Below are 72089 nucleotides of genomic sequence, written 5' to 3' on the forward strand. Positions count from 1 at the left end.
AATGAAATATGTCATAAAATGTTGAATCAGATAGAGAAAACCGTAGCTCAATAACAAGCAATTAGGTTGAAGCAATAATAAAAAGCCTTATGGATCAGAGGTTCAGAGGTGAATACATGGCTAAATTTTATCAGATATTTAAAGAAGAACTGATATTAATCCCCCATTACATTTAAGAGCAAAGGAAAGATGCTTCCAAAGCAATTTCCTGAGTGGAAAAGTGAAGATTGGACAGAACAAGAAAAAACTAGATATCAATATCCTTGAGGAACATAGTATAAAAATTCTCATAAAATCTTTGCAAACCACATTCAACAACACATTACAAAATAACATACATATCAGGCATAGTGCTGTAGGTCTATACTCTCAGAAAAGCATCAGGTTGTTTGAGGAACACGGTAATTTCAAAGCCAGCCTGGGAAATTTAGTGAGACCTGTTATCAAAGTGAACAATAAAAGGTGCTGGGGATGTGGTTCCTTCGTACCATGCTCCTGGTATGAGACTCTAGTCACATACAAAAAAAAAAATCCATAAAAGCTGATTTTGATCCAGGATGATTCAATACATGCAAATCAATAAAACTAATACATCACATATAGAATCAAGACAAAATTACATGATCTTTTAAGAAGCAGCAGGAAAAGCCTTTGACAAATTCAATGGCCCTCATGACAAAGCCCTGAGAGATTAGAAATAGGAGAATTTTATTAAAATAAAGACCAAGTATACCAAATCCAAAGCCAATAGTAAAATGAAGAAGAATATTTTCTCTAAAATCAGGAAATACACAAGGATGTTCATTGCTGCCAATCTCACTAATCACAGTACTTAAAATTTTAGAAAAAGTGGGGCTGGGGATGTGGCTCAAGCGGTAGCCCGCTCGTCTGGCGTGCGTGCGGCCCGGGTTCGATCCTCAGCACCACATACCAACAACGATGTTGTGTCCGCCAATAACTAAAAAATAAATATTAAAAAATTCTCTCTCTCTCTCCCTCTATCACTCTCTCTTTAAAAAAATATTTAGAAAGAGAGAAAGAAATAAAAGGGATTCAAATAGGAAAGTTAAAATGTTAAATTATTTATATATGCAGATGATTTAGTCCTATTCTTAGAAGAACATAAATAATATATTATGAAAATTCTACTTTGATGAATGAATTCATCAGAGTAACAGGATACAAAATAAACATATAAAAATAAACTGTTTGTCTATATACCATAGCAAACCTAGAGAGAATAAAGCAAGAGTAATAGCTCATTCAAATAACTTTAAAAATAGCTAGGAATAACCCTAAACAAGAAAGTGAATGACCTCTTCAAGAAAAATTACACATTGAAGAAAAAAATAAGAAAACAATAGGAAGTAAAAAGATCTGCTATGTTCATAGAGAAGCAGAATTAATATTGTGAAAATGGGCATAGTACCATAAATGAATTATAGATTCCATGTATTCCCATTCAAATTCAAATGATACTGTTTGCAGAAATGGGGGGAAAATAACTACTTCTAAATTTGTATGGAAGAAAAACAAACAAAAAATACTAGGACAAAGTGATACTGATCATAAGAGAAACAATGGATAAACCACAATGCCCAATTTCAAAATATAAAACAGAGCCATAGTAATAAAAAACATGGTCCTGGTGTAAAGAAAGACCCATAGACCAATGGATAGAAAAGAAGTCAGAGAGCAAACCCAGGGGTACAGTCATGTGATACTAGGCAAAGACACCAAAAACATATTTTGGAGAAAAGACAAACAACATTTTAGAAATAGTGTTGGAAAAATTAGATATCTATATGTAAAAGAAGAAACCTAGATGCCTATTTTCTAACACTGTACAAGAGTTTATTCAGAAAGGACTAAAGACATATGTACCAGACTAGAAGGTTTACAAATACTAAAAGAAAATATATGGAAAACACTTCAGTATGTAGGCAATAACTTCCTGAATAGAGCCCCCTACAGCTCAGAAAATAAGAGCAACAATGGATAAGAGAGGGTGCATCAGAGATCCTCATTGTTATACAAAATTACATACAAGAGGTTGTGAGGGGAATGGGATAATAAACAAGGAGGGAAATGAATTACAGTGGATGGGGTAGAGAGAGAAGATGGGAGGGGAGGGGAGGGGGGATAGTAGAGGATAGGAAAGGTAGCAGAATACAACAGTCACTAATATGGCAGTATGTAACAATGTGAATGTGTAACTGATGTGATTCTGCAATCTGTATTTGGGGTAAAAATGGGAGTTCATAACCCACTTGATTCTAATGTATGAAATATGATATGTCAAGAGCTTTGTAATGTTGTGAACAACCAATAAAAAAAAGAGAGGGTGCATCAAACTGAAAAATTCCTGCATAGTAAGTGAAACACAAAACAGTAAGAAATGGGAGCCTCCAGAAATGGAGAAAAGCTTTGCCAGCTATTCTTCTGACAGAGGATTAATATCCTAAAAATATTAATGCAAATATCTTTGTACCAGAAAAACAAAAACCTTTTCAATAAATGAGCAAATGCACACACAGCTAGTTCTCAAAATAAGAGATACAATGGCCAACACTTCAGGGGAAAAAATAAAAACCATAACATCTTTATCAATTGGGAATATGCAAATCAGAACAACATCAAGCTCCCATTTTCCACCATTCAAAAAAGCAATCATCAAGAAGGCAAATAATACTGGGAAGATGAGGAGAAAAATCTCTTACATGTGAATGGCAGGAACATAAATTACTATATCACTATGGAAATTCATATGAAGGCTACTCAAAAACTGAACATAGAACTACTTTATTATTCAAATATACTACTCAGTACTTACCAGAAAATATTAAAGTCAGCTTATTTTAGAAATATACATATGCCCATCTTGCCATGACACTATTAATAATAGGCAAGTTATAGAATCAGGCTAGATGCTAGTTAATAAAAGAATGGATAAAGAAAATGTGGTATATATAAACAAGGAAGATTTCTATGCATAGAGAACAACAAAACTAAGTTAATTTTAGGAAAATGAATAAAACAGGGAAGCATAATGTTAAATAATATAAGCCAGACTCAGGAAACAAATATCATATATTTCTCTCACATGGAAAACTAGAGGTGGAAATGTTCAACATAAAAATAGATGAATAATAAATTTTATCCATTAGCTCTTCATAACTGAAATAAAATTAAAGTAATTTCAAAAACAAAAGATATCGTTTACATTTAACCTTATTTTAGCTTCTTCAGGATATTTGCAAATATATTTCCTAACCTGGAATAGATCATAAAAATAGTAGTGTTTTACAATAAACATTAAAGTAAGTAAATACAGAAACATCTAAAATTTGAAATTTCAAAATTTGACATAGAATCTATATATTTTAAGAAACTATAATGGAAAAACAACAATTCTGAAACTAAAGTATTACCATACAATTATTGAGTGTTTCTGCTTCTAGAACTGGTTATTACTTTGCACACACCATTTATTCTTTGATTAGATGAAGAGTAAATTTTTAGAAAATTTCATTACCTCAAATTTCTTTAGAATTTTTATTGGTTCTTTTCAGTTATACGTCAAAATAGAAGTTATATACTAGAATATAATTATAAAAGCAAAGAATATAATTTGTTCTAATTCAGGACCTAGTACTTCCTTCTGTTCTTCTAATCTTTCTGCTATTTACTTTGAGTTTTTTTTTTAATTACTGTCACTTTTAGTGGAAAGACTCAAAGTATGGATATGCAAGCCATTTTAATACAAGTATTAAGATACAGATTCTAGATTTCTGGGTTGCCATAATTCCCAATATTACTTTAGTATAAACATGGAGCCACGGAAAGAAATAGAGAATATAGGTCTCCTCAAATGCTATGATACCAAAATATCAAGGGTCCAAGTAAAAAAAGAAAAGTTATGTGCAATGTATATTATATATTCCAAACTAAAGGCACCAGGGAAATTCCACAATTTTGTAAAAATTAATTTAGGCATGAGTATTGTAAGTCATGTAAGAATGATTTAAAAACCACAGTAATGAAAACTGATACAAAAAATCCTTGAATAAATATTATGTTTCCTCTACAGTTAGAAAGCTGTTTCTAATGCAATTTTTCTTTCACTATGCATTTCACAGCCCATTGTTACTTCCAGCCCCCATGATCCCCAAGTACTTGAGAGAACAGTGATACAAAAAGCATTTTTTTAAAAAAAATCAAATAATTAAATAATTTAATCAAATAATTAAATTAAAAAATTAAATAATTCTTTAAAATGGATTCTTAGCAAATATTCATATAAAATATAAGAAAAAATATAGCTAAATTTTCAGCATTAACATCTTAAAACACAAAATTCAGAGCAAGAACATGAGGTTTTTTACAAAAAAATCACTTTACCTTAATAGGAGCTTCATAGCTGTCCTGAACCATTGCAAACAAGGAATCATCTGAGTGTGATTTTTTGATAGATCTTTAAAGCAAAAATGTATAACAAAAATGGTGAATAGTTTTATTTTTAAAATAAACTCTGTTTAATTTAAGGTATAACTTATTAAATGGTGTTTCTTGATTGATTACTTAAAATATGACCTCCAATCAAAAAAATAGCTTGTGTTCACCTCTTTCTGACTCTACTGCTGTGAATCTATAAAATATTCAATATAGATATTAAGGCACTCTTAGTTCCAATTCAGAGCAATATCCAGTACATGAGCAGAAACAGATAATAATTTTTTCTTGCAAATTGCCTGACTTGAAGGCTGAATTTAAAAACCCAATTAATGGCTGACTTTTTTTTTTTCACTTGAACTGAAACAAACCTCTGGAAACACAAGACAAGATAACAAGAGGCACAGTTCTCTCTCGTGAATATCCGGGAGTCAAATACTAAGCAATATTGTTCTTCAGCATGGAAATCACCAATAATAATACACTATTTATTCCCTCTACCCATAAATAATGCACAGAGTTCTCTGGAACTTTAAAAATTATTGAAAGTTAAAAAGTGAATATATGTTATTTAGAATACCTTTGTCAGAAACATTGAAATAAATTATAAAATTGATTTTTCCTGTACAGGTCTCACTTTATTCAGGTCCTCATAAACTAGCAAGCCCTTTAAAACCTTTACAAGCACTCAGACACCCAGGGGAAAAGACTGCCAGAAAAGCAGAGTCTTGGTATTTGTACCTCTGTTTCCCTAGCAATTATGTAAATACCCTCCTTCCTCTGGGAATCCATTTCCCAGTCACTCATCTGCAAAACTCAGTGGCAGTCTCTAAACTTGAAATCTACATCCCTTGAATATTCAGATTTCTGACACAAGGTTAAACTAAATGGAGTCTCAATCATTGGCCTGTCTGAATACCTTTCCAACTACTCAACTGAAGCTTTATAATAACTTTCCCTGCCAATCACTCCTTTGCCCAGCACTACATGTACATTTTAAGGACATCAGCAATTTGGAAAGAAAGTGAAGGTGAATGAAAACCTGTTTTGTGCCACAGATTCATGTATTCTAACAATTTCCACAGTCTGTTTCACTAGTCTCTAATCCATTCTTGCATCGCAGAGATGAAAACAGGCAAAATACAAGCTATTAAGACTTCCTCTAAATTTTGTATTAATATGCCTTTATAGAGAGCTTTTAATATTCTGTGTCCTTCATTCCTGTTTTGTGCTCATCAAACTAATCATAAACCCTAAGATTTTGGTCTCTTTTTTAAAATGCTTATTCCTACCCAACACAGTGTTGTTACTCTGGGTGAATACTTTTATAGCCCTTTCCTTCACTAGTTAAATTTTGATCCTCTACCACTGTGTTCACTTAAAAATTCTAGTCTTGTCCTCTTTAGTTGGGTTCCTATAGTCAATCTTCAATCTATTATTTAAAAAAAAAATCACCTTAAAAATGATAACCAGAAAATGTACTGAGCTCAGAATTAAGAAACTGGAGTTTAAATCTCATTGTTGTCATTGTTTGTACCCAGAAAACTCCCTTTAATATATTTAAGTTCCAGGTACATCCTCAAAACTATCATTTGGCTGGCATGTAGAACACATGCTGAAAGACTAGAAGGTTTCTAAAATTCCTTAAAATTCTGAAATTTCTAAACTTTTGATCTGTCAAAAGAAAAAAAAATATTCAATTGACAAAATAAAGCAGAAACTCAAAAGAGAACAAAACAGAAAATACAAATAGAAATTAAATAAAAGGTTATAGTCATAAAAAAGGAAAAAAACATAAAAGTAAAAGTCTTCATAAAATTGTTAGGGGTAGTAATTGAAGAGAAACTAACTGGAAAATCAGGAGGTAGAGAAATTAGAATGTCCTCTAAGGATTAATATAAGTAATACAACATTGTCTAAATAATGTTATTCATAACTTTCAGTAAAATAATTTCTCTACAACACTTGCCTGATCTTCTTGTTTATTAGAAACCATGAGGCCATAGCTCTGTGAGATTTTCCATAAAAGCTTTTGATACATTAAGAAAAAATCCTGATTACTAGTGGAACTGTCAATATCAGGACAAAATCTTGAACTACAACCTGGCTTATCAGGTAAAATATAAATCAGAATTAACACACAACTGCCTTTGACTTTCTAAATTGATGATACACAATATGAAAGTTAAAATGTGAATATATATGTTATTTAGAATACATTTGTCAGACACATTGAAATAAATTGTAAAATTGATTTTTTCCTGTATAGGTCCCACTTGGTATCAACCTTTACAGTGGAACAACACAATGGAGTAGTCAGCCAGGTAAGACTACAGTCTAAACACAGGCCTGAAACTTATTAATTACACAAATATGGGACAAAAAGTCAACCTCTATGAATAACAGCTCTTTATTCATAATTAACAGATTATAATAGCACAGATACTTTCAAAGTGCTTATAAGATACCTTTAGGAAACAAGTGTTAACTGAATGTGGTGTCTATCCCACACTAGAATACTCAACAAATCCTTCTACCTTAACTCTCCACTTAGTTAATAGACATTTTTTATTTAGAATCTATAAATTCATACCTTCTTAATGAGTCATCTTTAGGACTTTCTTTCACTATTAAATAAAACAGTAAAATATATAATTAATCAAAACAGAAATATAAAATATATAAATTTATGACTCTGATGTTTTGTTATAAAATGTTCCTCCAAACCCATACTCGGAGAAATTTTTAGAATTCATATTAATTGTATTTATGACAGGTAAGTAATGAATGCATTAACAACTCCTATGTTTCCCACTTTGTACTTATCAAATGCAAGGAAGAAACAACAGGAATTATAAAAGTTTGATACTTAAAAGTAAATCATTGGTCCCATAATCAAAATCCTTATTAAAAGTTGTAAAAATGAAAGAAAACCTTATCATTGTCAAATAAAGTAGCATAAATATATAAGTGTCAAACAAGGGGAGACATGATGGTGAATTAGCAGGAAGTGGATTTTCTCACAGCTCCACCATATGGGACTCAGAGAGTGAGAAAACTGCTTCTCTGTGAGGCGGGAGATAAAAGCATGCCACTGATTCTCAATATTGGACAGAGACCTTGAAAACTGGGGAATTTGGGGTATATCAGACAAAGATGAGAAACAGAGCTGGAGCTTAGGATCTGATGTGATTGGGGGAAATCAGTGCATTAGGACAAAAAAAAAAGACTGAAAAGTGATGCAGACAAGGGGCTAGGGTTGTGGCTCAGTGGTAGAGTGTTTGCCTAGCATGCATGAGGCATTGGTTTCAATCCATGTAAAATAAAATAAAGATACTGTGTCTACCTAAAACTAATTATATATATGAAAAGTGCAGCAGACAGTCTTGAAATGCAGAATGTGGGACCACAGGGTGAAGCTATTCTACTCATTAAACTGTGGCAGGAAAGTCACCACCAGTCTGCCTGGAATGTACACAGAGTTGAAGCTGGAGACATATTTAAACATGTGCACTGCAATGGCACCAACTCAGACTGGGAATTTATATCCATGTGTTGGGGCTCAGTCCGATATATAAATCTGGCAGACACCATCCACAAGACATAAACTGAGCCTAGCAAATCAGGAGAATTTCTGGCATGGACAGTATTTCTCCTGGGGGTAACACTAGTCAGAGAGGCCAAAGAGAGCCTGTCCTCCTCTCCTCCCTTGACACAGCTGTGCCCAAGACCAGTGGCAGTTACTTCAAAATCTCAATGAGCAGGAGTGATGGACCTTGGTGCTTGAGGGCAGACCTAAGGAGGTAAGAAAGAACAGTACCCTGAAAAAACAGAACTGGTAAAGGACTGGCATCCCTGTCCCATGAATGTAGCCCTGAGGAGAAGAGTAAAGTAGAGTCCTAGGTGTGCACCGATTTATTTATGCCCAGTAACTCCCCATGAAGTGAAACACCTGGGGCAAAGACAGGACCTCACTGCCTCCCCTGAGAACATATTGTAGAACCTAGCATGATCTATTCCCTGGGGGTGGAGCTGACAGCACCTTTCACAGCTCCCCATACCATCCCATGGAGAATGGAAACTTGAGAAATGGAAAGACACTTTGGAAGAGACAGAAAGCACATACTCTCAGTAACAATCCTTTTTGTTTTTCTTTTTAGTTTTTGTATGTGTAGTGATGGATACATGAAGGACATTCATACACTTGTACATATTTGTTTATGCTTTCTCATTTGTACTATTCTGAAACATAGTTATTTTTCCTTACTCTGTTGTTAAGGGTTAAAGTTTTCAATTAGCCTATTTTGGATTGCGTTTGTGTTCTGTTTCAAACCTTTTATTTCTTTTGTTTCTATTTCTTTTCTCTTACAAACAGTCAAATTCCATTATTCTCACTTTACTCTTTATTTCTTTTACTTGTTTTTCCTTCTTCCTCATAAACAATACATCGTATATCACTTTGCTTCTGCCCTACTCATATCTTGAAACTGCTAATCCTTTTCTATCACCATTGCTTTTTTCTTCATAGTGAACTCTATTTTTAATTTCTCCCAGAACTCTTGGTTTATAAAACTCCACACACCACCACTAATGCTAAAGCAACAATTAATACAATTGAAGCTATAGAAAACACCTATTCTTTTATTTTATGAAAGATATAACTCATGATTACTTACTGTCGTTACTGATATAAGTTGATACATTTCTGTTTATTGTGCCAACTAACTTTGTGTGAAAATAAAAATTAAGTATGCAATTTAGTTCTATTTTTTTTATACACAGTTGGTTGCAATTACTTGGCTCCCCGCCTCCCGAAATCTGTGAGCCACAAGATATCTACAGGATCACTAGAAATGCACAGAATAGAAGTTCTGTTGTTAGAGATCCATTTTGACACATGAATAGACACACAAACAATATGAACAAGCAAGGGAACAAAGCATGCCAAACAAACCAGAATGACTCAAAAGCAGATTCCACAAAAACCACAGTGAAGAAAATATCAGAGAAGGAATTTTGAAAGTTTATATTTCAACTGATCTATGAGATAAAAGATAATGTAAAAAGTAAAATCACAGAGAAGACACAAGGAGTAAAAAATCAATAAGGAAATAGAAGTTCTAAAGAAAAATCAATCAGGAATTTTCAAAATTCAGAAATCTATAAACCAAATTAAAAATGCAATGCAAAGAATCACCAATACTCTAGATGACTTAAAGAACAAATATTCAGGTAATAAAGAAGTAGTGCATAATCTTGAAAATAAAGTTCATCATGGAGAAAAGATGTTACCAGATCATGAACAGAATTGAAAAAAAATATATATGGGATAATAATAAAAGGCCAAATTTAAGATACACTGTGATAGATGAAGGTATTGAATTTCAAAACAAAAAATGAACAATCTTTTCAATGAAATAACTGAAAATTTCCAAAATCTTAAGAATGAAATGAAAAATTAAACACAGGAGGTATATACAACTCCAAATATATAGAATTACAACACTCCCAGCCACAATAGTATGAAAATGCGTAACATACAGAATAAGTATAGAATTTTACTTATAATAGAATTTTAAAACCTGATAGTGAAAAATGATTGGTCATTTTCAGAGACAAACCGATCCAGATCTCAGCTGATTTTTCAAAGACCCTAAAAGCTAGGAGGTCTTGAAATAATATATACTAAGCTCTGAAAGAAAATGGATTCTGCATAGAATACTAAATTATATCAGATTTTAATATGAGATAATAACATCCATAATAAACAAAAGTTAAAAAAATCACAACTGGAAAGCTGGCATTATAAAACACACTCAATAAATATTTTATTAAGAAAAAATAAAATATGCAAATAAAAACATACAGAAACTAAAACTAAAAGAGTAGTTAATCAAAGTAGAATCTATTTCAACTTGATAACTAGAAATGAACCAAAATAACAGGAAGCATAAATCATCTCTCAATAATAACACTGAATGTTAATGGACTCAAGTCATCAACACAAATACACTGGCAGATTGATTTGGAAAAAAAAAGAACCCAACAATAGCCTGTCTCCAAAAGACTCACCTCTTAGACAAATATATACACAGACTAACTGTGAAAGGATGAGAAAAACATATCATTCGCATGAATCTTATAAACAAGGTTATCTATTTTAATATCTGATATAATGGACTTTGGCAAAAGTTCATCAGAACAGATAAAAAATTCCATTTTCATACTGCTTAGTAGAGTAATACAACAGAAAGAAATAATAGTGGTAAATATATATGCTCCAAACTATGAAGCATCTAAGTAATCAAAGAGCTCCTTCTCAATATAGAGAATCAAACAGATCACAACACAATAATATTGGGAACTTTAAGATGTGTCTCTCATCACTAGAAAGATCATACCAACAAGAGTTAAATATAAAATTAAAATTACAATAAATAATTTAGACTTAACAGAAATGCATAGAATATTTTACTCGTCAATGACTGAATACATTTTCTTCTTAGCTGCACAGGGAACATTTTCCAAAATAGACCATATTTTAGTACATAAAGCAACATTTCACAAATACCAAAAATAGAGCTAATACCTTAAACTCTGTCAGACCATAATGGAATAAAACTAGAAATCAACAAGATGAAAATTAAAAAAAAAACTAACACTAGGAGACTAAATTCACTATTGAATAATGAACAGATAGATGAACAAATCAGAGTTTAAATAAAAAATTAAATGTAAATGAGAAGAGTGATACAATATATAAAAACCTTTGGGACACTATGAAGGTAGTTCTAAGAGAAATGTTTATAACATTGAGCCCATACATTAAAAGAATAGAAAGTTACTGAGTAAAATAATCTAACATTATATCTTAAAGACCTAGAGAAAAACACTAAAATAAGCAAAATAAAGGAAAAAATAAAAATCAAAGATGAAATTGATAAAATCAAGATGTAAAAACTGAAAAAGAAGTGAATCAAAAATTTTTTAAATGAACAAAATATATAAAAATTAACCAAGCTATCAGAGAAAAATGAAAAGTACCAAAACCTATGGTGAAAATGGAAATATCAGCACAGAGCATAAATTGAAGCTATTTTTTCAAAATCTATACTCCAATAAGGTAGAAAATCTAAAAGATATCAATAAATTCCAGGAGACATGAGCTACCCAAATTTAACCAGAAGTATATAGAAAATTTAAAGAGATTAATTTCAAATAATGAGAATAAAAAAGTCATCAAGACTCTACCAACAAAAAAAAGCCTAGGGCCAGATGGATGCTCAGCCAATTTCTACCAAACCTTTAAATTCTTTCATGAAATTGAAAAAGAGGGAATTCTTCAAATTCATTAAATGAAGCCTATCTCACACTGATACTAAGTCCAGACAAAGATACATCAAGAAAGGAAAAATTCAGACTAATATCCTTGATGAACATAGGTGCAAAAATCCTCAATAAAATACTGCTAAATCTCATACAAAAATAGATTTTAAAAAATAGTGCACATGACCAAGTGGGTTTCATCCCAGGAATGCAACACTGATTCAACAAATGGAAATCAATAAATGTAATTCATCACACAAATAGATACAGAGATGGGAACACTTGATTATCAAAATAGATGCAGCATCTATTTTTTGCATAAAACCCCATCTTTTCATGCTTTAAACACTAGAAAAAATAGGAACGAAGGAATCATACCTCAACATTGTAAAAGCTATACATGACACACCCAAGGACAACATAATTATGAAGGGAGAACAACGACAGAATTTCTTCTAAAAATTGCAATGAGACAGGAATACCCACTTTCACGACTTCTATTAGTACACAATGCAACTCTTAGCAAATACAAAATGTAGAGATAATACTCTGCAATCTATCAGATCATAAGTGAATAAAACACCAGAAGACCAAATTCACAACTGAATGATAAATAGAGAGCTGAACAAATCAGGTCCTTTTATCTCTTGCCAGAGCAATTTGGCAAAGGAATGTAATTAAAGGGATATGAATAGGAAAGGAAGGGCTAAAACGAGCACTGTTTGAAGAAAACGTGATTCTATATTAAGAAGATCCCCTCAAAAAAAAAAATACTCACTAGAAAGCTTCTAGAACACAAATGAATTCATCAAATTTCAGGATACAAAAGTAACATTCATAAATCAACTTTGTTTCTAAACTCCACTAAAAGATGAAGTAAACGAGAAATTAGGAAAATTATCCTATTCAAAACAGCTTTAAAAAACACTTGGGAAACAATCTAACAAAAAATAGACCTCTACAATGAAAATTACAGAACACTCAAGAAATAAATTGAGGAAGGTTCTAGGAATGGAAAGACTTCCCATGTTCTTGGATAGGCAGAATTAATATCGTCAAAATTACCATACTACCAAAAGTGCTATAAAATTTCAATGCAACTCCCTTCCAGAGCCCAAAGAAATGCTCTCCCACTCAGTAATACCCAAAACAATACCTAGCAAGAAAAATGAAGCAGGAGGTATCACAATATCAGACTTCAAATTACACTACAGAGCTATAAAGACAAAACCAATATGGTATTGGCAACAAAACAGGTAAGACCACCAATGAAACAGAAGACAGAGACAAACCCACATAAATACAATTACCTCATTCTAGACAAAGGCACAAATATCATATACTGGTGCAAAGATAGCCTCTTCTACAAATGGTGCTGAGAAAATTTGAAATCAATATGTAGTAGAATTAAACTGAACCCTAATCCTCCCACCATGCACAAAAACTCAACTCAAAGTGGATCAATTACTTAGGTATTAGACCAGAATCCCTGCACTGGATAGAAGAATACTTAGGCCCAAAACTCCAACATATCAGCTCAGGAACTGACTTATTAATAAAATCTCTAAAGCAAAAGAAGTTGTTGGTGGGCCTGACCTTGGATCTACATGGAGGAATGCTCATCTTTCTCATTGTGCAGCAGGGATGTCCTAACATACAACACTATGTTTTGGAACAGAGTGTTGTCAGAACACTGGCAAGTACCATTTACCTGTTCCTTTGACAAGAAATTACTCCCCAGTTGGTACAAGGCAGTTGCTAGACTCTTGGTGGCAGGACTCCCATAATATTATATGTTGTGTATCCCCTCTGGCCTCTCATGACTGCTATATGTAAATTGGAACATAGCCACTATGAAAGCTAGTTTTGCTGCATAATATAGCAAAAGCAATTATCTGAATCTGTTTTTGGAGGGGTTTCTGTATGCCCTCAAGCTCCCAAGAGTAGATGCTGAAAGGGGAGGCCCCTCAACACAAAGTGAAATCAATTTTAAATAAATGGTGCTCCATCAAATTAAGAAGCTTCTTCACAGCAAAGACAAAAAACCAGAACATGAAAAGCGAGCCAACACAATAGGAAAAAATACCTTTGCCACCTGCACCTCAGAAAATGCATTAACTTCCAGGATAAATAATAATAATAATAATAATAATAATAATAATAATAATAATAGCTTAAAACTAATAATAACACCATCACCCATCTCTACCCATTTAATAAATGAGCAAAGAAATTCAACAGGCACTTCACAGAAGAAATACAGATGGTCAACAAATGTATGGAAAAAAACATCTACAGAAATTAGAGAAAAGCAGTAAACAGATCAGGAACAGAAAGCTTACAAAGACATTCCAGTGTAGGAGACAGCAAATATGCTCATCTCTTACTTCCAGCTACTTTTTCTATCTTATGTGTGGTACAAATAAAACTTTACTTCCCCTAGGGACAAAAGTGTTGAAAGATAACAACCTTCAGAGTTTATACACTCTTATCTATCCATACCACATGGTCATAGGGAAATACAGAAAGAAGCACTACAGAGGTAGCAGCAAGTTGTTATGTAGTAATAGTTGATATTTAAATAGGCTATGAACTCACTCATCTTTCAGAATGAGCCAAACACTGTTTCTCCATATAGAACAAATTCTTTCCCACTTCATTAACACTATAAAACAAAACAACAACAACAAACGAATAAGACATTTACTCTGTGAGAATCTACGGGTAGGGCAGAGGAAAGAGCTAAGTGGTAATGTATTGCATAGAATGAAGGAGCTCTGGCTTCAATCTCAACAGTGAAATAAATAATGATGATGATGCTGACAATGATGGTGATGATGTGAAGGAGGAGGAGTAAAAAAGATTTGTACTATTAAAACTATATAAACTGAGTTTATATTCACCACTCAAAAGGAGTATTTCATTTCATGCATGCTATTCACATTCTAGTCTTATTTCACATGGCAAGGTAGATGTAAAAGACCATTTGATGACAATTTTATAAACTATAACTTTTTTAAAAAATATTTTTTAGTTGTAGTTGGACACAATTTCTTTATTTTATTTATTTTTATGTGGTGCTGAGGATTGAATCCAGTGTTTATCATGTGCTAAGTGAGCATTATACTACTGAGTCACAACCCCAGCCCAAACTATGATTTTTTGAGACTTTTAAATTCCATAACGAAGAGTTTATCTGGTCCCAGGGGAGCGGGATGGTCCATTTAGTACTGTGTTATACAATATGATGTCAATTTTCTCAATCCTCCTCATAAGTGGAAGATGTTTATAGACTTCACACTTCTTCAGCATGCAATCTATATGTCCTCATGTCCTATACTGATGTAAAAAAGTACTGAAAGTGGAAGACAACAGCTTTAAATGTAGCCCACTCACAGAGAATGTGCCTCAATTTCATGATGTTATGGGTTCAATCACTGGCACCACAAAAGCACTGAGATCTATTTTTTTTGAAATATATTTTTCCCATTCCTGTTTAATTGTTACCTGAATGATTCATGGACATTTATACATATTCATAATTCTTTTTCTCATTTGTAGTTTTTTTTTGGTACTGGGGATTGAACTTGGGGATATTCAACAACTGAGCCACATCCCATCCCTGCTTTGTATTTTATTGAGAGAAAGGGTCTCACTGTGTTGATTAGCACCTAGCCATTGCTGAGGCTGGCTTTGAACTCACAATTCTCCTGTCTCAGCCACCCAAGCTGCTGGAATTATAGGTTTGTACCACTGAACCCAGAGATTTCTAGCATTATTGAAGCAACTTATTTTTAATAGATCGATATTTTGACCTACCAATAAAGAAAAGTCCACAACTAGATAAATTCTCTGGCAATTCCTACGAAACCCTTAAAGAAGAACTAACACCAATACTCCTAAAATTATTCCACGAAATAGAAAACGAAATAGAAAAGGATGAAACCAAGGAAGAAAAGAAGTACAAACAGTGCGGGACAGCCTAAATATTCAGGAGGACCTAGAGGCATCAGAAAAATGGTCAAATAAAGAACTCAAAAAATACCTTAGACAGATGGAATAGAACCTTAAAGAGGATATGAGACAGCAAATTCAAACAGTAAAAGAACACATTGAAAATGAATTACATAAAGAGATAAAAGAAGAAATTAAGCATCTTTATCAGGAGATAGAGATTATAAAGAAAATCAAACAATAATTCTAGAAGTGAAGGAAACTATAAACCAAATTAAAAACTCAAATGAGAGTATCACTAACAGAGTGGAGCAAGTAGAAGCCAGAACATCAGATAATGAAGACAAAATATATCGTCTTGAAAAGAGTCTAGCCAACTCAGAAAGGCTGGTAAAAAATCACGAGAAAAACATCCAAGTGATATGGGATAACATAAAAAAACCAAACTTAAGAGTCATCAGGATAGAGGAAGGTATAGAGGTTCAAACCAAGGGAATGAGCAATCTGCTGGATGAAATAATTATAGAAAACTTTCCAGAAATAAAAAAGGAAATGGATATACAAATTGTAGATGCATACAGGACACCGAGCATACAAAATCACAGTACACCAACGCCAAGACACATTGTTATGAAGATATCCAATATACAGAACAAAGAGAAAATATTAAAAGCTAGAAGAGAATGGAATCAGATTACATTCAGGGGTAAAGCAATAAGGTTAACAATAGATTTGTTCATAACAGATGCTGAAAGCGAGAAGATCCTGGAACAACATATTTCAAACACTGAAAGACAATGGATGACAACCAAGAATTTTGTATCCAGCAAAATTAAGCTTCAGGTACGACAACGAAATAAAAATCTTTCATGATAAACAAAAGTTAAAAGAATTTGCAGCCAGAAAACCAGCATTGCAAAGCATCTTGAGCAAAACACTACACAAGGAAGAAATGAAAAACAATAACCAAAACCAACAGTGGGAAGTGCCTCAGTAAAGACAGAGGGCAGGGGAAATCTTATCATGGAGAAACAAACTAAATTTTTTAAAAAAGACAAATAATCAAACATGGCTAGAAGTACAAACCATATATCACTAGTAACTCTAAACGTTAATGGCTTAAACTCTCCAATAAAGCGACATAGGCTGGTAACATGGATTTAAAAAACAAATCCAACAATATGCTGCCTCCAGGAAACACAGCTTATTGGAAAAGACACACACAGGCTGAAGGTGAAAGGTTGGGAAAAAATATACAACGCACACGGTCCTTATAAGCAAGCAGGGGTGGCCATCCTCATATCGAATAAAATTGACTTCAAGATTAAGTTAATCAAAAGGGATAAGGAAGGACATTACATACTGTTAAAAGGAACCATTCGCCACAAGATATAACAATTATCAATATTTATGCACCAAATAATGGTGCTGCGACGTTCATAAAACAAATTCTCCTCAAGTTCAAGAATCAAATAGACCACAAAACAATAATTATGGGTGACTTCAACACACCTCTCTCACCATTGGACAGATCCTTGGGAATCAACCTAACAAAAGAGGTGAAAATACTTGGGAATCAACCTAACAAAAGAGGTGAAAGATTTATACAATGAAAACTACAGAACTCTAAAGAGAGAAATAAAAGAAGATCTTAGAAGATGTAAAAATATACCCTGTTCCTGGATAGGCAGAACTAACATCATCAAAATGGTGATATTACCCAATGTTCTCTATAGGCTTAATGCAATGCCAATCAAAATCCCAATGGCATTTCTTGTACAAATAGATAAAGCAATCATGAAATTCATATGGAAAAATAAAAGACCCAGAATAGCAAAAGCAACTCTAAGCAGGAAGTGTGAATCAGGTGGTATAGCGATACCAGATTTCAGACTATATTACAGAGCAATAATAACAAAAACAGCATGGTACTGGTACCAAAACAGGCCGGTGACCAATGGTACAGAATAGAGGACCCAGAGACTAATCCATAAAGTTACAACTATCTTATATTTGATAAAGGGGATAAAAGCATGCAATGGGGGAAGGATAGCATCTTCAACAAATGGTGCTGGGAAAACTGGAAATCCATATGCAACAAAATGAAACTGAATCCCCTCCTCTCGCCATGCACAAAAGTTAACTCAAAATGGATCAAGAAGCTTGATATCAAATCAGAGACTCTGCGTCTGATAGAAGAAAAAGTTGGCTCTGATCTACATATTGTGGGGTCCGGCTCCAAATTCCTTAATAGGACACCCATAGCACAAGAGTTAATAACAAGAATCAACAAATGGGACTTACTTAAACTAAAAAGTTTTTTCTCAGCAAGAGAAACAATAACAGAGGTAAATAGGGAGCCTACATCCTGGGAACAAATTTTTACTCCTCACACTTCAGATAGAGCCCTAATATCCAGAATGTACAAAGAACTCAAAAAATTAAACAATAAGATAATAACCCAATCAACAAATGGGCCAAGGACCTGAACAGACACTTCTCAGAGGAGGACATATAATCAATCAACAAGTACATGAAAAAATGCTAACCATCTCTAGCAGTCAGAGAAATGCAAATCAAAACCACCCTAAGATACCATCTCACTCCAGTAAGATTGGCAGCCATTATGAAGTCAAACAACAACAAGTGCTGGTGAGGATGTGGGGAAAAGGGTACTCTTGTACATTGCTGGTGGGACTGCAAATTGATGCGGCCAATTTGGAAAGCCCTATGGAGATTCCTGGGAAAGCTGGGAATGGAACTACCATTTGACCCAGCTATTGCCCTTCTCGGACTATTCACTGAAGACCTTAAAAGAGCATACTACAGGGATACTGCCACATCAATGTTCATAGCAGCACAATTCACAATAGCTAGACTGTGGAACCAACCCAGATGCCCTTCAATAGATGAATGGATAAAAAAAATGAGGCATTTATACACAATGGAGTATTATGCAGCACAAAAATTACAAAATCATGGAATGTGCAGGGAAATGGATGGCACTAGAGAAGATTATGCTACGTGAAGCTAGCCAATCCCTAAGAAACAAATGCCAAATGTCTTCTTTGATATAATGACAGCAACTAAGAACACAGCAGGGAGGAAGAGCAGGAGGAAAAGATTAACATTTAACAGAGACATGAGGTGGGAAGGAAAGGGAGAGAAAAGGGAAATTGCATGAAAATGGAAGAAGACCCTCATTGTTATAGAAAATTACATATAAGAGGTTGTGAGGGGAATGGGAAAAAAAACAAGGAGAGAAATGAATTACAGTAGATGGGGTAGAGAGAGAAGATGGGAGGGGAGGGGAGAAGGGAGAGTAGAGGATAGGAAAGGTAGCAGAATACAACAATTACTAATATGGCATTATGTAAAAATGTGGATGGTTCAACCTATGGAAATCAACACAGGATTCATTAATAGACTTAAAAACATGACATAATTCTCTCAATAGTTGAAGAAAGAGAATTTGACAGAATACAGCATCCATTCATGTTCAAAATGGTAGAAAATATAGGGATAATATGAATGTAACTGAACATTTTAAAAGCTCTATACCAAAAAACCCAAGACTAACATGATTCCAAATGGAAAAAAATGAAACATTCTTTCTAAAAACTAGAAAAAGACAAGGGTGCCCTCTTTCACCACTTCTATTCAACATATGAATTTTGAAATTCTAATCAGAACAGTTTGGAAAGAGAGATTAAAGGGATATGAATATGAAAAGAAGAGCTCAAAATATCCCTATTTGCTGACAACAATATTTTATACGTAGAAGACACAAAACTACACCACACAATTTTTAAAACTCATAACCACACTCAGCATAGTAGCAGGATATAGAATTAACACTCATAAATCAATTATGATCCTGTACACAAATTGTGCATCAGCTGATGAATCACAATGGATTCAAAACAATTTAAAAAATAAAATAATCAGGAAACAATCTAAGAAGTGAAAGACCTCTATTATGAAAATTACCAAACACTAAAGAAAGAAATTGAAGAAGACCGTAGAAGATGAAATATTTCAAATGTTCATGGATTGGCAGAATTAATGTTACCAAAATTGACATACTACCAAAATGCTATACTTTTAATGCAACTCCTATTAAAATGTCAATGATATTTCACAAAGAAATAGAAAAAGCAATCATAAAATTCACTTGGAAAAACAAAAAGCCCAGAATATTCAAAACAATCCTTAGTGAAAAAAAGTGAAGCAGACAGCAGACATCACAAGATCTGCTCTCAAATTATACTATAGTGCTACAAAAATGGCATGGGATTGGCACCAAAACAGGCAAAATGTCCAATGGAACAGAAAAGACATCACAAAGACAAAAATCACATACATTCTGTCTTGTTAATCTAGACAAAGGCACCAACAACATACATTAAAAGAAAAGACAGCCTCTTAAACAAATGGTACTGAGAAAACTGGAAATATGCATGTGGCAGAATCAAATTGAACCCCTACCCCTATCCCTGCACAAAACTCAACTCAAAGTACATCAAGGAACTAGGCATTAAACCAGACATCCTGTACCCACTAGAAGAAAACATAGGCCCAACTTTCCATCATCTTGGCTTAGGAACTGACTTCCTCAACAAGACTTCTAAATTGCATCAAATAAAATCAAGAATCGATAAATGGGAAGGAAACAAAGTAAAAAGCTTTCTCACAGGAAAGAAAATTATCAAGAACATGAACAGAGAACCTACAAACTGGGAGAAAATCTTTACCACCTGCACCTCAGAACATTAGTCTTCTGGATATATAAAGAATTCAAAACAAACCAGCACAGGAGGCTGAAAGAGGAGGATCAAGAGTTCAGATCCATCCAGCTTCAGCAATGGTGAGGCACTGAGCAACTCTATGTCTAAATAAAATGCAAAACAGAGATGGGTATGGGGCTCAGTGTTATAGAACTAGCCTTGCAGGTGTAAGACCCTGTGTTTGATCTTCAGCATTACATAAAAATAAATAAATAAATAATAAACAAGTAAATAAGTAAATTGTGTCCATCTACAACAAAAATAATAAAAATAAAATAAAACACAGGGCTGGGGATGTGGCTCAGTGGTTGAGTGCCCCTGAGTTGAATCCCCACTACTTGCCCCCATGAAAAAAATAAAAATAAAAAAACTTAACACACACACACACACACACACACACACACACACACACAACCCAATATAGTTAATATTCTCTTCTAGTGGTCATAGGATGTCAATAAATGTGCAAAGGATCTGAAACTGGTTGTTCACAGAACAAGAAATACAATTGGTGAGCAAATATATTTTTTAAATGCTCAATATCCAACCAGCAGTGTATGAGGGTACCCTTTTCCTGCATCCTCACCAGCATTTGTTGTTGTTTGTCTTCATCATGGCTGCCATTCTTACTGAAGTGAGATAGTATCGTAGGGTAGTTTTAATTTCCCTTTCTATGATTGCTAGAGATGGTGAGCATTTTTTCATATATTTATTGATTGATTGTATATCCTCTTCTGCGAAGTGTCTGTTCCGGTCCTTGGCCCATTTGTTGATTGGATTATTTGTGTGTGTGTGTGTGTGTGTGTGTGTGTTTAGCGTTTTGAGTTCTTTGCATACCCTAGAGATTAGAGCTCTATCTGATGTGTGAGGGGTAAAAATTTGTTCCCAGGATGTAGGCTCCCTATTCACCTCACATATTATTTCTCTTGCTGAGAAAAAAACTTTTTAGTTTGAATTCATCCCATTTGTTAATTCTTGGTTTTAACTTTTGTGCTACAGGCATCTTATTAAGGAAGTTGGGGCCTAGCTCCACATGAGGAAGATTAGGGCCTACTTTTTCTTCCATTAGATGCAGAGTCTCTTGTTTAATTCCTAGACCCTTGATCCATTTTGAGTTAACTTTTGTGCATGGTGAGAGAGAGGGATTCAATTTCATTTTGTTGCATATGGATTTCCAGTTTTCCCAACACCATTTGTTGAGGATGCTATATTTTCTCCAGTGCATACTTTTAGTACCTTTGTCTAATATAAGGTAGTTGTACTTTTGTGGGTTAATCTCTGTGTCCTCTATCCTATACCATTGGTCCACCAGCCTGTTTTGGTGCCAGTACCATGCTGTTTTTGTTACTATTGCTCTGTAGTATAGTTTAAGATCTGGTATAGTGACACCATCTGTTTCACTCTTCCTGCTTAGAATTTCTTTTGCTATTCTGGGTCTCTTATATTTCCAGATGAAATTCATAATTGCTTTTTCTATTTATGTGAGGAATGTCATTGGGATTTTGATCAGAATTGCACTGCTAGTGAGATTGTAAATTGGTGCAGCCAATTTGGAAAGCAGTATGGAGATTCCTTGGAAAACTGGGCATGTAACCACCATTTGACCCAGCTATTCCTCTTCTAGGACTATACCCAAAAGACCTAAAAGGAGCATACTACAGGTACTCAGCCACATCAATGATTATAGTAGCACAATTCACAATAACTAGACTGTAGAGCCAACCTAGATGCCCTTCAATAGATGAATGGATAAAAATATGTGGCATATATACACAATGGAATATTACTCAGCACTAAAAAATAATAAGATCATGGCATTTGCAGGGAAAAGGATGGCATTAGAGCAGATTATGCTAAGTGAATTTAGCCAGTCCCCAAAAAACAAATGCCAAATGTCTTCTCTGATATAAGGGGGTAACTCAAAATGGGGAAGAGAGAAAAAAGCATGGGAAGAAGATTACCTATACACAGGAAAGAGGGGTGGGAGGAAAGGAAGGGAGAAAGGGAATTGCACGGATGGTGGAAGGAGAGCCTCACTGTTATACAAACCACATGTATGAAGATGTGAGAAAAAAAGGAATAGTGCTACCTTAGATTAAGAAGAGAGAAGTGATGGGAGGGGAGAGGAGAGGTTGGAAAGATTGTAAGGATAGTAGAATGGAATAGACATTATTATTATTGGTGTATATATGTGAATGCATGATCAATGTGAATCTACAACCTGTATACTCAAAAAATGAGATATTGTATCTCATGTGGTTCAAATGTATGATATGTCAAGGTCATTGTACTGTCATGTGTAACTAACTGAAACAAATAAAAATAAAAAACGAATTGTAGTGCAAAAAAGTACATGTAAAATGGCATAAATTGACATAAACATACTTTATATTCAGAGGTAAAATTGTGCTTTATATGTGTAATAAAGATTGTAGTGCATTCCACTGTTATCGTGCACTTAAAAAATTATAAAATCAATAAAAAGTAGAAAAAATGCTAAAATTTCTCTAGAAATTAGAAAATGCAAATCAACACTACATTGATATTCCATTCTTGGTCCAGTCAAAATAGGAATTATCAAGAATACAAGGAACAATAAATGCTGGAGAGAATGTGAGAAAAAAGTTACACTCATACTTTACTAGTGAGACTGCAAATTGGTGCAACTACTCTGGAAAACAGTATGGAGATTCCTCTAAGAATTTGGAATGGAAACACCATTCAACGCGTTATCACCCCTGTTGAATCTTGATTTTATTTGTTGCAATTTAGAAGTCTTGTTGAGGAAATCAGTTCCTAAGTTGACATGATGGAGAGTTGGGCATGTATGTATATTATACACACACACACACACACACACACACACACATATATACACACACATACACACACACATATATATATATCCAAAGGACTTTAAATCAATATACTACAGTGACACAGCCACATCAATGTCTACTGCAGCCCAATTCACAATAGTTAAGCTAAGGAAACAACCTAGGTGAGCTTCAACAGATGAAAGGTTAGAGAAAATGGGGTACATATACACAATGGAGTATTTCTTATCCATAAAGAAGAATGAAATTTATGGCACTTGCTGGTAAATGGATGGAACTTGAGACTATTATTCTTAGTGAAATAAGCCAATACCAAAAAAACCAAAGGCCAAAAGTTCTCTCTGATCCTAAATAGAATCAGATGTAGCCCATGTATGTAAAAAATACACTCTACTGTCATATCTAAAAAAATAAAATAAAACCTGGTGCTGAAAAAAATTAAAAATAAGAACAGCGATAAAAAGCTTTAACCTAAAACACACATTTAGTAATGGAAAGAGATGACTAAAATTCAGTGGTCTGGACACACTAAAGGAAGACTAGAAATAAATGAAGAAACTCTTACAGAATTTTGCAAGTTTGAGATCTTCATTTATGCAGGTTCTCAGCCTAGGTATCTCCCATATATTTGCAGACACCATATTATTGACAAGTATGGAGGAACCACCACAGAAAATGCATTTCAGATACTCTACTGCCTATATCACTATTTCACTAACATGACTCCACTCTCACAACACTGACAAAGAAAGTTGTTACTTAACAGTGCGAGCTATCACCATTCAGGAGTCACAGATTGGACATAAGAAATTACAACAGAGACACCATTTGGAAAATAATTCAACATCACACATTTAATCAATAGCATAAGACACATCATCCAGGGAAAACAGTTTCCTAAGCAGACACTCAAATAAATGTGGAAAAGATATATATCCTTGAAGATGTACAAATTTCAATATAGAAAAATAAGAAAGATAAAAAGCAAAGTAGCATGACTGTTTTATAGTTAATTACCCTAGAAACTATTTCTAAAGATAATGCAATATAAAAAATGCCAGAATAAAATTCAAAAAAAATGTTAAAATAGTGAATTATTTCAAAGATGAAGCAAAGAAAAACTGAGTAGATTAAGGAAAACAATGCATGGCATGAGAAAACAATTCAATACAGATTCTGAAAAAGAATCAATTAGAAATCTTGAAAATAAAGAGCTCAATACCTCAAATAAATATATCCAGTTGAAGTTAGACCCATAGACTAGATCAAGTGAAAGAAAAAAATATCAGAGCTTGAAGTTGATGATGAAATATCACATTCAGACAATATCAACAACAATCAAAATAATTGTAAACAAATTACAAAACCACTAGATACAATTCATAGACTACTTTTATGAATCACTGGTACACATAATGGAGAAGAGGTACAGGCTACAGGCAATGAAAGCTTTCTCAGTGAATAAAAGAAACTATTTCTTATCTCTTGTGAAAGTTATGGACATCCAGGTATAGGATTTTAGAATACCAAATGGACATGGCCCAAAAAGTATTTCTCCAAATCATAGTCTATAAAATTACCAAAGGTAAACTGAAATCTATAATAAGGGCCAAAGCAATTATAAACAGATCAGAAAAATATTAGATTTCTGAGTAGAAATTTTAAGGCCCAGGAAATGGTATATTTCAAACCCCAAATAAAAATGTTAAAAAAGAAACAAAGACAATAATTGTAAAATGGATGGAAAAGGTGATCATCGTGTTAAGGTGAAAAAATCAGAAACAAAACCCCAATTATCACATTCTCTTCCTAACGTGGAATCTGGGAAAAAAATAAGAATGACTAGAAAATGATGGAGGGAACATTAAGGAAGAGGGAAGGTAACTGGGGATGAAAAAGGGAGTAGAGGGGAAAATGGAAGTAAGGAGAGTGATCAGGATTCAAGTATTGTATATGTGTGTATAGAAATATCACTGTGAAATTCACTAATGTAGGCACTCAATAGGAACTGATATTAACAGTTGACATTATAACAAGTCCAATCTGCTATCATGTGACCATATATGAAACAGAATGTATAATTTAAAAATATTCTTACTTCTGCAAAGACATAAAATTTCAGGGTCAAAATTAATGTAAAATTTCTTCAGACAATATCATTTAGATGACAAATTTCTTATAGTTAATTATTAAGATATCCTGGATTCTATATGAGCAAGAAAGATATAAAAATATGAATGGAATTTGAACATTTATTTTTTTCCACTCTTCTTTTGTGATCAAACATTCTTACTCTTATTTACACAGGGCATGAACACCAAGAGTAACTCATTTTTTTAAGTCTTACCTGGATTGAAATTTACTGATGTTCTAGATTGTTCTTTCATGTATTGAAGAATTAAATCCCTGTTTCTGTATTTGAAAAAAGTAATAAAATTGGTATTTTAACACTCATATGAAAACACTGACCAAATATAATTCAATACTTTATAATGTTTTAGATCTAGTATCAGAACTTTTTCATATGCTCTCCTAATCTCTATGCCCTATAAACATTTTGTTAACTTGAAAATTATTTGTACAATGTTTTTTTCTGTTTTGTGAGATGGTATTTCATGATGATGGTCAGGCTGATCTTAAATACCTGGGCTCAAGCAATTGTCCTGCCTCAGGCTCTTAAGTAGCTGGGGTAAATGTATGTGTCACTGCACACACAGCGTAAAGTTAAAGAAGAAAAAAGATGAAATGATCATTAATTGAGAACAGGACAGGTAAATATATTAACTAGTGTAGCTTGAACTCAGAAAATGCCCTGTCTCTGTAAAAAATAGTTTTTTGTTCTTGCACAACTTCTTTCTCTTAGGCTTAAGGCCTTTTAAAAAATAAGGGTAGTATCACTTTAGTTCACCAGGTTGTTATGGAGATTTACTAAGATAATATTGAAACATGTTAAGCAAAATAGTAAAATAATGGCATACTTAACTACTTACAATCTCAGCTAGAACTAATGTGCATTTTTCATAGGTTCTAATATTCAAAAGTTAAAATTATTTTAAAAAATGCTTGTGTCCTAATTTTCATGATCAATTGGGCTTTTCTTTGTGCTTTGTAACTCAAAGCAAATCAACAATTAATTTATAACTATTTATAAATATCTCCTTAAATTAGAGAATATAATCATCCCCTCTGTGAGACTAATCAATAATAACAAAGGCAAGAAATTAACAAATGCCAAAAACTTGGACTACTACTATTTCTTCTCTACCTAGTTGAACAGAATCAGCAGATAAGCATAGCTACATTTCCATGTTGATCTCCAACTGACTTGGAACACAAAATTTTCTTTAACACAATGGATACTGAGGAGTCATGATGGGGCTCAGCTCTCTTAGATTCAATGAATCTGCTTCATATATTCCTTTTGAGGCAGACCTTAATAAATGCTGAAAACTTTAGGCAGCAATTCCAACAGCTTGGAAATTTCCATTACTTGGGAAAACTACTAGAAGTGCCAATCTAAATTGGCACTCACCATGGAAAACAGTGATGTGGAACCCGCTGCAGTCAAAGGAAATCTATTTCAAGGGATGGAAGGATTTGGGGCACAGATCTGTTAGCCAGGATGACAGAAAACTCTGATTTCTTCCAGAGATTACTTGAAGCTTTACTTGAAGTTTTCTAATAGATTTGAATGATTTTAATTTTATGACAGAAAAGACAAAGTCCTAAAAGGATAATGCACCAGAAATGGCAAGGCTAATATGGGGATTCCACATAAGGTTCCTAAAAGGGTGAAAGGGTCAGAGTGCTTAGTATTTGTTGGCCAAAGCTAGAGGCCAAGCTGTCAAAGCAGAGTGCTTCTGCTGGAAACAACTGTTGAATAAAAAAGCGTAAGTGCATGAGAAATAAAAAGAGTGTTGAGTCTAAGTGTGGGTTACCATGAAGACTCAGGGATTGGATCAGTCAGGATATTTTGAAATAAAAGCTCTTCATTACCAGACTGCAGGGCCAGGTCTGGCAGAAACACCACAGCAACAGAACTGACAAAGGAACAATTTAAAAATCTATTTATTCCCCTCCATCTGACTACAGAATTATCTTCCTTACACTTCAAGGATATCATTAGGTCCCTGATAAATTAAAGGGGGATGGTAGAATAGCTAACTTCAGCTAAACAGGGAATTTCAAGACTCAAATAGCAAATTATAAAATCATAGGTGTGATACTATCTCTCCCTGTGAGGAGGGGTTATGCTTGAAATGAATTGGATAATTCTGGAAACCCTAAGGATAAAGGTTTACAAAGTCCTAAGATATTAGCTAGTGGTATATCTCAGTGGTAGGAAAATTTCCCAGCATGCATGAGAAGAAAAAGAAAGGAGAGGGGAAGATAGAGGAGAGAACAAACCTTGAAGGTGACTCATGCACACATCACTACTTATTTTTTTTAAAATAACTAATCCATTTTAATTATGTATATATGACAGTAGAGTGCAATTTGATTCATTGGACACAACTGCAACAACTTTCATTTCTGATTTCACAGGATGTACCATTGTATCATATATGCAGTCATACCTGTACCAAGGTAATAATGTCTATCTCACTCCACCATCTTTCTTGCCTCCATTACCCGTCCCCATCTTTCTCTTTTCCCAATCAAAGTATCATCACTGCTTCTTGGCTAGACTTTGAAGTGTTTCTGACTAATGAACTGTCCTAACTCACTAAGGTTCCATACATAGTAATGCTATGAAATCTCACCTCATATATAAGATGCAACAGGTGTAACTATTGTGTATGTACATCTAATGTTGATTAGTATTGTAATGTAAATACTTACGCAGTATTTCCACTAGCAATGGCATAAGACAAGGCAATCTCTCCACAATTATCTGAAGCAGACACATTAACACCACATTGAAGCAGCAGCTCAGCTATGTATGTTGATTTATGTTCCACAGCCAACATGAGGGCTGTTCTAAAATAAGAGAGATAACTTCAAATTTAGATATTTTAATAAGTTTATTTAAAAAGCCATTGTAATACATTTTACCAATTTGACATCTAGCTTTACATACACTAACAGACATATACATCTTGGAAGATCAAATCTTTATCTTTCTAAATCATTTGTAAATCTAAAAGGAAAACAAACACATAAAAACATAAATCACGTGTCCCAAAAGGGGAGAGTTACAAACTTAAAATCCTTCAATGAACATTAATTATGATGAGGTCATTCATCTGGAGTTGGCAAAGATTTCAATGAATAAAGCTCCATTTCTTTCTTAGAGTGATGTAATATATTGTAACTCACAGTCAGCCAAAGGTCAAGGAGTAAAAAAGGTATTTGCAGGTATAACATAATAACAGTAGCACTGGTGATACTAATAATAATTGTTGCTTCAGTCATTCACTCTGAGAAGCATATGCCAGGCATTGAAATCAATGCTACATGTATAATCTTGCAACCAGATTTCAAGCATATGTTACACTCTTTTTCATTATAAATGTTCAAAATTTGTTAAGACTAATTAGACGTCACTTAGGAAAAATCTGAAATCAATATTCTACAAATTAAGTAATTTAAAGCAAATAGTCATATAAAGGAAAAAATAATTCTCAATGTCCATCTGTACTCAACACAGCATTTCCAAAAGAAAACTATACCAGAAGATGAAATATTACAGAGAATTTAAAAAGTTCAATACTGAATAAAAGCACAAACTAAAAGTCTATATTTTACAAAACTAACATGAAAACTCTAGCTAACACAAGATTATGTGATCAACAAAATCAAATAGTAATCATCAGCCAATAATTATAAGGGCATGTGAATCATACTACATACTCTTATTTGTGTTGCTCAGTTTGAATAATTGCTTTTCTCCTTAATTTTAGTGTATGTTCATAAATTTCACTCTATTCCAATGATTATGTCATTCCCATTAATTTAATATTTTTAACTTGAGTGATTTTACTACAATATTAACCTTTTTCCAAAAAATATAAAGTACTATACCTTCCCTTATCATCAACTTCATGTATGTTTGCTTTATTCTTAATAAAAAATTCTACCATCATCTTCCTGTTTTTCTTTATGGCGAGTAAAAGTGGTGTTTGGCCACTCTGAAAAACAACAAATATAGTTTATTCACAAAATTACTATTTTTCAACTGAAGTTAACCTTACAAAATACTGTATGAACATCAGCATATAATAATAATGTAAATTAAGAGTAGCCACTCTCTTCTCTTCCCATTCTGCTTCCATACGTGCTGCTCTTTCATTTTGAGATGCCTCTCCTCTGCCTAGAGTGGCCACATGAACTCCAGCATTTCTAAAACTGCTTCATACATTTACTGTTTCCATGGATCTTTGCTGCTGTCAACCATTCATCCTGGCATCTTGGAGTTATGTAACATGAACCCTCCTCAACCAAGAGCATCTTTAGAACATAAACTGTATTTTATACCCCAATAGACCCATTCCCTAATACATATTAGTAAAGGACGTAAGTATTATATTTCACTAACAAGCCAAATTCTCAACTCACTAGTAGGGTGTATAAATCATATTCTGAAGAACGTCTACTTTTCCAGTAATACCAAGCCTCATAGAAAAGATTCCTTGTTTTACTGTTTGAGAAAATTTACACAACTGTGCATTGTATGTCCAGTAGTACAGAAATACCTTTTCCATTGCTTAACACCTACTTGACACTGATTTTTTATTGGAGATATTCACATGTGAACAATTGAAGTTACAGGAATATATTTCTGAGAGCTTTTCCAGCAACATGGAAGTTTTCTCCATGTTATACAAGTCCACTTGATTCTTTTTTATTTATGAAATCAGAATCCCAGATTCCAATGTAAGGAATTTCTGCTTAAAATTGATAGAGTCTGAGTAAACTATGTTGCTTTTTCATAATTGTTCCTGTGTCTTCTCTTATTATAAGTTGAAAGATATTTATCTTACATGTCAGAAAGTTCAATACAAAAACATATTATTTTTATGCAATTGGAGAAAATTTTTCCAACTAATCCACTGAGAGGGGATTAACAAAAAGAAATAACCAACTCAAAAAAAATTAACACAGAGCTGGGATTATGGCTCAGTGGTAGAGCATTCACCTAGCACATGTGAGGCCCTGGGTTTGATCCTCAGCAGCACATAAAATAAATAAAATCAATGTATTTTCTCCAATAAGAATTAAAATATAAATGTTTTTTAAAACTCCAAACAAACAAAAAAACCACCCAGTCAATAACTGAGCAAAAGAACTAAACAGAAATTTCTCAAAAGAAACACAAATGTCCCAACTATATATAAAAAAAGTCTTCTACATCTCTAGCAATTATGTTAATGCAAATAAAAACTACACTAAGACTTTATCTTACTCCAGCCACAATGGTAATTATCAAGAACACAAACAGTAATATATACTGGTAAGAATGTGGGGCTGGGGATGTGTCTCAAGCGGTAGCACGCTTGCCAGGCATGTGTGTGGCCCAGGTTCGATCCTCAGGACCACATACAAAGATGTTGTGTCTGCTGAAAATGAAAAAATTAATAATAATAAATATATTCTCTCTCTCTCTCTCTCTCTCTCTCTCTCTCTCTCTCTCTCTCTCTCTCTCCCTCCCTCCCTCCCTCCCTCCCTCCCTCTGCCTCTCCTTCTCTCTCTCCCTCTCCCTCTCCCTGGTTAAAAAAAAAAAAGAATGTGGGGGTAAGGCACACGTTTACACTGTTGGTGGGACTACATACTAGTACAACTACCCTGGAAAACAGTTTGGAGATCTCCCAAAATCTAAGAAGGGAACCACAACATGAAACAGCTATCCCATGACTCAGTATTTTCCCAAAATTAGTAAAACAAAATTTTACGTGTAACTGTATATTAATACAGTCACATGTGTGTTTACAGTAGCACAATTCACAACAGGTAAATTATGAAATTAACCCAAGTACCTGTGAATGGATGAAAGGATTAAGAAATTCTGGTGCACATACATACAATGGAGTTATAACTCAGCCATAAAAATACATTATGTCATTTGTTGGTAAATGAGTTGGTATCCAAGAATATCATGCTAAGTGAAATAAGTCAAATAAGAAACTCAAAGGTAAAATGTTTCATATGTGGAAGCTGGAGTTAATTAAAGAAAAAGAAATGAAGAACAGAATATCAAAAGATGTAAAGAAGATCATTAGTGTAGAAAAAGAAGATTGAGAGGCACAGAGATAATGAAAAAGGGAAGGCAATGAAGAAGGAAATCTTTAAAATTCATGTTATATGCATATATAAATATGCCACAGGTAATTGCACCCTTATGTATAAGTAAAAAGAATCAACCAAATATAAATAAATAGACAGGTGAAAGGAGGTCCAGGAGAATAGGAGGGGGAGAATGGAGGAGGAGGGGTAGACAGATGGAAAAGAGGGAATCAATGACTCAACTGGAATTCCATGCATGTAAGATTTGGGGGAAATGAATTTAACTACTATGTAAAACTATAAACTCTAATAAAAATAACATTGAAAATGTATTCTCACTTGTAACGACAATCCTGGTAACATAATGCTTGGTTATTTTCCAAAATTCTTTTTATTCTCATCCACTTTAATTGCTACTTAAAATTACTTATAATTTTAGGAAAAATTTAATTCAGAAATTTTGTGTATCATCAAGATTAATGCTGATCTACACAGATTACTTGTAGCATCATGAAAGGCACTAAACATTTGCATTTTTAAGGAACAAAGCGGAAGACTGATACATAGTACAGCTGGCAAAATCCATGAGTTATCTACTTCTAGTAATAATTTATCCATTCTAGCAATGAGTGATCTAATCAGCCTTTCAAAAATTCCAATGGGAACATGATTTTTATAGTATATATAGAGAAAACTATTTAACTTCCAAATTCTAAATTCAAACAATTAATCCCATATGAAAGACATTCATAATATATTATGTAGTCCATATTCTTGTATATCAGTAGAAAACACCATGAAATCTTTATCACACTATATTAAAAAAGAGGAGTTGTAACCTCATTTATAGAGGCAAAGTAGGTGATTGGAGTAAGTGCTGCAGTTGCCAGAAGCAAACTGAAGAACATGTGTGCCCAGCATGTGGGAGGCAAACCCTGCACACCACACCACACAGTACTATGGCTCAAAGGGACCGCATCAGATTCCTTCACAGAAGCTTGAAGTTCAGATTTCTGCATGAGTCTCTTGAATTCTAAGTGTGGATTCAACTGATGGAGGCAAACTAAATACACACATGAGCTACAAAAGGAGGAGGAAGAATATGAGGAGAACTTCCAACATTTGCTAGTATTTTAATAAAAAGAAAATTTGCTTATGATCAGTATTTTTTAACATGCATTACTGTTAATTTTAAGAAAAATTTTAAATATTTTGAAAATAACAGTGATTGATGTATATACCGTGTTTTTGGCTTCAATATCTGCGTTGTATGAAAGCAGTTTTGCTGGTATTAATGTGTTCCTATAAAAGATAACATAGTGGAGCGGAGTTTCACCCTTGTTGTTGTGAACATTTGGATTGGCACCATGTTCTAGAAGAATAATTGCACATTCCTCTTCCTCATATTGTAGAGCCTGTTGGTTTTAACCAAGAAATAGATTGTAAATTTTGGAAATCCAAGAAAAATATTTCACGTTTTATTCATTAGTTATAACTAAATGGCATTAACCAATTTTTCTTCTAAGCATTTCATCAAATTCATTTCCTGCAAAACCACTGGTATATCTACCTTCATCAATGGTGTGTTGCCATCACTGTCACACAAATCGACATTACATTTCCTCTTCACTAGAAGAGCCACCACTGCTGGTCTGCCATAGGCACAGGCATAATGTAGAGGGGTTCTGTGCAAGTAAGAAGCTTTATTAGGAATTCATAAGGTACCTTTTGAAATATACAACTATTAATGCAATTATAAACATTAAGTAGCTCATAATTCCTCTATTTTCTTATGAAGAAGGTACAATATTTAGTAGCTGTCATTACTTATTTTATTAATGAATGATCAGCCTAAGGCACTGACATTTTCTTCTTATTTCTTGTTTCTGATACTGCTGAGGATTGTACCCTGGGTTACTCAACTAATGAGTCATATCCTAAGCACATTTTTATTATATAAACAATTTTGATGCAGGGTCTCACTAAATTGCCCACTGTGGTCTTAAACTTCCAATGCTCTTGCCTCAGCATCCTAAGTCACTGGAATCATGGGTATGTGCGACTGTGCCTGGTTCCATTGAATTTACTTATTTTTGTTTGCTTTGTTTTCATATTGCTGGGGATAGAACCCAGGCCTGAAGCATTCTAGGTAAGGAAGGGCTCTACCACAGAACCACATCCCCAGAGCAGAGCAGCCCACTTGCCTAGAAAGAAGATGGACTTGAGATTTAGCTCATCTTCAGTATGAATTCTACTTTAGACTCTGTGATGTACTAGTTATCCCACAGTCTTACTCTCCCTCAATTTCCTAAAAAAGTAAGGATTAAAATGAGTATCTCCCTGGATACTACCAGGATGCTTAATGGAGAATCTCTGTAAAACATCTGAAGGTTTTGTAGCACCAGCAACAGCTCCATAATTGGTAGCTATTGTAATCAATATTATTGCTTTTTATCAACTAAGAGTATTTCAATTAATAAGTTAGTAGTATTGTAGTGATTTTTAAAAATATATATTTAAAACTATGTATTTCAATGAGTCTAAGATGATTTTTTTTTCTTATCATTTTAACAAGACTGACAATGGAATCCCACTAATAATTCGGGCTGCATTACAACTATAATTGGCAGCATTTAATTTTTTCTTCATAAACAAAATAAAGAACCATCATAATTCATGGTGCCTTACCTTAAGTGAAATGTGAGACAAACAATAGATTTATGGCAGTTCTCATGACATGGATGGCATTTAAATTCAGTTTTAGAAGTATGATAGGTAAAGTAGGCTGAATAATGACCGTAAAAGGCCAAACCGAAAGCAAACTTAATGCCAAAGGAAAAAGAACCCAAATGAATTAGTATGGTTAAATTAATTCAGTATTTATATATATGGGATTTATATATGAATTAGGCATTTTCAATGTTCAGTATTTAATACTGTCTTAATTTTTCACAAGGGACGTTTACAATTTCTTACCTCCATGAATGCATGATTGAAAAGGAGGAAGAACCTTTTCATTTGAAATTGAGTCCTATCACGTCAGTTTTAATTAACTGGTCACACCTAGAAAGTTTTTATGTAAGAGTTCTCTGAGATAGTAGAATATGTCAAATACAAAATAAGTAGCTGTGCAGTTCTTGCGCATTAAAAACGTATTCATTTTATGAGTACAAATGAATAGAATTAAAGAATAATTCTTTAATGCTTTACTTTATAAAAGTTTCACTTAAAAATACTAAAGTTGAGAAGTTTAGTATTTTTATGGGAAACTTTTATAAAGTAAAGCAATATTTTTTTAGGAGTAATAATCTTTTATACTTGCTCTCTTCTATTCTCACCAAAACAAAATTATTAACCTATAATTGCATATGTAAAATAAAATATACATATATAAGAAATGTATGTATAGTAATATCTACAATAGATGAAATGCACTATAGGACATCTATATAGAAATGTACTAGAAGAAAACATAAATGCTTTCTTCATGTTGGCAAAGGCGTTCTAAGAAATAATGAATTTGAAAGAAGACTTTTTTTTTCCTACCTCTCTTTTTAAAATTTATTATGTTGATGATGATGACAATGTTGTTGTTGTTGTTTTGCTGGGGATTGCACCCTTACCCTTTGCTTTGACATGCAAGAAGTGCTCTAACATTGAGCTACATTTCCAACCTTGGAATTCTAATTTAATCAGATAAAATACTCTAATTTTACAGATGCTCAAGTGACAGTGACATATGAACATAGAAAACATATTTATGTCCTTGGCAATAGAAGGAATTTAAGTCTAACAAATGAAATAAATTTCGCAGCTACAATATTTTGAAGATGAAGAGTAGTGGTATTGGGCTGTTGATTATGGCTTGAGCTGTTTATTGCTCCTCAAATAGATGATTTACTGACAACTGCTGTGCCACATTTAAAACTGTGCATGCCACTACCTACCAATTCCATTTTACTCTCCCTTCCAGATATTTGAGTATTCTTTTTATCCTGTTCCAGTCACTAATCTTTTGGCCATTGGCAAACAAGTAATTTGTGAAAGTTAATAATGTATTTTGATACACAGAATGGCAAGTCTTTGTTCATTGCAAACATTTTCTTAGTGTCATCATGACCCTAAATGACTGCGTGTGGAACTAAAAAATGTACAGATATTTTTATTTGTTTTTTGTGAAACTGATAACCACAGAGAGAGCTCACATTTGGGGTCAGTGAGTATTCTAATGCACAAACCACAAGCAGGGCCTACCTTTGATACTCTTAGTCCCTTCAGAACAGAGTAGGGAAAGCTACAGTAGGGCAGCAGCAGGCAGCACTGTACAGACTAGGCACCCTTTGTGTGCTACTCCCTTGGCCCTGGTGACTGAGAGCTTGCACTGCCTGGATGCTCTCAACCAATGCTCTACTCTTCATGCTTGTACAGATACACAGTAATGGATAACTACAGGAAAGGGTACTGGAACAGTGGAATCAGCAATTTTGGAATTTTGTGCGAGAAGCTTTTGGCAGATGCTTTTTTACTTTAAAGTGATAACAAAATTGAAAAAGCATGCTGTGTTTGGTGTTTTGGAAAGTGTGAAAGCTGCCAGTGAACTCTAGTGTCCTCTGTGGAAAGGTAGTTAAAGGTAGTTAACTTCACTAACTGAAGTTAATGAAGTATTTGCAGAAAATTCAGGGCTTGTCAACACTGTTGTTATGAAAATGGTTGGATGATCAAGATGACACCAAGTTATCCTAAGAATTTCATAAATTAGTGAGTGAAGCATGTGAGAAATTAGTAAAATCTTATTTTTAGAGGTGGAAGACACACCCCTAATACTAGTGTGAAGGAATTTTAAAAATATAAAAAAGAAGAAATAACATGGAGCCATCTTCCCAATTCAGAGTTCTTGTGAGGCTCTTGAGACACAACAGGTAACAGATTACATCTGAAAATTTTTCAATGCTTTTGAAAATGTGTACATTAAAAGCTGTTGTGTGTATTTATTTAAAAAAAAATCAGTGACCTTATAGGGAAATTTTAAGTTTCTGGGAAACCAGTTAAAAATTTGGTTTGTTTAGCTGCCCATTAGAAGTCCTGGGTACTGAACTTCCAAGGTGTGCAGGTCCTGGATATTGAGGACCCCACAGAATATTAAAGTCAAATATTCTGGTGAAAGGAGAACTGGTATCCTTTCTGCTCTGCTCCCATTGACACAGCCTGGATGGTGCAGGCTTCAATTCCATCAGCCCATTGGTCCCTTACCCCTCAGTCCCTGGCCTCCCAGACCCTATTACCTATTTTTATGATCAATGCGGTTAACATTACATCCACGTCCCAGATAACGCTTAATTCTTCCCAGTTCACCATTTTTGGCAGCCTGGTGGAGCTTATCAAGAGGGTTATATCCGAAAAACTTGATTCCCAGGCTTATATAAATAAACTGTCTCCAGGCTCTATCCATCCTGAATACAATTAGGTAACAACCTCTGTCAAGTGTCCTGCTAAAGCAGGTCTGCCGTTGCCTATCTGCCAACCAACTGGCAAAATAGTCGTTGCCAGGTGACACTGATAAACACAAATGCGCATTCCACAATCTGCATGGCCCTAGGTGATTGGCTCCTGGAAGGTCCGCCCCCTGTACTGTGATCAGCGCCTGGCTATTCTGTACAGAACCCACCAAGAACCAGGTGGGACTGCTCTGAGACTCCCCCCCAAGACCCATACAGTGAGTGAGATGCCCCACCAGAATCAGGTGGGCCTCAATGGCAGGCAGGTGAGAACCCCCCACACCCAGACCTGGGAGGGCAGGACTCATCCTCTCTGCCATTGCACAGCTGCCTATGTCCACAGCAGGAAACAAATACTGCACTCTTCCTATTACTTTATTCAGTAAATGGCAGAAAAGGAGATCCCTGACTTAAGATGTCCATTAAAAAAATCTGGAAAAATTCAGGAATGCATTTAATTTAAAGCAACAGATTAGAAGAAAACAATAGAATAACTGCGCCAAAAGCAATTTTAGTGTCACTCTGCTGCATCAACCACTCCCTGACATAGCTCTGCTCAACACAAAGAGGGAGTAAGCAGCCCACCAGTTCCACTCAAAAGCAAAAGGAGAATAGTGTAACAACCATCACCCTAGGCTTTCCAGTGTAGTACCAAAATGTCCTGATTCGGTTTCTCCCGACCCAGATTACTGAGCAGAGAAGAAGAGATGAGCTATTTGGAGATGACCTGAAACAAAGAAGTGGTGCAACACATGGATCAACTTGCAGCCGAAGAAATCATGGTCCCCAGTGGCTACTGTGCCCAGAACCCCCACAACCTCTGCACTGTCTCCTGTAAACAACTCTAGCCTTCATTTCTGGCGTTCCCTCAGGGTTTGCCATTACATACTTCAGGTGCTTGCTCCAAACAGACTGCAGCAGTTTTTGCCACTGAGGAAACCAACAGCCACAGAGAAACCCTGCATCTTTCCCTACTACAAAAAGCCTCAAAGGTGTTTGCATTCACAATCTCCAAGCACCTGTACCACTACCTCTAGATTCTGCCTATCCAAGGTAACCTCAGCTAGAGTTACCACAAATCCAGACTCAAGGTCACCAAACAGCCTTTTCCTGTGCAAGAGAACATGAAGACTGCAGCCCATACTGGAGGCACAATCCCATGTGATGGGTGTACACCTGCAGCCAGATCCATGCACACTGCCAGATGTTGGACTGGCAGTTGCACATGCACAATACCACTTCCAACACCTGTCATGAGCCACTGCTCACCATATTTAGCAGCCTCTGAAGTTACATACACATGTGTCACCAGCTCTGTTTCATGGTGTTATTAACATATGTAAGCACCCAGAGTCCCATTAACCATCCCCACCACCATGTAGCTTTGCCTGAAGAGAGTTGTTCTGTGCCACTGCACACGTTTCTCCTCAGTTCCACTCACAAAAAAATAGTGCATGTTTACAGCCATCCTCAACACCTCCATGTCCCTGCCACCATACTTCAATTCACAGATGAGGTTTCTAGCTTTATGCATCCATGATTAGGCCCCAGATCTATAGATACACAGCAGCCAGGCAAAGCTCTACTTCTGGTCCTTCCCTGAAGCCCTATGTGTCTACAATCAGATCTGATCTTACAGTCCTGTGCTTTAACAAACTAGGTCCCACCTCGTAGGAACTCTTTGCCAGCCCTGGTTTCTGTCCTTGGTCCTGGCTTTTCCTTACTACTTCTCTGCCCACAGGTTGCCTGTCTACATTGCACATGCCTGCAGCTGACACTGCACCAAAGTGTGCACACTGCCTGGCCCATATGTCTTTCACCTTTTCTAGTCTTCTCTGCATGGATATAGAGGCACTATCTATGACCCAGCTAGTCCTCATAGCAACTCTAGATTTCCCATAGCTCTAGCCACCAATGACCATGAAGGTTCTCATGTTACCAACAGTTGTGCCTGCTAAAAGAGAAGCATCGCATCCTTCAACCTCAGATAACAAAGATGTTGCTCCATGCCACTAGACCAGAGCTATACTAGGTCAGCATGTCCTCCCATACTGCTCTGCAGGAAAAAGCTTTCCCATCCTCAAATAAGTCCTTAAGTCTAGAAGAAGTAACGGTTTCTTCAAATGTGCATGCACCTTTTCAAGCTACTAGGGTCAAGAAGAATCAGAGAAACGTGGTAACTCAAGGAACCAAAAATTCTTCATTAAATGAATGGTCCAACAAAATTAGAGACCTTGATATAATGAAAATGGGAGAACAACATAACAGTTGGGTTAAAACAAAATCAGTTCAATGAAGAAAGTTTATACCAGGAGCCAACCCATGACACCCACCCTGATTCAGGCACAGATGACTTCCTATTCCTCTTAGAATAAAGTTCAAAATACTCACCATGGTCCACAGTCCCCATGACCAGGCAATGATCTCCGTAATCCTTTTGTACCCTCCCTTGATCTTGCTCCCTCCCCTCAGGGCCTGTGGCATTATTTCATATCCCTGCACTTAATCCAATGCCTCTGGTAGCACCTTGTCCCACTTTTCCTGCCATCACAGGATAATGAAGCCCTCACTCAGAAGCAATCCAGTCTTGGAACCCTGAACACTGAATGCCTAGTTTGTGTCCTTTACAGAGCCTTCTTTATTGTATTTATTGTACTTAATTTATTTTACCCCTAAATATTAACTGAAATGAAGGAGACCAGATACTATCTTGGACACTGTTCTAACCTACATAACTGACTTGCACTTTATCTTCCAGGACTCAGTCAAATTTGCAAAATGAGTGAATAGATGCATGGAGATACTCATGGTCTCGGCTTCTCTAGGCTTTCAGGTCAGGACCTCCACATATGGCCCACATCAGCCAGTATCCCTCAATCTCCCTTGATAAGCTTTTTCATTGGCAAAAATAATTTTGGCAAGTCATTTTTTTAAAGAGATAAGCACCATACTCAGGTTCTCATACATGCTAAAGCACTCTACCACTAAGCCATATACCCAACACCTGGGTCAATGCTTTTAAACAAAACAAGATTCCTATAAAATGGTCTAGTGTTGGGGGGGTGGTTGAGGTGACAATTGGAGGGAGCCATATATGGAACACAGAGGTTTTGTGGCAGATGAAAGGCCTTGTGAGGACCACACTGCATACTCTTTGCACTGCTGAGGTTTGGGGAAACCTTTCTGTACCATGCCCACCCAAAAAGAAAAACTTGCCAGCCTAGATTCTTCAGAACTAAATGGAAAACATTAATCAGATAGACTGAACAGACATCTATGGACTATTTAATCCAGCAACAATAAATTCATTTGCTTCTCCATGAAACAATGACCATTCTTTGAAATAGTTCATATTGTCAGGCGTGGTGGAGCACACCTGTAATCCCAGCAGCTCAGGAATCTAAGACAGAAGGATTGCAAGTTCAAAGCCAGCCTCAGCAAACAAAAGATGCTAAGCAATTCAGTGAGATCCTGTATCTAAATAAGGCTGGGGATGTGGCTCAATTGTCAAGTGCCTCTGAGTTCAATCCCTTGAACCAAAAAACATCATATTTTTGAGTACAAGGTAAATACAAGAAATAGAGGTAACTTCTTGCACCCTATAAGATCATAAATGAAAGAAATAAGAAGTTAATGACAAGAAACAAACCTTTTAATGCCTGGAGGTTAAAATATACAATTCTGGATTAGGATTGGATAACAGATACAATCAGGGGATAAAAAATTTCAAAAATAAACGGAAACAGGGATACAATACGTCAAAATTCATTGGGTTATTAACACCCATAAATAATTTATGTACCTACATATCAATGGCAAATGAACTGAAAGAGAAATTAGAAAAATATCCCATTCAAAATAGCCTCAGAAAACAATATAATACTTTGGAATATATTTAAGAAAAGGTATGAAATAGTTCTACAATGAAAACTACAGAATACTAAGGAAAGAAATTAAAGACCTTTGAAGATGGACAGATCTCCCAGGCCTTAATTCTGCCTATCTTAGGCAGAATTAATATTGTCAAATTAACTATACTAACCAAAGTGCTTTGCAGATTCAATGCAATTCCTATAAAAATACCAGTTAGTTCCTTTGTAGAAATAGAAATCACCCATAAATCTCATTTGGAAATATTAGAGAATCAGAATAGGCAAAGCAGTCATTAGCAAGAAAAGTGATGCAGGAGGCATTACAATCAGTACCAGAACTATGGTAAAGAAGAGAAGACACAGAGAAAAACCCACGTAAGTACAGTTATCTAATATTATAAAACAGCACCAAAAACAAACACTGAAGAAAAGATAGCATTTTCAACAAATGGTGCTGGGAAAACTTGAAATACACATGTAGCAAAATGAAATTAAACCCCTACTTCTCACCCTGCACACAACTCAAAGTGGATCAAGGACTTAGGCATTGGAACATAGAGACCCTGCAACTAACTGAAGAGAAAGTACAAATGTAAGCTTAGGAACTTACTTTCTTAATAACATCAGTACAGCACAAGAAGTAAAATCAAGAACCAACTTGAATCTAATGTATGAAACATGATATGTCAATAGCTTTGTAATGTTTTGAACAACCAGTAAAAAAAAAATCAATAAATGGGATGGAATCAAAGAAGCAGCCTTTAAAATTCTTCTCAGCTCAAGAAACAATAATATGAAGAGAAAGCCTACTGAACAGGAGAAAATCTTTACCACCTGCACCTCAGTTTCAGCATTAATCTCCAGGATATATGAAGAACTCAAAAACTTTATAGTACTCCTAATAATAATATTAATAATAACAACAACAATAACAACCACCCAATCAATAAATGGACTAAGGATCTAAACAGACACTGCACAGCAGAAAAAAATACCATCAACAAATATATGAAAAAATGTTCATCTTTGTAATTATAAAAATGCAAGTCAAATCTACACTGAGATTTCATCTCACTTCAGTCAGAATGGCAATTATCAGGAATTCAAGCAACAATAAATGTTGGGGGGATGTAGGAAAAAAGGTTCATTCATACCTTGCTGGTGGGAAGGCATATTTTCAATTTATCATTATGGAAAGCAGCATGGAGATTCCTCAGAAAACTTGGAATTGACTCAGTTATCCCACTTCTCAGTTCATACCCAAAGGATTTAAAGTCAGAATACTACAGTGATGCAGCCACATCAATGTTATAGCTAAATTATGAAACCTGTCTAAGTGCCTTTCAACAGATGAATGAACAAAGAAAATGTGGTATACATACACAACCAGATATTACTCAGCCTTAAATAAGAATGAAATTATGGAATTTGGTGATACATGAATAGAGCTGGAGAATATCATGTTTAACAAAATTAACTAATCCCAAAGAACCAAAGGCTGAATGTTTTCACTGAATTTCAGATGCTAATTGACAATAAGGGTTGGGGTTCCTAGGGATGAACAGAGGTACTGTGGATAAGGCAGAGGGGAGTGAAGGAAGGGGGAAAGGAATGGAGGTAGGAAGAATAGCAGAATGGATCTGACATAATTACCCTATGTGCATATATGACTATGAGATCAGTGAGTCTATGTCATGTACAACCAGAAGAATGAGAAGTTATGCTCCATTTATGTATGACGTGTCAAAGAGCATTCCACTGCCATGTACAACTAAATAGAATGAATAAAAAATGTTTTTAGGTGCTCAGGAAAAAAGAAACACATATCAAATAACTGTAAAAGATTAAAAGGTGTATCAAAGATGAAATCAGAATTAGAAATCACCTGATCCAATCCACCTATTTCATTAATGAAAATCCTTATTACAATACTAACATATCCCCAACCAGAAAAAAATGAGAAAGTCAAATAATTATCAAAATTATACTACATACAGAATTATAGTTCACATGTGAAAAATACTGTGATACATACAAGAAGAATAAAATTTTATAAGATGAAGGCAATCCTCATACTGCAGACATTTTGTAGCTTAAAATTGGCACCCACGCTTCTCAAGGAAAAAAGATAATGGACATAAAGTCAAACTAATGGAGTTCCCTCTACAGCCATCTGTTTCCTTCTCTGGCTTAGTATCCTTCATCCTTACTGCAAGTTATACTATTCCACCACAAGCATGAAAGATCACCCAAAGGATCATGGCAGGCACACATGAGGAACACCAAAATTGGAGGCGAACGAGAAAGGAGGGCTGTGCTATTACTACCATCAATATGATGGACTAACACTAGCTTCCCTGTGTGCCTAATGCTAGGAATTCAAAAAGAAGTGAGATAATATGAAACTTTACTCAGCCATAAAATAAATGAAATTATGTCATCTGCAGGAAAATGGGTGGAGACCATAATATTAAACAAAATAAGTCAAACTTAGAAGATCAAAGATCATATGCATTCTCTCATATGTGCAAGCTAGAATGGAAAAAGAAATAGAAAGGTGTTGGGGATAATCTCAGGAAAATCAAAGGGAGATAATTAAAGAAAAAGACCAAGGGTTGAGAGGTAGGCAGGGAGGGAAGAAGTGCTGGGAAGCAATATTGGCCAAATTATATTGTTAAATTTTGTGCATGTATAAATATATAACACAAATCCTTGTTATGTACAATTATAATGCACAAATTTTAAAAATGTTGAAAAAATAATAATAGCCAGTGTGAGCTGATTGTTTCAGCTTAAAAACCTACAAATATCTATAATCATTTAATAATGCAGGGTCTCTTAGAAGATCCAGACACTATTCTAGCTCCCGTGATATCTTGCTTCTCAATTGCTGGGCCTCCCTGATCCAAGCCAGCTGCCAGCATTGAGGGTTCCTTCTTCCCTTCAAGCACAAAAATGGAAGAGGCTTTGCTCCTGGAGCTGTAGGTCTCACCAAGATAGGATCCTCCGTCTTGGCATGCTGTGGTCGTTGGGGGTTGAGGGTACAAAGTGCAACACACTGGCATTTACACCAGGACACCTGGATATTCAGCTTTTCAGTGGCAAGGTAGTTTTTAAGATGGGTGAGCTTAAAACATTGAATGGGACCGACAGCAAAGTTACTGAGTACTCAGCTTGCACAACTTGATGACAAATGTCAGTGGAAAGACACTGTTTATTGGCAAAGGTAAAATAAAATTCAAAGTACCAGAAGAGATATAAAAAGAGCTTTGGGCAAGGTAAGCTTGTTTTAAATTACAGGAGTCACTGGTATACAAAAAATTCACAAGTTTGCAGGAGACTCCTCATTGAGGAAAAAAATGTGCTAAATGTTTTTCAGAACCTGGATTTCATATTTGCTATTTCAATATGCTTAATAACAAAAGGAAGTTTCTCTCTAACCAATGCCCACAATCAGTCATCATAAAATACTTCCTCCTCCATGTAATAACCCTACCTCACCCCCAGGTACAGGCCCTACATCCTTGAGGACACACATCCTTACTGGTGTGTGTCCCCAGGCTTGGCATTCTCTAACCTCTTCAAAGATCAATCAGCCAATGTCCAGACCCAAACTGCTACTCCTCAGCCAGTTGCCCCTGCACTGCCTCCCACTGCTTCCCCTCCCAGGACTCCCAGCCTAATCCCCACAAGAACCCTGTCCTGACAGGGTCCTGCATTCTATCAATTCCCCTTTCTGGAAGCTCCCACTGCCTCCCACTTTCCTACTGCTCACTAATACCTAGACACACATCCCAGGGCTTCCAGACATCCAAAGCACTGTGGTACATGTAGAAGGCAGGTGGTCCTCTCAGTAGCAATATTCAGGAGCACACTTCCCCTTCACGTAGGCCACAACTAACCTCCAATTTGCGTCATTCCCCTGGAGTCAAGCAGAATCCAGATCGGGGGGCTCTCTTCCATCCTTAAGCACTGGTGATGGTGTCTGCCAAGTGGATGTTGAACCAGAGCCCACACTGCCTTTCTGCTCAACTGCAAACCAGTGCCTCCTAGCTTGCAGCAGGGTCTCCAAGTGTCTCCAATCCACTGATTCATGGTCAGCCTCAGATTCTCTCTCCAGCACCTGCAAGATCACACTTGGTTTGAGTGTGAGAACTGATGTTTCTAGGAGTCATTCCCTTAGCATTGGAGCACCATTCTTCCCATTATACTTGGTGTCCCATCCCATCAACACAACCTCTCATACACAGAAATGAAATTTAGACTGCAACCCTATCAGGAAATACTCTTCACAAGAAACCAGTTCACTGACTTGAGGCTCATAAAACTTCTACTCAGCAAGCAAGCCCTAAAAACTACCAGGCCAAGGATCAGAGGCAACAGTGCTGCTATTTCCATACTCTTCTAATAGCAAACACAGTGTGTTACTAAGCATTCAGACAACAGGGATACATTTATCAAAACTGAGCACAAACAGAATGAGCTAAAATAACCATGTTAATATATTTAACTACCACAAATATGTACAACTCTGGTACATCTAAGTTTCTACTGGTCAAAATATAAACATCATTTACAAAAGAAGGAGAGAGAAAATAAGAACTTCACTCACACTCGACTTTTTTTTTTTTTTTTAGGTTTACATACAGAAGGAAACTGGAAGCAAGAAAGATAAGGAAAGGCAAGGCAATGTCCTCATCATTATTACAGTACTAACAGATCAAGGCTAAACTAAAACAATTCTAGATTCTTCTACCTAGAAAAGATACACACAAATCTTAATATATAGCTATTTTTTTTCACAACATATAATGCTTTTCTGTTCAGAGATATCTTGAAGGATCATACTGCAGTATCCTTTTTCTTTCCTACTTGAGAATGCCATGGTCCCCCTCAGGTTCAAAATACTTTTGAGTACTTAATTGCACATGTGTGAATTCTATTTGGACTAAAAGTCATCTCATCACGCACTTCAAAAAAGGATCTACAGTGGTCTAAATGTCTGTATAGACATTGGGGACCATGTTAATAAACAACATTGGACAGCTACTCTGCTTATTGGAAAAGACCAAATAAAAGTCAAGAAAGAAGTACACAAAATGCTTCTGACAACATTAAGTTGTGCATGGATGTGGAAATCTTTAGCATACAAAAGAGTGAACCGCTGCCATTCAGTTGAACTGGGATGAACGATCAGTGAAGAAGAAGATAACCACTCCTGAGACTAATCAGGTGAAGTATAGACCTGCACTAAAAACCTGCAAGTTCTTCTTCAGAGGAAACACAACTACTGTCAGCTCACGTTCTAAACCTTGACTTCAAATGACACCGCTTCAGGACACTTAATTATGTAAGAAATCTCTCCTTTATTCCAGTCCAAGTGTGCTTCCCATACCCTGAAGCCCTCCCAGTTCCCAAGCTTGGCATGCTATCACCTCTGAAAACCTGCTGCCCCCAACAAACACCCAGCCTCCACTTCCTCTGCTCTGCACAGAACCCCTGAACAGGCTTCAATGGTCTCCCCTCCCCCATCTCCTTCTCACCCCAACCTTCCTCAGCAACACTGTGCTGGTCCCCTGGAACTTCTTTTGACAAAGACTGAAACACCTCCCACTCCCCCTGGTCACCCTAGAGCCTTCCCTACCTGCTGCTGGATGCCCTTCCAGGATGGGGTTGGGCTGGCAGGTGATGTCATCCAGGATGATACAGAAGACTCCAGGTACCACAGGCCAGCCTCTTGGGAATGTAAACCTGCTTACATGAAGCAGAAAGTTTTTAATTCTTACTGAATTGAGATTAAATGTCATTTGTATTTACCTTGGCTCCCCATCCAGAATCTGCTAAAAGTTTACCTCCTGTTTTTCCATGAGCTCTTCTTGTCATCTACATCGTTCCTCTTCTATCCATAATAAAGTACATATGAAAAAAGGTTCATTTTCAGAAAAATTCAAAAACTTGTACATTTCTTTAAATTAAAAGTTTTTTTAATCTATATTGTATATTTCATCATATGCTGGCCTGGTCAAGAATTATCCTTCCATATTTAGTACTTTAGAGCTAAGTTTTTAAACAGTGTGATAACAGAAAAGGGTGGGACGGTATTCCATGTACTTATATTTTTGTGAGTGTTTAAACATTTTAATAACAATATATTTAAAAATAAAAATAAGGACTGCTTCTGTGTAACAGTCGCCACCCTTATCCAGGTGCACTGGTGTATACTTGTCACCTCATCTATTCAGTAGGCCGAGACAGAATATCTCAACTTTGAGGCAAGTTTCAACGACTTAATGAGAGATTAGAACAAAAATGTTTTTTAAAATTAAAAATATATAAATTCAGTTGTTTGTTAAAGTGCCTCTGGATTCATTAAAAAATATCAATGAAAAAGGTGGGGAGGGGCTGGGGATGTGGCTCAAGCAGTAGCACGCTCGCCTGGCATGTGTGCGGCCCGGGTTCGATCCTCAGCACCACATACAAACAAAGATGTTGTGTCCACCGAGAACTAAAAAATAAATATTAAAAAATTCTCTCTCTCTCTCTCTCCCTCCCTCCCTCCCTCCCTCCCTCCCTCCCCCCCCCCTCTCTCTCTCTCTCTCTCTCTCTCTCTCTCTCTCTTTAAAAAAAAAAGAAAAAGGTGGGGAGGACATCACCACTGGGAGCTGTCCTAGGTAGTTACTTCAGCTTTCCTCCTGTGCACCCCACAGAGTTGCACCCTCTCTTCCACACAGGTTTCTAAATTTTGGAGAGAAGCTGTGGCTAACTGATTAAGATGTGAACTGCTGTATAATGTTCCTTTAGATTTACAAAACCCAGAATATCTGGTGATTCTCAGATAAAATCAGAATGTGTCATGCCTCTTCTTAGTCTTCAGCTATATACCAACACAAAACAAGCAAATTTCTGTGACATTTACCATGCAGAAAGAAATATGTTGATTCAAAAAAAGTATAGGTACTAGCCCCAGAAAGTCAATCTCCATTGTGATGGTCCATTCAGAAAGAAAGAAAAGGAAACACACCCTCAATGACAAAAGTTCTGCTTAATGAAACCTCTCCCACTGCCTCACAATCCCATCTTTCTCTCCCTATAAAAATCCTTTGTGTCCCTGAGATTCCCAAGAGGACACTATGAGGTTGACAGCACCCTCCCTCTACCAGTGTGCTGGATCTTCAGTAAACCTGATTTCTTTCCCACTAATTCACATCTCCTGACTACTGGTTTTCCAGTAATGAGGAGCCTGGACCTGGATCTGGTAACACTTGGAGTCTGCCAGTCTTCTCTATCACTGATGATGACTCCAAATTCCTTTTTAAAAACTCCTTTTTACATCATGTCTATAGGTTCATGTTTCAACAAATGATTCTTTTCTATTTTCAAAGAAGCCCTTTTTTACAGATAACGGTTTGTGAAGAAACACTGATTATAGAGTGCTTACACCCTGTAGCAACTCTTCAGGGTGCTAGTGATCAAAAGGTACAGCAAGGCATTGCTTATACTTCCATAAGTGCTCAACAAGCTCACAAAATGCTCACACACCATTTACAGAGTGTAAAGAATCATGAGCCCACATACCTCTTGATGCACCACCTCTAGGGTGTAGGAAACCATCTTTATCTTCTCCCTGAAGAAACGGATCATTTTACCAACTAATCTGGAACCTCACTTCAAAATGAACTTCCAACATTCTTATTACTCCTAGGAGGGTACTATTTGGCAGCTGTTGGACAAAAGTCAGGTGCCTCCCAGGATACTAGTTTTGTTTTCATCATGTGCTCTGAATGAAGGATGTTGAACAATTCAGATAGTGGTGTTTTAACCATCTCCTAACTTCTTGTCTTTTTATATAAAAGGCACTGCATGCCCCACAAACTTTTATTCAACTACCCACTGATTGATCTCTATTAAATTTAGTGATCATTTTGAAAGTTAATCAGTGGAGAAATTCACAGAGAGAGGGGCCCTGTCTAGTTATAAACCTGTTACGCTGAAGCAAAATAAAATCATTCCCAGATATAAGGTACAGGAGAGAAGACCCTTTTTACTTACTCTTCCATATGCTTGTAGTCTTACGATTTTCCTTCTCTTATGTGTTCCTGTTTCTTTTTTATGCATTTTCTTCTTTATTTTTTTCTTCTGATGTCAAAATGGAAAAAAAGGGGAATAAAACGGGCAAAACAAATGACAGTTTGTAATAAAACATATATATATATATATATATATTCAATTGAAATGAGAATACAGGCTTACTTCTGAGTTCTTTGAGTTCTTTCACTGACTGTTCTAACATCCTTCAGCTATATCTGTCAACTTTTGAATGAGGCAATTTGTTTTTTTTTATATTACAAGCAGAGCCTCTCTCCCTACCTCACCCACCCCAAACATCTGTATTTAGAAAATCCATGATGAATCCTAAACAATATTTTAAATTTTCAACATCTAATACTGGAAAAGAGGACATAATGCTAAACCATCATACTATCTGGGCCAGTGGGTTTTAATAAGAATGTCTTATTATCTCTATTCAAACAAACTGAATTCATTAGATTTTTGGGCCTGTTACTACAGCTTGGCTCAGGGAAAACACAAATAACAGTGCAGAACTAGGTTTCTATCTGTACTCTATGACTTACTGAAACGGGGTTTGGCTAAATGGCCTACATTTTATGAACCTACTTTCATGATTTTAAATAGGATTATCACTGCCTTTATCTCTTGAAGGTATTATGACTCTTTAAATGAGCGTGACACACAAGTAATTTATATTTTGCTTTCCATTATCATTTATTATTGAACTGCTTCAAGAGGGGCATGAGTTGCCCATTTACAAATCTTCGTTAGAGCAAAGAAAACAATCAAGCATGTGAAGAGAACCTACAATGGGAAAAAAAAAATGTTGCCACCTGCACATCAAGTTCAGCATTCATCTCGAGGATATATAAAGAAATCAGAAAACTTAACACTGTAAAAACAAGCATTCCAACCAAATGGGCAAAGGAACTGAACAGGCACATCACAGGAGAAATGCAAATGGCCAACAAATATATGAAATAAAATTTCAACATCACTAAAAATTAGAAAAGTGCAAATTAAAACTACATGTGCATTCTGTCTCTCTCCAATTGGAATGACAATTATCAACAATACAAGTAATAATAAATGTTGGAGAGGATATAGGAAAAAGGTTCACTCATACCTTGCTGGGTGGACTGCAAATTGGTGCAACCAATACTTGAAAGCAGTGTGGAGATTCCTCAGAAAACTTGTAATAGAGCCACCAATTGACCAAGTTATCCCACTTCTCAGAATAAACCTAAAGGACATAAAATCAGCATAATAGACCCTATCAACCAAAGGCCAAATAATCTTAATGATATGTGAATACTAACAAATAATCAGGGGGGAGAAGGAAGGATACATATTGATTGGATTAGACAGATGGGAATAAAAGAAGGTAGGGGAAATGGGAATAGAAAAGACAGAATGAATCAGACATAACTTTCCTATGATCGTCTATGAATACACACACACAATGAAGCCCCATATCATGTTACAACCATAAAAATGGGATCCTAATTAGAATAAGTTATATACTATACTCTATGTGTATATAATATTTCAGAATTCACTCTTCTGTCATTTATATATCTAAATAGTGAAGAAAATTATTTTTTTAATTCCATACTATAAACCCACATAGGAATTTCAATGAAATTCTAGTAGTCTAAATTTAGAAGAGTAATATTGCAACTTTTGGGATAATTGATGAGTAAATTTGAGCATTGTTATTTTATGCACCAATTCCTGCTCTAAGATTCTCAAAGAGGCAGCTACTAAAAGATTTGGAGTCCTAGTACTCTGGGATTATTTCTGGGAAGCAGTCTCATGTCTACACACGTCTCATTCTTCCTTCTCCCTCCTGATTATTTGTTAGTATCCACATATCATAAAGACTATTTGGCCTTTGGTTCTTTCAATAGACAGGTGGACCCATGCTATAGCTACACTGTGACTACAACCTTGTGTATTCCATGTGCTTCTAGCTGGAGCACAACTTTACTGAGCTTCATATCCTAGTTTATTCGGTGTAAGTGATGCCTATGTGTACCTCACAGTGCTGCCATGGGAAATACAGGGAATAGGGCACATTAAGTGCTCAATACATGCTCTGGGTTGAATAGTCATGTCCTTCCCAGCATATCAGCTTATTACCTCATCTGGAAATGAGGTTTTTGCACATAAAAATGTTGTATGAGTCCATAGTCAATTAGAGTGGGCTATAATCTAATGATTCATGACCTTAGAAGAGGAAATTTGGACAAGTATACCTGTGCAGAAAGAACAACATGTGATAATCATGATGGAAAAAGGAGAGATGAATCTACACGTCAAGGTATGCCAAGAATTTCCTACAACTACTGAAAACTAGAGGAGACAAGGAAAAATCCTCCCCTAGACCTTCCAGAGCAGATACCTTATAATAATTCAGTTTGGACTCCTAGACTCCACAACTGTGGCACAATAAATTGATTTTTTAGGACACCCAATAAATATTATTTTTCAGAGTAGTCCTAGGAACCCAAAAGGGCCCATGTTTGGCTCCTCCTTGACACTCAGTAGAGGAGTTAGTCCCAGACTGGTAGCTTCCTTTCATAAAAGGGAAAAACAGGAATCTCATTGTCATCAGCAACATCCTGTGTCCACAAAGTCCTGGATAAAATATCATGAAAATGCAGTGTGGAATTCTAAGAGTAAACGATGTTCTAAAATTCACGTGGAAATCAACAATCCAAAAGATGAGATTCTAAAAACTGATATGAAGAAAGTGGTTGAAGTACAGAGATAGGGCTTGCAGTCTTCAGGGAAAAAAATCTGAAATTGTGGAAGGCCCATGAGACTGGAAGATCCCACATGCTCCAATTTATCATGGACATATGCAGGTGTGATCTAAGTAGGAGCTACAGTAGGTTTCTCTGTAGGGCACTGGGAAAAGAGGTAGGGAAAGAAGGTGAAGACTGGACCCAAGGAGGACCTTATGTCACTTTCACTGCCCCTGAAATTTCTAGACCAGGGTCATCAGTTGGAAGTGTTTAGACCAGGAACTTTAGCAAACCCTGAGTGCTTATAAGGAATAAAGAAGGGCCACCCCGGGCCCTGAGTCAGACACTCTGAGTTGAGGCCCAGAAGTCTGAGTTTGAGTGAGCTCTCCAAGTGACTGTCATGTACCCTACTTGAGATGTACTGTTGTATGTTGTAGTCTTGAACAGATGGCCTGGGGTGAAAGTGTCAATTTTATTCTCCATAAGGACACCTGGGAATTACAGAATTATACCAATAGCTTTTCTCTTCCAAGCTTCTGACCCTTCATCCTAGTCTCTCTTAAAATCAAATATCCAAAAGAATATATGGTTATATATACACAATAGAACATTACTCTGCCTTAAAGAAAAATCAAATTAAGGCATTTGGCAATACATTCATGGAACTAGGAACTATCAAGCTAAGTGAAATACGTCAGTCCCAAAAACCAAAGGCCAAATATTTTGTTTTATATGTGGATGCTAATACACAATAAGGGGCAGGGAGGAAATAATCGAAGTACATTGGATTAGACAAAGAGGAATGAAGGTAAGAGAGCAGCATGATAATAGAAAAGACATGAGAATGAATTGAACATAACTATTCTATGTTTATATATGAATTCATGACCAGTGAAATTTCACACCATGTACAACCACATGAATGGGATCCTAATTGGAATAAGGTATATCTCATCCATATATAATATCTCCAAATGTACTCTACTGTCACATATATCTAAAAAGAAGAAATAAAAAAGGAGTAAAAGGACCTGGGGGAGGGAAGGAATAAAAGGGAAACACTGGGGTATAATATTGCATCAGCTGCTGGCTTATTTTATATTAGATTTATAAGGGAATATGTAACACTAAATCCATTGTTCTGTAATACTATAATGCATTTACAAAAATATGAAAAAAATTAAAAAGTGGATAGTGGCACATGAACCTAAATGGAAAATCATGCCTTGGTTCAATTCCCAATTCCAAAAAAAAATTTAAGTACATATATGTGTACATATATACATATGCGCACACACATGCATGAGCACACACACACACACACACACACACACAAAATTTACTGTATAAACAAATTTAAGTACAAAAATACCATGATATAATCAGTAGATTCAGAAAAGCCTGTTCACAACACTCAGCACCCATTCATGTTAAAAACACTAGAGGGACTAGTGATAGAAGGAGAAACCAAATGCCAACATCAAACTGAATTTTTTAAAAATGGAAGCATTTTTTCTAAAAACAAAAGCAAAACAAGGAAGTAAACTTTCACCACTCCTTGAATTCCCAGCAAGAGCAAACAGGCAAGAGAAGAAACTAATTTCATGCACATAGGAAAAAGAAGTCCTGTTGCCTCTGTTTACTGATGACATGAACATTTCACTTAGATGATTTAAAATGCTCCATCAGAAAATTTATAGTGCTGATAACAAATCTACTAAAAGAGATGATACAAGAAAATAATACATAAATCAACTGCAGTCCTATATGCAATAACAAACCCTTTTCAAAACAATTGAGAAAAATGTCTCATTCAAAATCCCTAAAGAAAATACTTTGGAAAATATCTAACTTAGGAGATGAAAAACCTCAACAATGAAAATTATAAAATGGTGAAGTAAAACAAATCAAAGACAATCTTAAGAAGTGGAAATACTTTCAATAATCTTGAAAAAAGCAAAATTAATATTATCCCAATGGTCATACTACCTTAACCAGTGAACAGACTCAGTACAATCCCAATCAAAATATCAATGACATCCTTCACAACACAGACATTCTTCATAACACACAGACAAAACATATTTCTCAAATTCATTTTGACACAGAAGTGACATAGAACATCCAAATGTATCCTGAACCAGAAGAGTGATGCTGAGATCTTCACAGTACCAGATATACAATTATATCACAGAGCTTTAGTAAAAAAAAAAAAAAAAACAGCATTATATTGCACCAAAACAGACCTGAAGATGAATGAAAAAGAAAACACAGACAAACCCACATAGATAAAGTGACCTGATATTCGACAAAAGGGCCAAAAATATACGTTGAAGAAAACAGAAACACTTTAACAAGTGGCGCTATGAATACTGGATATTCATATGTGAAAAACATAAAACTTGATCCCTATCACCCTGCATAAAAGCCAACTCCAAGTGTATCAAAGACCTAGGAATTAAACCAGAAACTCTACAGTTACTTAAAGAAAATGTGGCCCAACACTCCAACATATTGACAAAATCATCAACTTAACAAGACCTCTAAAGCACAAGAAATAAAACTAACAGTCAATAAATGAGATGAAATCAAATTTCAAAACTTCTGCACAACAAAGGAAACAAGAATGTAAACAAAGAGCTTACCAATGTGATAAAATATTTTTCATCTGTTCCTCAGGAAATTAATATACAGAATAATAAAAAACTAAAAAATATTAAACCCCAATTACTAAACGAAACAGGCACAAAATCTAAAACATACATTGCTTAAAAGAAAAAATACAAGTGGTATGTGTGTGTGTGTGTGTGTGTGTGTGTGTATAAATATACATAAAACATATTTAAGAATCAGGGAAATGACAAAACTACAAGGAAGAGAAAGTCTATTATAATGTCCTTGCTCTTTCCCTATACTTCAATAAAACTATTAGATTCAAAAAGAACTGCATGGAGATTTTATCTCACTCTACTCAAAATATCAATTATCAAGAATATTGTGCAGACATCCACATATCAGACAGAACATTTGGGGGGAAAGGAAGAATAATGTTTATTGGATTAGACATAGAAGGATGAAGGGAAAGGAGAGGATGGGAATAGGAAAAATAGTAGAATGAAACAGACATAACTTTCCTATGTACTTACATGAATTACACAACCTGTGTAACTCTACAGTATATATAGCACAAGAATGGAAAGTTATAGTCCATGTATGTATAATATGTCAAAATACACTTTACTGTACATACACCTGAAAATAATTTTTAAAAAGAAAAAAAGAATAATTCATGGGGAAATGCAGTGTTGGTAGGACTTCATATTAGTACAGCCATTCTTGAAAACTGGATGAATAGCCCTTTCAAAACTTGGAATAGAACTACCATCTGACCCAGTTGTCTCATTCCTTGGTATATACCCAAATATCTGAAATCAGCATACTATAGAAACACACGCACATCAGTGCTTATAGCAATACAATTCATAATAACCTAATTATAGAACCAGCCATCAAACCTATCAACAGAGTAATTGATAAAGAATACATGGTGTATATACACAATGAAGTTTTACTTAGTCATTAAGAAGAATTAAATTATGGCACTAGGTGGAAAATTGATGAAATGAGAACACAATTCTAAGTGAAGTAAGCCATACTCAGGAAGCCAAAGGTCAAATATTTCCCCTCATATGTGAATACTCGACCACATAATGGAAAAGAGGGCATTCAACAGAGATATCTGTGGAAGGGGTTACATGGAAGGCATGGAGGACCAACAGAGGGATGAACAGTTGAATGAAACAAACTAAACTCTCTTTGTACATCTATGAATAAAGCATGGTGAATTTCAATGTTGTGTATGTCTATAATGCAGTAATTTAAAAATCTATAAATAAATAGATGTTAAACCAACAGAAGCCAGACTCATTGTTCTCTCTTCCACTATTCCTCTAATTTTTCTTTTACTTTTGTTTCTTCTCTTCCCCCTCATAAATAATGAACAATATGTTGTCTATGGAGCAGCCCTATTTTGAAATCGCAAATCTTTGTCTCCCTAATATATTCTTCTTTACTCTTAATTATCTCTATTTTTAACTTTTCTTACCACTGGTTAGTTTGTATAAGGTCAGACCCCACCACTAATGCAATAGAAGCAGTTAAAACACTGGAAGTGTTTAGGTAATAATAATTGTTTGAGTTTTTGATGGACATAATTCATGATTAACTACTATCTTTAATGATAGAAATTGCTGTCCCTACAATTTCTGTTTATTGTATCAATCAACATTGTACATGTCATAATAGGAACTAAGTACTTAATTTAATCCTATATGTTATATGCATGTTTTTGCAGTTATTTGACTTCCCTTAATCTCTGTGGCACTGGAAAATTACAGGATAACTAAAAGCTGGTAGAGTAGAAACCCCACTGTTTCAGATCCATTTGAATAGATGGGTTGATACATAAACAATATGAAAAAAACAAGAGAAGAAAACATCCAAAACAGAATGATTCAACAATAGACTCTACTGATACTGCAGTGTAGGAAATGTCAAGGAATAAATTTAGAAAGTTCAAAGATAAGAAGACATAAGAGGTAAAAAATGAGGTAAAGATTGGAATCAGAGAGAAAATATTAGAAGTGAAAGATCATGTCAAGAAGGAGATATAGATTTTGAAGAAGGATAATTTGGAAACTCTTGAAATTTAAGAATCAATAAACCAAATTAAAAATTCAATGGAAAGCATTACCAACAGACTACATCATTTGAAAAATAGATATTGACATAATAAAGGCAATTTACATAATCTTGGCAAAGAAACTTGATCATGGAGAAAAGATGTTAAGAGAATAGGAGCTGAATTTCATGAAATATGGGATAGTATTAAAAGGTAAAATCTAGGATGTATAGGGGCTCTGAGCAACAAATTAAAAGAATGCAAAATATTTTCAATAAAACAATGAGAAAAAATATCAAATATTAAAAATTAAATGGAAAACTCTTTTTTGATTTCAGATTTGGTTTATAATCTAACACCTTAAAATATAAAAATCTTCAGTGTGCTCATCAGATTCCCTTATTTCAGGGCTCACAAAAAATACTATTTGACTAAACTTTTTTGAGAAAATTGAATTATAAATTTGGAGAATGCATATGACTTTAATTGGATACATTCAGCTATTCAGCATTGAAAAGTAATTTAAATAATACATATTTTACAAGAATATTGCAACTTGAAAACCCAAAAGGTTTAGGATATTTAAACAATACCACAAATGGTCGAAGTGTATTGAAGCTTTCCTGTAAAAAGAATGTTATGCTACAATGTAGCTCACATTTAAGAAATTATACTTGAATGAAAGTCACATTATAATATGAATAGCCTAGTATCAACTTTTTTATTAAATAAAAATGTTTTCCTTGAGTGATGTCTGAAATTTTTCAGAATATAAAGCCCCAGACCTCACTTCCTCACAAATATTCACACACAAAGATTATGGTCCAATGATCCCATAAGAACATTGCATAAGCCTGTTATGAAATTGGGGTATTCCAGGAATACACAGTTTTATTTAAAGAGGCCAAAAAAAGGCCATTTCCATTCACTTGCTATCAACCCCATGCCCAACCCAGCAAGACAAACATAATTCATGACTACTTTCTTAGGAGGAAGGGTGGATATGCTTCCGATATTATAGGTGTTGTTTAGGGAGAGACAGATGTCTGAGGAAATGATTTGTCTCACTTGTCTCAAGGCTCATATGAGGAAATTTCTTACTTTCAATACCTGAGTTGGGCTGAGAACCAGAGAGAGCTCAAAGGATTGTCTAAGCATCAGACTCTACCATACAGCAATGAGACACCAGGGGGAGGGAGAGAGTATAAGACTTTCTTAAAGAAACCAGCAAACCTAATTCAGAAATCATTTTTCAAGTCCAGAAAAGAACCACTCCCATAAAAGATCCAAGGGGCTTCCAAAATTTCTGGCTAATTTGTGAAACTTGTCCCCCATACAAAACTGATTCACAAAGTCTGGAAGAGGTAGCTGTTTCTTCAATGCAAAAACAAAACAAAAAATTATAACAGAAATAACAAGACACATGAAGAAACACAGAAACACAAATAAATCAAATAAATGAGATAACTCTACAAAGACCAATCCTAAGACTTTGAAGGTCTATGAATAATTTCATGAAATGAAAAATAGTCCTTGTAAAAATACCTACATGTGTTATGAGAAAACAGGGCTGGGATTCTGGCTCATTGGTAGAGCACTCACCTAGCACACACAAAGTCCTGGGCTCAATTCTTAGCACCACATTAAAAAAAATGAAATAAAGATACTATGTCCAACTACAACTAAAAAATAAATATTAAAAAAATGACACAAAATCAGGAAAATGCATGTAAAGTGTAAAAATGCCAACATGACAGTGTTTTAATAAAACAACAATTGAAATAAATATTTTTTTAATTATTGATTGAAACAAAAAGAAAATTAAAAATATAAAATTTTAAATGTGAAGAAACTCTAAGGGACTTATGAGACAACATCACAAGGACAAATATGTGTTTTGCAAGTATCTCTAAAGAAAAGAAAGAGAAGGGTGAGTAGAACTCATTTTAAAAAATAAGACTTTTTTTTCAATTCTGAGAAACAAAATGGATACCCAAATTCAAGAAACTCAAAGAAAAATAATTAAGATGAATACAAAAAGGACCCAAAGTGAGGAAAATTGTAACAATAAAAATTTAAAAATAAAGATTTCTGATGGGTTGGGGCTGTGGCTCAGCAGAAGCACACTTGCCTGGCAAGTGTGAGGCACTGGGTTTGATTCCCATCACCACATATGAATAAATAAATAAAAGTCTGTTCAATTCTCAGCACCATATATAAATAAATAAATAAAGTCTATCAGCAACTAGAAAATAAATAAATAAATAAGTACATAAAATGAAAATAAAAAATTTTGAATGCAAGAAGTGAAGAGTGATTTATCTCCTAAGATGGAGCTTTCAGAAAAACATCAGCAGATTTTTTGGAAGAAAACTTTAGGTCAGATATGATGTATTAATTTTTCAAAGAAAAAGGATGCACACACACAAACTAAAAACAATTTAACAACTGAGAAGAGAGCACCAGCAATAATTTCCTTTAAAAATTAAGAAAAAATAACAACTTTTTAGCAAAAAAATAAAAGCTGAGTGAGTTAATTACCACTAGATTTCCTTTTTGGAATTGCTACAGGCAGTCTTTCAAGTGGAAACAAAAGAGTGGTATAACAAAAAAAAGCAAATGATCATATAAACATTCTAGGAAAGGAAACTATGCAAATACTGATTCTTTTTATTTATCAGAAAACATTATTATATTTCTCATCACTGACAGCATAAAATATGTTAATTTGAATACAAAACCTATATAAAATTAATTCTCCTTTTTAAAATTTGTTTCTTTTTACATACACATGACCCTAGGATGTATTTTAATATATTATGCACATAAGGAGTGCAAACCATTCCAATTTTTATCCCATTCTTGTGCAGGTATACTGCTCATGTGTTCATATGCACATTCAAAAATCATGTGCAATTCATTCGACTCTTTTTCTTCTTCCCACCCCTCCCTTTATTCCCTTCTGTCCAATTCAGTGAACTCCTATACTTCCCCTCCCTTGTTATGGGTTAGCATCCACATCTCAGAGAGAACATTTGGCCTTTGGTTTTTGTGAAACTGGTTTATATCACTTAGCATGACAGCTTCAGTCCCATCAATTAATAAGCAAATGCCACATGTTCATTCTCCTTGAGACTGAGTAATATTCCATTGTTTATATATACCATACTTTCTTAATCGATTCATCTGTTGAAGAATACCTAGGTTGTTTCAACAATGTGAATTGTTAATATTACTCTATTACACACTTAAAATGGCTAAGATGTTATTTTAGAGGAATTACTATTTGATTTTTTTAAGTATCATTTAAGAAAATTTATTCCTAACTGAAAATTATAGATTTAAAATACCAGCATATTTTAATACAAAACAACTATTTACATATCTAACTTAAGAATGTTCAAATGATATTACAAAATGGGATACTTAATAGAGCTTGGGAATGTAAAATAAAATACGCAATAAGCCTGTCACTCTTATAAGTTGTTTATTTTAAATTATAATTTGAACAAAATTAATCTGTCAGTCTATAATAATGGCTAAGATGGTAAAATCCATTATGTTTTTATTACTTGCAGTAAACATGAGGGAATTAATGTTGCCCCTTAAACAATATGCTTGAAGGACTTATATATAAGATATGGGCACAGAGGAACCTGTGAGAACAGAAGCAGATTGGAGTGAGGCAGCTTCAAGGTGACAAAAATTGAAGAGAATTAATGGTTATCACCAAAGCTAGGAAGAGGAACAGATGGATTTTATCCAGAGTCTCGTAAGGAGCACAGCCTTGCTCAAACCTTGAATTCAGATTCTGACAGCTAGAATTTTGAGAGAATAAATGTCTGTTGTTAGCTACACAGTTTATAGCATTTTGTTATGTAACTTCCAGGAAACTTACATAGCCCCATTCAGGGCTGCTCTGTCACATAACTCTTAACAACACATGGGCAGAAATAATAAATAAACCATAAAGAAATTACAAATTGAAAAAATAATTTTGGATTTTAAAAAAATAACATTTACCTACTATTACTACTACTACTAGAAACACTTTTAGTTATTGCCAAGAGTTACCATGGAATCTGGATAGAATAAGTATGTAATTAGATATTGTGACAATTTTAGCTAGTACACTGTGGATTTAGGTATTTTCATTGTTATTTTGGACTCGTGTGCAAAAATGAAAAGAGCTCAAATATTTGAAAATATATACAGATATGAATTTGAATTCTAATTTTAGTACCTTGCTATTTTTTTAAATATTTATTTTATTAGGTGTAGATGGACACAACACAATGTCTTTATTTTTATGTGGTGCTGAGGATCGAACCCAGGTCCTGCCCATGCTAGGCGAGCGCTCTACCGCTGAGCCACAATCGCAGCCCCAACCTTGCCATTTTGTAACACAACAGGTAGTTTTTAAATTAATTTAGAAATTATAGTTTTCTTTGTTTCTATTAGTTTATGCTGTATTGAGAGAAATACATCCATTTTAGCTTCTGATTTAGAATTTAGTGTAAAAAAATCTGAAAGAACTCCCTAGATACTTCTGTTCTAGAACATCAAAACATTGCTTTATATTGTACATATATATACATATATATATGTATATATATATACACTAAAATATTTACATATATGATTATATGTATTTAATGTGTACATAATTCACAGTGTTCTTTGAAAATTGCATATTATACATTGTAAGCTAACAAACAAGTATTTTTTATTACTTTTCACAAAAATCCACTTTTTCTTATAGATGCACATCTGAAAATAAGATGGAAGTAGGTATAAATATGCATTTTTGTTTTCAAATACCATTTTTAGGGAAAAATATAAACTAGACTGATCTCTTATTAATATTGAATTAGCATAATATTTATAAAAATGTTTTAAGGATTATACAAAGTTTACTAAAGTTTTCACTGTGATGAGACTGGAATAATATTTCTGCAAAATAGTTGAAATTCTAATGTTATATTTATTGTAGGAAAATTATATATTAATCACATTTCTTTTTTTTATTTTATTTTTTTTATTGGTTGTTCACAACATTACAAAGCTCTTGACATATCATATTTTATACATTAGATTGAAGTGGGTTATGAACTCCCAATTTTACCCCAAATGCCGATTGCAGAATCATGTCTGTTACACATCCACAATTTTACATAATGCCCAATTAGTAATTGTTGTATTCTGCTACCTTTCCTATCCCCTACTATCCCCCCTCCCCTCCCCTCCCATCTTATCTCTCTACCCAATCTACTGTAATTCATTTCTCTCCTTGTTTATTTTTCCATTCCCCTCACAACTTCTTATATGTAATTTTGTATAGCAATGAGGGTCTCCCTTCATTTCCATGCAATTTCCCTTTTCTCTCCCTTTCCCTCCCATCTCATGTCTTTGTTTAATGTTAATCTTTTCTTCCTGATCTTCCTCCCTGCTCTGTTCATAGTTGCTCTCATTATATCAAAGAAGACATTTGGTATTTGTTTTTTAGGGATTGACTAGATTCAATAAGCATAATCTGCTCTAGTGCCATCCATCTCCCTGCAAATTCTATGATTTTGCCATTTTTTATTGCTGCATAGTACTCCATTGTGTATAGATGCCACATTTTTTTTTATCCATTCATCTATTGAAGGGCATCTGGGTTGGTTCCACAGTCTAGCTATTGTGAATTGTGCTGCTATGAACATCAATGTGGCAGCATCCCTGTAGCATGCTCTTCTAAGGTCTTTAGGGAATAGTCCAAGAAGGGCAATAGCAGGGTCAAATGATGGTTCCATTCCCAGCTTTCCCAGTAATCTCCAAACTGCTTTGCCCTCTATCACCACTTCTATTCAATATAGTTCTCAAAACACTGGCCAGAGCAATTAGACAGACAAAAAAAAATTAAAGGCATAAAAATAGGAAAAGAAGAACTTAAACTATCACTATTTGCAGATGACATGATTCTATACCTAGAAGACCCAAAAGGGTCTACAAAGAAACTACTAGAACTAATAAATGAATTTATCAAAGTGGCAGGATATAAAATCAACATGCATAAATCAAAGGCATTTGTGTATATCAGTGACAAAACTTTTGAAATGGAAATGAGGAAAAACACTCCATTCACAATATCCTCAAAAAAAAAATAAAATCCTTGGGAATCAGCCTAACAAAAAAGGTGAAAGATTTATACAATGAAAACTACAGAACCCTAAAGAGAAGTAGAAGAAGATCTCAGAAGATGGAAAAATGTACCCTATTAATCACATTTCTAATGATGGCTGATAAAAAACTACATAAAAATTACTGTCATCCTTAATTAAATGTGCATTCAACTTGAACTTTATTGAGATGCTTATGCAGTTCTACTAAAGAAACAGGTGATAATGTCATGAAGAAGAATTTACCTACAGCTTGTTCTTCTGCTGCAAGGTGCTTAATGTCATGCCTGTAAGAACTTGAACACCAATGTGTTCTACTGTTTAACTTACAATGCGTGTACTCATCCATAAGATGTCACACGTTTTTTTCTGTAACTTCTGGCAAGATTTTTAGAAATGAAGTTAATAGTATAAAAATTGCAAGTTCTACAATTAATTTATTAGATTTATTTTCAAAAAATTAGAAATTTTCTAGTTATCCTTTTTTATTCTCATATAATAGACCTGCTACCTTGTGTCCACACTATAATGCTTTACTATAGTATAATGCTACAGTTAAATATTTTGTAGAACTACTCCTTTTTATTTTCAAGGTATCTCTATTATGAATAGTTATATTTGATGCACACTTATGCATCCTATACAAATGTTTTTGTTAAATTTAAATTATTTAAGTATTATCCTTTATAGCTTAAATTTATAACTTATTTTTTAATTAAAAATATCCTGAGTGTTTTTTTTTTCTCAAAAACAATAACAGTGCTATTTATTTCAGTGAAGTGTTGTAACATTTTTTCAAATACCTTAGATCACTTTTTCAAATTATTCTCAGAAATACTGATAACGATATTTTTTTAAAAATTTATTTTTACCTTATATCTGACTGCTGATACTGAGGATTTTTAGTATACTATTCCCTTAACAAAGATATGCAACATGAATTTCTTTTATTTTTAGTATTTATTTTCAGTGCATAAAAGCATATTAAGTTCTAAGTTGCAAGAAGGAGAAAATAAACTGACAGATTCTTCATTAAGTCTCAATAACAAAGAGAAGATGATGCCACTAAAACATGATTCATCTTACTTCTGCCAGTCTCTTCAGCAGTTAAAATTGGGAAAACAATCACCCATATTGAAGAATCACTGGAAGGACTAAATTAGAGAACTATATGTTTAGCTTATCAACTAACAAAAAGAATTCATTATCATTATATTTATGTTAGTTTCTTTTTTGTTTGTATTTTTATTCCAAAGGTACATCTGAAGTAATGTGACAAGAGTGAATATTTTTAGAAAGAAATTTCTGATGTAAGTAAAAATAATAGGAAAAGCTACAGAAGAGGGGTGTCATGAAGACAATTGGGAGAGGAGCTCTTAGTAATAACATTTCAAATAGCTGCAGTTGAATGTGTTCTGAGAATGTCACCCAACAGTGACATTCACAACAGTGTATGAACAATGCATAAAATTTTTCAAACATCTTTGTGGAAAAGGAACCATTCGTCACCAACTGATTTATGACAAAGCAAACCCAGAAAGATTAGCTGTCACAATTTAGATCACAGAGAATTAATGATACTGTCAGGGATTAAATCTCTCTGATACTTCAGGACTGTTGTGATATGATGACAAAGGACCACAAGATAGATGACAGTGGCAAGAGTCGCTGCTATTTTTGTTGGGCACTGACTACATGGCAGCTTGTCTCCACATCATTTATTTAAAACTAATGGAAATTATAAACAAGCTTCTATATTTATTACTACCTTTTAGATTGAGAAATAGGAACAGAAAAAAAAAGTAAATTGCCTCAGTTCCCAAATAGCAAATGGTTCAAATCTTGATGACTTGTCATGACAGAACACCCATCTTGGAGTCCTTTGTAGAGGACAAGGTGACTTTTTCCTCCATTGTCATATTAAAAGAAATAATATCAAATTGCATTTTCAATCTCCAAACATGTTAATAAATAAATGGATAAACATATAGATAGACTCATATCAATCAGAGAAAGAGAGAGAAAAATAAACATTTTCCAAAGTCCTTGTTATTATTTTCATAGTTCATTATTTGCCACTCACACCCCAGCTTCAGTAAGCCTCCAGATTAGGATTCTTAAGCCATATTTATGATTAAATGTTTTATATCATCAAAGAATGGTGGCCAAATCATGCCCATTATACACTAGATATAACTAGTTGACAACTAGTTATTAACAAAAAGAAATATAAATAACTAAAGTAATATACCAATTTTTCAGTAATTTAAAATTATCAAAATCAATCCCATAAGTCATAAATATTATGATTAGGACAAAATAACCTTATCATTTTTGTTTGTTCAATCTAAATAAAAAAACAACCTTTAATGTGTTATCTTATACAATACACATTCATTTAATGAAATTGTTATCAACTAATTGGTTCTTTTTTTCATTTATTTTTATTGATTTATTTTCTAACACTGGAGATTGAACCCAGGGATGCACTACCACTGAGCAAGATCCCCAACATTTTATTTCAGTGAAGCAGATGAAACCATTTTTGAGAAAGGATCTCACAGAGTTGCCAAGGCTGCCCTTGAACTTGCAATCCTTCTGTTTAATTGTCATTATGTCCTATATTTTCAAATTAATGTTATTCTCTGGTAAGTATATAACTCTGTATTACAACAAGTTCTGTGATTAAGACCTTTAAAATTTTCAACATTGAAATATAGAGACATTACCTCCCATTACATGTATTCTAATAAAATTTTTTTAAAAATTGCAACAATGGAAAAAAACATACAAAGAGTTGAAAACATTTATCTCAAACTTTAAAGATCATGTAACATACTGGAGAATACATTATAAATTTTCTAAACAATTTATTTAGGTAGCTATAGTATATGAGAAAAGGAGGTGGTAATAGTTTATACTTTGCAAAGAGTAAAAAAACTAAGATAAAACTAATAAAAGAAAAACAAAATGGAAACATAGCTGCTATTTTGGACTTCCCAAATGCATTTAATATTGATGATCTTCCCAATAATTGGTCTCACTGTGTACTGATATTATCTGATCAATATCTAATATTAAAAGATCAATTACAAAATAAAGAATGTACCAGCAGATAATACTTTTTCAATTTTCATTTTTCTGTTTATTATCGGATATTTCATTTTTCTGTTTATAAACTATTTATATCAGATACTTCATTCTTAAGTTCAAATTTTATAGCAAAATCAAGAAATATGTAATGGAGGGGTAAGACAAGATAATACAAATGGAAGAAATGATTTACAGTAGAAGGGGTAGAGAGAGAAAAGGGGAGGGGAGGGGAGGGGAGGGGGGATAGTAGAAAATAGGACTAACAGCAGAATACATCAGACACTAGAAAGGCAATATGTGAATCAATGGAAGGGTAACTGATGTGATACAGCAATCTGTATACGGGGTAAAGTTGGGAGTTCATAACCCGCTTGAATCAAACTGTGAAATATGATGTATTAAGAACTGTGTAAGGTTTTGAACGACCAACAATAAAAAAAAAAAAAAAAAAAAAAGAAAAAAAAAAAAAAAAAAAAAAAAAAATTATACCAGAGTTTCCATACAAATACAAATATATTTACCTAATATAGAAAGTCTTTCTGTCCTTCTCTCTCCCCTCTCTCTCTCTCTCTCTCCACACACACACACACACACACACACACACAGTCATACACGTTTATGCACACAAACATACACACACACAGAGAAATATTCAGAAAATTCTGCTTTAGCTGGAAAACATTATTAATAAGAAATAAAGGGTTTTGTATAAGATGTATTAAATAATATAATTTGTGTTAGGAAACAAAGGGAAAAATGCCAAGATATGATAATTTAAAAATTTGATGCTCAATGGTGAACATAGATTATTATTATATGTTTAATGGAATTGTCTTACTTCTCTTCATTTTGTTATCACCTTTGTAGAATATTTTTGTTTATGTGGTTCATAAATATATAACTTTAAAAAAAAGTGTTGATGAAATAAAAATAGATTATGCAAGCAGGAAAAATCAAAAGGACAGAGTGCCTGGGATCCCAATTGCCAACTGTGGGACCCCGGAGATCCAGGCCGACTGATTCGGGCGGTCTGCCCCGCGGCTCCAGAAGGTGTGGTGCCCCTTGGAAGTCATTAATTAGCAAGCAGGGAGAGACGTGGCTGTGATCAGTTGGAATCCTGCCAGCCAAGCCCGCACTGACCCCCGGGCTGAGTACGGGATTTTAGACGGGGAAGGAAGCGGTACAGTCCCATCCCCCACAGGGGACACTCCACCAAGGCAATCAGCAGCCAGCATCTTGAAAAGCTGAAGTATCCACCGCCACTCTACGACAGATTGCAAACAACAAAACAGGTGTGTGGCACTCAGTCCATCCCCCCATACATCGGGAACTCACATAAAATCTCTCCTAGGCTTTCCGGGGAAGGGAGCATCAGAGTGAGCCTGCATAAAGACTAGGGGGAAACTAGAGGCACCTGACCTGCAACCCCCCTCCCCATTGGCAGCCAAAACAAAACCTGTCTAGCTAGCGCTGGAGGAGGGGCAAGCAGGAAAAATCAAAAGGACAGAGTGCCTGGGATCCCAATTGCCAACTATGGGACCCCGGAGATCCAGGCCACTAATTCGAGCGGCCTGCCCTGTGGCTACAGAAGGTGTGAGAGGGAGTATCAAAGTGAGCCTGCATAAAGGAAGGAAGCGGTACAGTTATATCACTTACAATGGAAACAAAACAATAGAGTGCCGGGGTTCCCAATAGTCACCCTCCACACCCAACAAACGGCAGGCCCAGAGTACAGTTTGAACTGCCGAGAACCATCACTCAGGGAAAATCTGGTCTAGCAGGAGAAACCAAGACTAGCAGGAGAAACCAGGAGGCTAGAGGCAAGGCCCTTGAGACTGGGCAGCGGGAAACCGCAGGCCCGCCGGGGACAGTTCACCCACTGCCTGCATAGCTGGGCGGTAGGAGAACACCCGCCCGCAGGCGACCGATCACCCGCCCGCGGCCTGTGATACTGGGCGGCTGGAGACCGCCCGCCTGCCGCAACCGGGAGCTGAAACCAAACAGAGACAGTCCAGTCACACCCCCTCATCAGGACACCCCGGCAAGGAACTGGGGCCTGTCATAGCAAAGTAGTGTCCTCACTGGAGCTCGGATGTCAGAACTTTCTTCACAGCAGAATCCACATTAGCAGGCATAGTTTAACAACACAAAGGAGAGACTTCAGAGTAATACAGAACCAAAACAAATCTATAGAAGAGAGCAGAAACACGACAATCAAATAGAGCTGGAAAGCAAAGGGGACAACACTAGAAAACAAGGGAAAAAAGGAGTACAAACAATGCAAGACAACTTAATTCTACAAGAGGACATAGAAACATCAGAAGCAGGGATAGGGAAAGAACTCAAGGCATACCTAACTCGAATGGAAAGGAATATTAGAGAAGACATGTGACAGCAAGTCCAAGCAATAAAAATATATTTTGAAAATGAATTAAACAAACAAATTCAAATGACAAAGAATGAGCTCTACCAGGAGATAGAGATCTTAAAAAAAAACCAAACAATAATCCTAGAATTGCAGGAAACTATAAACCAAATTAAAAACTCAAACGAGAATATTACAAATAGACTTGATCAAGTAGAAGTCAGAACATCAAATAATGAAGACAAGGTTTATCAACTTGAAAAGAGTATAGTCAACACAGAAAAGATGCTTAAATCCCATGAGCAATCTATTCAAGAGATATGGGATGTCATTAAAAAACCAAATTTGAGAGTCATCGGGATAGAAGAAGGCACAGAGATTCAAACCAAAGGAATGGACAGCATATTAAATGAAATAATTGTAGAAAACTTCCCAGAGATGAAAGATGGAATGGATTGCCAAATCCTGGAAGCCTACAGGACCCCAAACATTCAAAACTATAATAGACCAACTCCAAGACACATAATTATGAAGATAGCCAACATACAGGACAAGGAAAGAATATTAAAAGCTACGAGAGAAAAGAGGCAGATTACATTCAGGGGTAAACCAGTTAGGTTAATGACTGATTTTTCAGCACAGAATTTGAAAGCGAGAAGATCCTTGAACAATGTATTTCAAATGCTGAAAAATAATGGATTTCAACCAAGAATACTGTATCCAGCAAAACTGAGCTTCAGATTTGACAATGAAATTAAAATCTTTCACGATAAACAAAAGCTAAAAGAATTCGCAGCAAGAAAACCAGCACTGCAAAGCATTCTGAGCAAAATACTACAAGAAGAGGAATTGAAAAATAGTGCCCAAAACTAACAACAAGAGGTATCTCAGTGAAGGAGGAGGAAAATAACCAAAAAGTAAAACTAGCCAAACTAAAATAAATAAATAAAGAAGCATGACTGGAAGTACAAATCATATCTCAATTGTAACCTTAAATGTTAATGGCCTAAACTCACCAATCAAGAGACATAGGCTAGTAACCTGGATCAAAAAAACAAATCCAACAATATGCTGCCTTCAGGAGACTCACATGGTAGGAAAAGACATACACAGGCTGAAGGTAAAAGGTTGGGAAAAATCATACCACTCACATGGCCCTTGGAAGCAAGCAGGATTGGCCATACTCATATCAAATAAAATCAACTTCAAACCTAAGTTAATTAAGAAGGATAAAGAAGGACACTATATACTGTTAAAAGAGACCATCCACCAACAAGAAATAACAATTATCAATTTGTATGCACCAAACAATGAAGCTGCAATGTACATAAAACAAACGCTCCTCAAGTTCAAGAGTCAAATAGACCATAACACAATAATTATGGGTGACTTCAACACACCGCTCTCGCAATTAGACAGATCCTCTAGACAAAAACTGAATAAAGAAACTATAGAACTCAACAGCACAATCAATAACCTAGACCTAACCGATATATATAGAATATACCAACCATCATCAAGTGGATACACGTTCTTCTCAGCAGCACATGGATCCTACTCAAACATAGACCATATATTATGCCATAAGGCAACTCTTAGTAAATATAAAGGCGTGGAGATAATACCATGCACCATATCTGACCATAATGGAATGAAATTAGAAATCAATGATTAAAAAAAGGAAGGAAAAATCCTACACCACATGGAAAATTAACAATATGTTATTGAATGATCAATGGGTTACAGAAGACATAAAGGAAGAGATAAAAAAATTCTTAGAGTCAAATGATAATACAGACACAACATACCGGAATCTATGGGACACAATGAAAGCAGTTTTAAGAGTGAAATTCATTTCCTGGAGTTCTTTCATCAAAAAAATAAAAAAAAAAAACAAATAAATGAACTCACACTACACCTCAAAATCCTAGAAAAGGAAGAACAAAACAACAGCGAATGTAGTAGAAGACAAGAAATAATTAAAATTAGAGAAGAAATAAACGAAATTGAAACAAAAAAAACATTGAAAAAATTGATAAAACTAAAAGTTGGTTCTTTGAAAAAATAAATAAGATAGACAAGCCCTTAGCCATGCTAATGAAAAGAAGAAAAGAGAGAACTCAAATTACTAATATATGGGATGAAAAAGGCAATATCACAACAGTCACTACAGAAATACAGAAGATAATTACAAAGTATTTTGAAACCCTATATTCTAATAAAATAGAAGATAGCGAAGATATCGATAAATTTCTTAAGGCATATGATTTGCCCAGATTGAGACAGGAAGACACACACAATTTAAACAGACCAATAACAAAGGAAGAAATAGAAGAAGCCATCAAAAGACTATCAACCAAGAAAAGCCCTGGACCGGATGGGTAGACAGCGGAGTTCTACAAAACCTTCAAAGAAGAATTAATACCAATACTTTTCAAGCTATTTCAAGAAATAGAAAAAGAAGGAGCTCTTCCAAATTCATTCTATGAGGCCAACATCACTCTGATCCCAAAACCAGACAAAGACACTTCAAAGAAAGAAAACTACAGACCAATATCTCTAATGAACTTGGATGCAAAAATTCTCAATAAAATTCTGGCGAATCGAATACAAAAACATATCAGAAAACTTGTGCACCATGTTCAAGTAGGATTCATCCCTGGGATGCAAGGCTGGTTCAATATACGGAAATCAATAAATGCTATTTACCACATCAATAGGCTTAAAGACAAGAACCATATGATCATCTCGATAGATGCAGAAAAAGCATTTGACAAAGTACAGCATCCCTTTGTCTTCAAAACACTAGAAATCTAGGGATAACAGGAAGTTACCTCAACATTGTAAAAGCTATACATGCTAAACCTCGGGCTAGCATCATCCTAAATGGAGAAAAACTGAAGGAATTTCCTCTAAAATCCGGAACAAGACAGGGATGCCCTCTATGACCACTTCTATTCAATTTAGTTCAGGAAGTACTAGCCAGAGCAATTAGACAGACAAAAGAAATTAAAGGCATAAAAATAGGAAAAGAAGAAATTAAATTATCGCTATTTGTGGATGACATGATAATATACTTAACAGACCCAAAAGGAACTACAAAGAAGCTGCTAGAGTTAATAAATGAATTCAGCAAAGTGGCAGGATATAAAATCAACACGCATAAATCAAAGGCATTCCTGTATATCAGCAACAAAACCTCTGAAATGGAAATAAGGAAAACCACTCCATTCACAATATCCTCAAAGAAAATAAGATACATGGGAATCAACCTAACAAAAGAGGTGAAAGATTTATACAATGAAAACTACAGAACCCTAAAGAGAGAGATAGAAGATCTCAGAAGATAGAAAAATGTACCCTGTTCATGGATAGGCAGAACTAACATCATCAAAATGGCAATATTACCCAAAGTTCTCTACAGGTTTAATGCGATGCCAATCAGAATCCCAAAGGCATTTCTTGTAGAAATAGATAAAGCAATCATGAAATTCATATGGAAAAACAAAAGACCCAGAATAGCAAAAGCAATTCTAAGTAGGAAGTGTGAATCTGGAGGTATAGCGATAGCAGAGCTCAAACTCTACTACAAAGCAATAGTAACAAAAACAGCATGGTACTGGTACCAAAACAGGCAGGTGGACCAATGGTACAGAATAGAGGACACAGAGACTAATCCACAAAGTTACAACTATCTTATATTTGATAATGGGGCTAAAAACATGCAATGGAGGAAGGATAGCATCTTCAACAAATGGTGCTGGGAAAATTGGAAATCCATATGGAACAAACTGAAATTGAATCCCTTTCTCTCGCCAGCCACAAAAGTTAACTCAAAATGGATCAAGGAGCTAGATATAAAATCAGAGACACTGTGTCTGATAGAAAGAAAAGTTGGCTACAATCTACATATTGTGGGGTCAGGCTCCAAATTCCTTAATAGGACGCCCGTAGCCCAAGAGTTAATAATAAGAATAAACAAATGGGACCCACTTAAACTAAAAAGTTTTTTTCTCAGCAAGA

At 34.9% G+C, this 72089-nt stretch overlaps 1 protein-coding gene and 1 long non-coding RNA gene across 2 annotated transcripts; both read right to left on the minus strand.

Annotated features, from left to right (window-relative positions):
* Positions 1 to 4392: 4392 nt before the first annotated feature.
* Positions 4393 to 29449, minus strand: LOC144367374 (ankyrin repeat and LEM domain-containing protein 1 homolog). The gene is made up of 5 exons (XM_078023371.1): positions 29381 to 29449; positions 28199 to 28336; positions 25704 to 25768; positions 7046 to 7079; positions 4393 to 4474 (listed from the first exon to the last, which is right to left on the minus strand). Exons 1-5 carry the CDS (start codon positions 29440 to 29442, stop codon positions 4393 to 4395), a joined length of 381 nt encoding a protein of 126 aa, XP_077879497.1. The 5' UTR covers positions 29443 to 29449.
* LOC144366743 (uncharacterized) lies at positions 29447 to 47210 on the minus strand. Its single transcript, XR_013425851.1, has 5 exons — positions 46591 to 47210; positions 44849 to 45069; positions 33150 to 33264; positions 32821 to 32994; positions 29447 to 29487 (listed from the first exon to the last, which is right to left on the minus strand). It is a non-coding gene; the product is annotated as an uncharacterized LOC144366743 (long non-coding RNA).
* Positions 47211 to 72089: the final 24879 nt, after the last annotated feature.

Source organism: Ictidomys tridecemlineatus, chromosome 1 (genome assembly GCF_052094955.1).
Source record: "Ictidomys tridecemlineatus isolate mIctTri1 chromosome 1, mIctTri1.hap1, whole genome shotgun sequence".
Lineage (NCBI taxonomy): Eukaryota > Metazoa > Chordata > Mammalia > Rodentia > Sciuridae > Ictidomys > Ictidomys tridecemlineatus.

Bases quoted from the DNA above. Each gene is read 5' to 3' on its own strand.
- LOC144367374 (XM_078023371.1), bottom strand. From the start codon at position 29,442: ATGATGGTAGAATTTTTTATTAAGAATAAAGCAAACATACATGAAGTT. The intron at 28,337-29,380 runs GTATAGTACTTT...CTCTTATTTTAG, and splicing joins GAAGTTGATGATAAGGGAAG to AACAGCCCTCATGTTGGCTG. The intron at 4,475-7,045 runs GTATGAATTTAT...TTTGCTTTAAAG, and splicing joins AAAGATGACTCATTAAGAAG to ATCTATCAAAAAATCACACT.